The sequence below is a fragment of the Paroedura picta genome, chromosome 7 (assembly GCF_049243985.1).
Source record: "Paroedura picta isolate Pp20150507F chromosome 7, Ppicta_v3.0, whole genome shotgun sequence".
In the NCBI taxonomy this organism is placed as follows: domain Eukaryota; kingdom Metazoa; phylum Chordata; class Lepidosauria; order Squamata; family Gekkonidae; genus Paroedura; species Paroedura picta.
The window spans coordinates 77,388,792-77,460,880 of record NC_135375.1 but is presented as its reverse complement, the minus strand read 5'-3'; the positions used below and the strand labels follow the sequence as shown (position 1 = coordinate 77,460,880).

Genomic DNA, 72,089 nt, shown 5'->3' with positions numbered 1-72,089 from the left:
TAGACTGGAAAGTCAATAAAGATTGTGGCCAATTTAACGCCAAAATAGCATTGGTCTGTGTCCTTATAGCTGTGTAATACCCACGAGCAGGGCAATGACTGTTAGATTGATTTCCTAATACAAATAGTTTTACTTCCAATACTAATAAATCTAAGTCTTTTTTAAAAAAAATTAAATTAATTGACTCATTCGTGTGTGTATACATGGGGGTAGATGTGTGTGTGTGCTTACTATATAGATTTTATATACTGGAATAGTAAACCTATTTCTAGATATTGATAATCAAGGTTCTTTTGCCCAGTGTAACATTCCCAGTTTGATTACACTGAGAAGAAAGCCTTTTAAATATTTATTTACTGCAGCAAAGAAATAGACACAGAGGAGTCCCCAATCTGTGCAGAGAACAATAGAATTATATAATGTTAAATACACTTTCCTTGGAGGCCGGGAAAGATGATGCCCTTTGCAGGATGAGCCAATGGCCTCTACCTCCCCACTCCACCTCTCAGGAACACCCTAAGCCCTTACACAAGCTTTCCAGGGATTGCTACAAGGATCCAGGTCTTTGTCTGGCACCCATTCCAGCCCCAAAGGTTCACATATTGTAATGACATACTCATGTCTTCTAGACTTGGCGCACAAGTACACAAGATAAGACCAGCTTGACCCTGTTCTGAACATTCCATCCACCAACTCATGGGGAACCTGCATTCCGAAGAGGAACATGCTGCCCTCTTGATAAGAACCGAGGGTCAAAAACAGTCAAACCAATATGCAGAACTATAGTCAATTTCTAATAACTATGACCAATCAAAATGCTGCAATCATTTTCTTTATCACCATGCAATCAATATCACCTTACTCAAGTGGATTAAAAACTTAATTCCAAAGCAAATTGAAATAGAGGTGGCTACTTCAATTGAAATACAACCCCATGAAAAGCACTCCAACTTGGTGAGAGTCAGCTTGGTGTGGTGGTTAAAAGCCATGGCTTTTAATCCAGTGAGATGGGTTTGATTCCCTGCTGTTCCACAGGCAGCCAACTGGATGACCTTGGGCTAGTCACAGTCCTGATAGTTCTGTTCTTGCAGACCATTCCTGTCAGAGCTCTCAATCACACCCATCTCACAGAGTGTCTGCTGTGAGGAGAGGAAGGAAAGACAATTAAAAGCTGCTTTGAGACTCCTTTGGGTAGTACAAAGTGGGGCATAAAAACAATTCTTCCTACCTATAAGCATTTGAACAAAGTTTGTGATCCAAACATTAGCCACAGCACTACTGATCTTTTTTGTGCCTTGTGAGGTCACCATGCGGTCATTTCTGACCAAAAAAACAAGTGACATCACTTTTTTGCAGCAATGCTTTATGAATTCTATCAGAGTGCCATTGCAATGTAGTGAAGTCAGGTTTTGGCCAGAAATGATATTGCAGTGTGCTCACCAAGAGCCATCTACCACCCTGGAAAACTCCCTGCCAGTTGCTAGTCTCAAGATGGTAACCCTGCTTGTGACTGTGCAGATAAAATTGCTAGAACTTGAAAAGAGGTATTCATATGCTGTACAAAACAGCTTTAACAGAAGTGGTTTTTTTTTTCCCTTTGGTAAACAGAAAGGAATCAACAGACTTGTGTGATTTATTGTTTTACAAATTACAGATGGATCATTGAATTTGGATGCTTTCTCATATTCAAAGGGTTATAGGCAGATTAATTTTTTTCTACTCATGCAAAGCTTTTTTGTCAGAGGTACAGAACATTCCTCTCTCCTTCAGATACATCCACCTGATCTCTGTGAAATGCTCTTCTTGTAACAGCATGAAACAGCATGGAGATATGCAGTAGGAAGAGAGAACCAGTGGACATTTCAACACTCCTTCAGTTACCGAGAAATTTAGTCTTCCACGTTCAAAACCAGCAGAAGAAATTTGGATGGAACAGGGGTACCTTTGGAATTCTGACCCAGGTTAGCGGGCATAATAACAAAATGGCTGCCAATGTCAGGGAGTGAGGTCAGGCATAATTTTCATAGTAACTCTTCAACATTTCAGGTAGAAGCTCAGTTAACAGGTCTGCGTAAACCTATATCAGATTGCATTAGAAATCAAGAAAAGTATAAAATTGTCAGTGTTCAAGAAACATTAATCAAACAACATTGGATAACTTTGCAACATGCAAATCATGTTAATCCATATAATTTACAAACCTTAACAAAATTCAGATTACCAACTGCAACCCAAACTCCATGTATCTGGCTTGCCTTCACCAAGCCTTTCAAATCTTCCCATAGAAAATATGTCCCAGACTTATCTAACCCTGGAGCCTCAGAATGGGCATGATTAGCCAGTCCTCTTGTGCATAAAAAGCACTGGGCTCCCATTTACATTCTGAACTGGTACCGGCCAAAATATATCATCTGAAGTGGTCAAGAATATCTTTCAGCTCCAAATGATGGGTATTATAGCAAAACTGTAAATGTTGATTCTTGTTTAGTCTAGTGTACTACACTAAGGGGTTTCTCCACAGTTTACCTTTTCCTTGTGACTACTGACCATATATCAAACTCAGTTAATCAGAATGAAACTGAGTGGGAGAAAAAAATCAGCATATGTTCCAGAGCGTTACAGCATGAGTACAGACACTGGAGCTAGTGCATAAACCCAAATACTAAGTCTGATTTATGATATCTACAAGTTATTTCTTGCTGGGCTTAAGTTGGGGAAAACCTTCAACCATTTGTCTGAAGATTCAAAGATTGACTGAATAAAATCCAGTGTAGTTACACAAGTTTGTTTCCTCTCTCGTCTCAGTAGGTCTTCATTAAATCCTGCTGTATGGCCAGTTCCTGCTGTGAAAGCCTATTAGCAGCAATGGCTGCAGAGCTAACATGGGATTGAAATTAACCCATGTCACCTTCGTGAGACTTCTGAAGCATGTGACATGCAGGCACACCCCATGATCCTGTGAACCTACTGATTGTCTATGAGATAATGAAAGTGCTCCAGTGTAGGGGTGGAACTGCTGGAAATGGGTCAACGCTGCATGCAAAACAGCAGTTCTGGGGGAAAATATGCTTCTGGCAGCACAAAATATCTACAAAGAGATCTTGCTCTTCCTTGAAGCATGACAAATCTTCAGGGGAAACCTTGTACATGCCCTATATCCAGCGAACTTGAGAAAAATGGTCATATCGACTACACAGAGGAAATAAGCAGTTGTATTCAAGTTATTATAGCTTTTAACATGGGGTCTTTCTTTGAAGAGGACTCTGATGTAAGTAAGAGCAGCAGTCACTCTCTTCCCAGACCCTCTCTCATTCTTTGTTGACCAAGAATAGTCATAGTCAGCAGATGCAATAGCAATGACCACCAGATGCAGAGCTGGCTGCTGATGAGGCCAAGCACAGCTGGAATCTACCTAAGTGGAGAACAGCTAGAGCTAGGTCTCTGCATGGAGGTGCAGCACATGGTTTTCAACATGAAACAGCACTTATGATGAGCCAAGGAGCTATCTCTACTTGCCTGCATTCACAAATACCACCTGGGAAGTAGCATAACTAAAGGATGCAAGTCTGAATTTCCTTAGCGTGTAACCTAGAAAAGCGTCACTCCAGCACTGACTCAAAGTGCTCCTAATATAAGCCTCAAGCATTTCAGTAATGCTTGTTCATTGCTTGCAAGCCTCTCACTGACATTACAGGAGCTTTCCCAATGGCAACCAGACATATTGCCCTCCCCCCCCCAACCCCACACCCACACACACACTAGCAACAGAAGCATGCCATGATATCACTCCAGAGCAAGCATGGCATCAAGATAGATAGGCAGAGTACCAATGTGATAGCTAGAAGATAAGGAGGAAAAAGCTGAACTCCCCCAAAGGAAATTCTATGCTTCTTACAAACCTTTCTATAGACAGAACATTTGCTATGCTACAACAATAAAGTGGAAAGATGCAGAACAATATCACAACACTTTGTTCCTATTCCAATTTCAAGAATAAATGGTATGTAACATAAACAACAAGAGATGTATTAGCATTCTTACATGTCCAGCATGTATATGCTAGAATATTTAAAGTGTAATATAAACCTAATAAACATACTATTTGAGTGAATTACAGCTTAAATGAATGTTAATGTTAATTTCCATCCCCCCCCCCAACTTTATAAACATTCTGGTCCTGTTTGACCTGCTGGATTAATCTGAGCTTGTGCTGTGAAGGAAAGCACATTCTCAAACTGTGACGTTCAACCCCATTGGAAGACAGGTTGAATGTCAGCAGGAGATTCCCCAACCTCTCCTATTGTGTGTTTTCTGTTTTATGAGGGTCAGAAGTCAGCATCCGAGCCCTGCCACTCCTTTCAATTAGCTCAATGTAAAAGGCTAACAGAGGGATAATCAGGAAATCTCTTTGCTGTTAGGCTGTCTGCTCCCACAAGACCCAGCAACCTTTGTAAATGCTGCAGATTCTCCTTCCCTGATGAAGTGCAGGGATGACTTTGGGCTAGTTTGTATTTTTATTTCCATCTCTATTTACAGTAAATCTACTTGGCTAATCATGTCAGCAGCAGCACAACTGTTTACAGGCATGTTCTCCAATGGAAGGGCGGCAATCGGAAAGGCCATCCAAAGCCCTGGGAGAAAGTGAAACCCCAGAGACTATGTGGGGGATAGTGGAGGGGGGAATCAACCAAAACCATCTCCTTCTTGCAAGCAGAAACTTAAGTAGCAACCTGGCCAGAATTCATGATATAGGAGAGAGGGAAGTAAAGGATGGAAAGATGGTGGAAAGGAAGAACTGAAAACTTGAAGAGAAGGATTGCTAACAAAGTAAGAATATGAGGAAATGCAGGATTTAGCTGCATTAGAACTGGAAGGAAAGATTTAAAGATAGGCTTTGCGTTGAGGCCAACAGCTTGTCCTGCATTCCTTTCCTTCATTTTTCCAGAAGTTGGACCTTGATGTCTTTTTAAATTCCAGTCTAATAAGATGAATTTCAACAACTAGTTCTATAGTTGGAATTTGTGTGGTTTTATGCAGCTTCAATTTCATTTTCATCTTTCACAAGATTGCAGATACATGTTTGCTTTCTCTTTCTCTAAACAATCTTGACACAATTCTCTCTCTCTCTCTCTCTCTCTCTCTCTCTCTCTCTCTCTTTATATATATATATATATATATATATATATATATATATATATATATATATATATATATATATATATATATATATATATATATATATATATATATATATATATATATATATATATATATATATATATATATATATATATATATATATATATATATATATATATTTGTGTGTGTGTATAATTATATATGCGCATATCATTCTACATATAAAATTATATGCAATTATATGCACATATAATTGCAACAAGATTGCTTAGAGATTGCACACAGAGATGCACATGTCAAGGATTACTCAAGCGCCACCTCTAGTTCAGCTTGTGTCCTGCTCACCCATTATGAGAAGGGACTAGATGCTTAGACAGGCAGTTTGCATTGTTTATGACCTCTCTAGCCTGTTTTTCTTCCAGACAAATTTTTTGGACCATTTCATATTCAGCTGAAGCAGTTCAGCCACAACTGAAGCTTTCCCCTGCATATGACTCTCCCCACTCCCACACCTTCCCAGGAGGTGGATAATGTCTCTGCTGGCTGAGAAAGCATGGAGGGAAGCATTTAAAGGGCACACCAAGCAGCTGGTGTGTCATCATCAGCTGTTTGGCGGGCCCTTTAAATGCTGTTCCCCCAGCCTTCTCTGACAGTGCAGTGGAAAGTGTTCTCTGTTGCCAGAGAAGGCTGGGGGAAGACATTTAAAGGGCACACCAAGCCACTGACAATGACACATCAGCTGCTTGGGGTGCACTCTCTCCTCCCTCCCTCCCGTCTCAGGCAGCAAAGATGCTGGAAAGGTGTTTTGGGGGGGGGGGGTGGAGAGACATGTAAGAAAATGGTCATTTTTTTTCAATAACCATGATCACTCATGATTTAAACTTCAGACTATTAGTAACAGAGAATGGAAGAGACAAGTTGTAGCAATTTTTTTAAAAATGAAACAATGTAGGATGTTAGTGCTTGAGTTATGAAAAAAAATCTAGATATTTTGGAGCTCCAAAATTCAGGAGGAATATGTTACCCTGTAATAGGTAAGGGAGCTATATATTCCTCTTCAAATACTCCTACTGTGATAAGATGTGTTAACGAAATATTGTGAGACAGCATTTTCAAGTACTTTAAATATTTCCTTTTGTCTTTAAGGTCAATGGCACAGAAATTGATCTGTATACAACTGGAAAGGTAAAGTCTTCAGAAAAGTATCATAGTGTGTGTGTTGGGGGCAGGGAGTTCATGAGAAGACCCTGTATATGAGAACTGGAATGCTACAAGAAGAAGATCTGTTTTTATACCCCACTTTTCACTACCCAAAGGAGTCCCAAAGTGACCTTCAAATACCTTCTCCTTCCGCTCCCCTTAACAGACACCCTGTGGGGTGGGGCTGAGAGAGCTCTAAGAGAACTGCTGTGTGAGAACAGCTGTAAGACAACTGTGACTAGCCCAAGGTTGCTCAGCTGGCTGCATGTAGAGGAATGAGGAATCAAACCCAGTTTTCCAAATTAGAGTCCATCATTCTTTAACCATGTTGGCACTCAGTGTTTTCGTGTATCAAATACTGGTGTGAATTCATTTTTTGAAATATGCTTATGGACTGCATGAAAGAGCAAAAAGTAGGTCACAAAGAGGTAAGCAAGGTCTTGGGGTTTATGGGCCAGGCAGCCTTATCATTTATTTAGTTTATAATAATTTATTTACAGGAGCATTCATGCATCACAGACAGCAGACGTGCCAGCTTAAAAAAAATAGGTGGAGGAGTAGATTGGACTATACTCAAGAAACTGTAGAACAAGCCCATTCAGAAATCCTAATCATTGTATGGACAGCTCAATTTCAGGCTGTGAAGGAAAGCAAATACTCTTCAGAGCAACATGAGGGAAATTATATGTATTTATGCATATCACACAGACACAAAACATTGAGAGAGATGATTGCTGTTACAGAGTTGATCTTTCTTGATAGAACTCTCTCTCTCTCTCTCTCTCTCTCTCTCTCTCTCTCTCTCTCTCTGTGTGTGTGTCCCCCCCCCGATAGATCATTCAGTATATCCAGTGAGTATATCCAGCAGAAAGCCTTTGTAGTGAACACTAGCTGGTAGCTACAGTTACGCAAAGGAACTCTGGAGTGAAATATTCTCCAAACTTTGCTGAATTAGATTTGGCCCCTTCAGCTTGGGAAATTCCTGGAAATTTGGGGGGCGGAAGGTAAAGAAGATGGAATGTGATCCCATAGACGAGCAATCAAGAGGATGATTTACCTTCATTTCAACTCCCTCCCCCAGTTCTTTGTAAATTTGTTAAAAGCACCCATCACAATGGATGTCAAGCACTTTTCCCTAATATTCCTATCCAATTTTGATGGCAGTTACCTCTAGATAACACAATTAAATTCAAACATTACTCACTTTATTCAGTCCCAGCCTTGGGAACAAAAGGTCCTAAAATAAGCTATGGAATCCCCTCCTCCCATAAAATAACTAGCCCATGTTGGTGAAAGGTGTGCCATAGTCTCTCACCTATGTGGACACCCCTGTGATTGATTTGCAGGCTCCCCTCTCCCTTCATTGGATTTCTGCTGCATGGACTCCCTGCAATTCTCAGCTTCTTACACATCGCAGATCAGATAGTATCACCCTTCTAAACCTCCTTCCTTACCCATGTCTCTTTCCATCATCCTCTCCCCGTTCTCAGCTTTGTGCACATGCATGTGTTTATGGAGAGGGAGAGAGTGGTTTTATTTACTTGTGTAGTTGTATTCATGTTTTGAAAATGGCATGCAATTTTGGTCTATCTTTAGTTGTGTGTCTGAGTGCTAGTGAATAAATACTGTACTCAGTTTGAAGTGGCTGGTGGCTGTTACTGTTTTTATTTTTTTTTGGGGGGGGGGACATTATACAGGAATAAAATGGCTATACACACCAGCAAAAGATCTCTTTTAAAAATCTGGCTGAAGACCCTATAATGAACTAATTTCCATGTCTCTTGGTTCAGTTTGAATGAGACCAGTCTCAACCAGGGCCAGGGCCTTTCTGGCCTTGGCCCCAGCCTTATGGGATACTCTGCTGAAGGAGAGCAGGGCTCTGAGGGACCTTAAACAGTTCCGCAGGAACAGTAAGACAGAGCTGTTCCACCAGGCCTATGGCTGAGGCTGGACAAGACAGATGAAATACCAGATACTACATCAAGAGGAGTTAGCTTCACTGCCAAACGAATGTTTTTAATACTTAATAATATCTATACTGGTTTTTAGAATTGATTATTTACCCTTAACACCAAATTAATTATTATTAACCCTTAACACCAAACTCCTCCCAGGACCCCTTTTATTTAGATGCTCATGTTTACAGATTTTTAGTGAAATTTTGTTGCAAATGTTGCAACAAATATTTGTGAATATATGACTTAGTTGATTAGATTAGTTTCTCACAGTGCTTATTATAAATCTGATAAATCTCATATATTATCTTCTGTGCTATATACAATATGGTTTGTATAATTTTTCTTTTTAACAAGAAAGCGAAATGCTTTCATTTTGTATCAGGTATTAACTAGTAGTGTTTTGGTCTCATCACATATGTTAGAATGGTTCTCTTGGGAACGGGCTCTCCCAAAATGTTTTTCTCATTTCTGTTCTAACAGCTCTTATGCTTATCAGGTAGTAGGAAATGAAAGTGAGAAATGTCCTCTAAATTAAAAGGGAAAATGACTTTTCTCTTTCTTTCTGTCACCATTTATTTATTTATTTGTACAAATTGAAAAAAGAAACTTTCCCCCCAAATGTTTGATATCATATTCTGAAACAACTTATCTAGGCATGCAGTGTTATGCATACTAATTGGAAGCTAACATTCAGTGCAAGCTGTATAACTTATATCTGAGTCAATATGCATAGGATATGGTTGCCCTGTGATACTGAAAGACATGCCCAGCATTAAGCCAGCTAAGCCTTTTAATTTTTACCATAAAACTGCAAGAGTATTTTTTAAAATACTTTTAGAAAGATAATCAATGTGAACAGCACCAATAACCATCAGCCACAGCAGATGTAACATTTCAATAGAGAGAAGGTAGAATGTATCCCAGGTACTAAGTGCACCAGTGAGTGGCTGGAAGAATGAAGCCTCCTTAAATTGCAATCTTTTTAAAGAAGAGTTGGTTTTTATACCCCACTTTTCATTACTCAAAGTAGTCTCAAAGTGACTTAAGATCACCTTCCCAATCTCTCCCCAGAACAGATAACCTGTGAGGTAGATGTGGCTGAGAGAGCTCTGACAGAACTCAACTGTGAGAACAGCTCTAGCAGGACTGTGACTGGACGAGGGTCACCCAGCTGGCTGCATGTACAGGAAGATTGGGGAATCAAACTCAAGTCTCCAGATTAGAGGGCACGGCTCTTAACCACTACACCAACTTGGCTCTTAATTAGCAGCTGTTAGATGCCAGGAGGGAGGGGAAGGAATTTTTTATCTTGCCAGGCTAACTGTGACTACTTTTTCTCACACTGACTCCACGTTGGGGTTGTCTGTTATGCCTATTAGTGATCTAGCTGCTTTTCTCAATTAGTCATTACGAAGAAATGGGACAGAAATCATGTTGGGGCATCATTAACCCCCATGGCTAGGGAGAAGGATATGGAATGATTCTTGATAGGGGGTATTTGAATTGCAATCAGCAAGTAATTTGGTGAAGTCAACCCAGAAGGGTTGTTGATAAACTGCTAATTTTTACCAATATGCTCACTAATGACACCTAATGGTCACTGGTGAGATTGCAGGGATCTGAAGCCATGTGCTTGGAAAATTCCATTCCTCATGCTGATCAATCCCTTTGTTTAAGATGGGCCACCACCCACTTTGTATTTCTTCAAGAAGAGAAGTGTCCTCTGCTAGTAAGAAAGAAGAAAATCTCCAGTAAGCTCTCAGCTCTATCTTCTGACATGTGGGCATGTAGTCCTGTGCAAAGCCAGCCATAGGAGCCTGCAATGTTTTTTTCTTTGTAAAAACATTTATGTTTTTGTTTACTGTTTCAGTAAGAAGATTGAAGCAGATGAATAGCATATATTTTCATGTGCACTGGGGAATCCTCCCTGTGTATAGATCTTTTCCTGCATGTCTGGGAATATTAGATGACAGTTCCTTAAGAAGAGCCTTTCTTTTAGCGTGGCTAAATATCCTCCCCTTTTAGATATTCCTTTTCTGAAAGGTTGTGTACTCATGGATGTGGTGTTCCCGATAATTGATATCACCTATTGTTGGAGAGCCCCAGATTTCTCCACTTGCAAAAACCACTAGTACAATATTGGAAAAAAAGTGAAATTTACTAATCAGATGAGAACCAAATAATAGAAATTTAGATGAAAGGGATCCAGAAATCATCCATGAGGTGGCCAAGGTATTATCAAAAATACTAAGGGTAAATCATTCATACATGAACCCCATATTGGCTAAATAACAAACTTCTGTGAACCTCATTGTAAACTGCACATCACAATATAACCACCTCATAATCTAGCACCTACTGTTTTATGTATTACTGAAGGATTGTAGATATTATTTTATCATACTATTCTTGTTCTACTGTTTTATCTTTTACTAGTAATTAAGCGCACTGTAATAACAATACAGTGGGCGCTAGGCAACGGAGCCCCTGGCAGCCGTGGGCAGCGCGGCTGCCGGGGGCTCCGTGGCCGGCGGCCTGCCGCGTCAAGTCGCTGGCCAGGGAGCCCCCGCCAGCCGCGCTGTGCACGGCTGCCGGGAACTCCCTTGGCGGCGGCCTGACGCGTTGGAGGCGCAAAGCGCCTCCCGACATGTCAGGCCGCCAGCAAGGGAGCAACTGCGAGCCACGCGCAGCGCGGCTCGTAGTTGCTTCCTTGTCGGCAGGGCGGGAATCGGTGAGGCCAATCGGCAGGCGCTTTGCGCCTGCCGATTGGCCCCACCGATGGTCTGTCCGGATGAAGGGGCCAATTGGCACCCTTCCTCATCCCGGACAGAGCCCACCTTAACTCCTCCCCCTAAGCCCTTATGGCTTTATTTAGTCCGCGGCGCCCGCGGCGCTGCGGGCAGGGTTAGGATTATTATGTCAATATAGGTACTCTGTATTCTGTATTCATGTGCAATCTTTCCAGTAAAGATTATTCCTTTTAAACCTCAAGGTGATGTGATTCTGGATCTGAGCCTCATCCACAAAAGGTAACCAATAACTACAAACACTCTGTTACTCTACAGCTCTTTTTCTGGAGGGACCTAGAACCATGTCTAGTCCAAAAGTCACAACAGGTACCTACCTGAGAAAGGAGCTTATTGGTTATAGTTCCAGAATTCTAGAATTTCCCCTCCAGGGAGATTTATCTGTCCTCCTCTATCATAGTCTTCTGCCAGTGGGTGAATTTTTGTTTTGTTGGCATACCGCCTAATACCTTCTATGGATTCTCCTCCGTGGTTGCATGGTTATGTGTGCTTGTGTATTTCTATGTTTAATTGAATCATGTAATTACTATATATATCAATATAATTTAAATGTTTTAATGTCTCAGACATTTTAACATTTAAATATTTTAATATTTTATGTTCCTTGCCTTGATGACCTGTTTGGATAGAAGGGTGACATGGAAGTATTTAAAATAAATAAACACTTCTTCAAACATCAGCTAATGTTTGACAGAAAAGAGTCTGACCTGTAGGCTAACTCTTAATGGACTTACAGTCAAGGTAGACTTATCCAAACAGGTCTCATAAAGAGAAAGGCCTAATTTTCGTGCATCCTACTAATGCCTCCTTTTTAGTTTTGGTATCATGTCATAACCATTGCTGACCTTTGTTGTCTAATAAATACAGCTGTGGCTTTTTCTTCTCACAGTTCACTGTGTTCTCTTTCTTCATATCATGTCTGCCTGCAATGCTGTTCTGCCTTAAAGACAGACTTCACCAAATGAATACATTTCTGTGCAAGTAATTACTGATCTAGTACGAAATTTCTGGTTAATTCACATTATAATTATTTAATTTATTTTAATCTGTTTTTTAAAAGATGGTAACTGGTTGATGATGACTAACTAAAACTAATTATTTCTTAGAAGGAACTAAAGAGGGAAAATATTTTAAAATTGCAGTTATTGAGTAGGCTTATTGTGACCCAGCAGCTGTGTCGCTAAATTGGCTGAATAATTGCTAGGAATATAAAATTGTGAGCGTTCTTAATGAAGATTCATACATTTGATGTGTAATTCAGAGAGATTACTTTTATGATACAGGGTTCCCTTCTTTGTGTCTCACTGGGAACCATCTTGGTGTAGTGGTTAAGAGTGGTGGTTGCGTTTAATTTCCCACATGCAGCCAGCTGGGTGACCCTGGGCTTGTCACAACCCTGTTAGAAGCTGTTCTCACAAAGCAGTCCTGTCAGAGCTCTCTGAGCTACGCCTACAACACAGGGTGTCTATTGTGGGGAGAGGAAGGAAAGGATTCTTCTTCAACCATAATTTCTTCCACTCAGACCAGAATTAAATAATTAATATACTATCACTGTTCTGGTGGGTAGCCATGTTGGTCTGAAGCAATAGAATACATTTTGTGTCCACTGGCACCTTTAGTTTGATTCTGCGTTTGAGCTTTTGTATACATGCACACTTCATCAAATACACTGAAACAATTTTACTCAAGCCTGAATTTGTTTTGAATGCTGAACTTGTTTTTGGAGACACGAATAATGTGGAATACTGATACTTGTGCCTTCCATTAAATCCAGATCTGAAAAATGCAGGGTTTTTTCTGTGTGTGTGTGTGTGTGTGTGTGTGTGTGTGTGTGGTACAGTTTTCTAAGTAGTAGGAACACCATGTGAATATATTTCACCTGACTGATTCCATCTTTAAAGAATTATCACAATTAGACAGCTAGTGGGCCTCCTCTAGTCTACAGAATGTTTCTTGTATTCTCTTAATTCTTTTTTACCCAATTTCTTGTATGGCTACAACAGCCTGGTATGGCTCCCATGGCCGAGTCTACTTAGTGACTCCTCAGGCAGTAAAGATGCCTAGATATAGCCACAACATATTTATTTGTTTACGTTTGGATGTATATGAGTGTCCCTCCTGGAATGCTAGCTCAGGATGGTTTACAACAGCATAGAGCATCACACTGAAAACTACTGAAACTGTTATTAAAAACCATAAAGTGCATTTTGATACAGTTATACATTGGTATATCAGCGTACTTGCAGAACTATTTGTATTCTGGGGGCATGGGGCATTTGTAGGCTCTTGTAAGAGGGGGCTAGCTCAATGTTGTTTGGTAGTTCATGGACCCAAACCAAATGCCAAGCAAAAGAGCTCCATTTTGAGCTCCAGTTCCTTCAGAACTGTGTCCGTGGCTCATCAGGGAGCGCATTCCAACTGATTGGAGCCAGGACCAAAAAGGCCCTGGCCATGGTTGAGGCCAAGCAACACATCTCAGGGCCCAGGGATCAACAGTTGGTTTGAATTGGCAAAGCTTTACAGGGGGCATTGTCAGCTAGGCAGCCCCTCAGATATGTGGGGATCAGGCCATGGACAGCCTTAAAGGTTAAAATTCCATGCTATTGTTTATAGTCATCTCCAGTTGTTTTATCCAATGAAAATGACTTAGAGATAAATTGAGCGGGACTTCATGTGTATACAAAATGTTGGAATCCAAGCCAGTTTGGTGTAGTAGTTAGGAGTGCGGACTTCTCATCTGGCATGCCGGGTTCGATGCTGCACTCCCCCACATGCAGCCAGCTAGGTGACCTTGGGCTCGCCACAGCAATGATAAAACTGTTCTGACCGAGCAGGGATATCAGGGCTCTCTCAGCCTCACCCACCTCACAGGGTGTCTGTTGTGGGGGGAGGAAACGGAGGGCGACTGCAAGCTGCTTTGAGCCTCCTTCAGGTAAAGAAAAGTGGCATATAAGAACCAACTCTTCTTCTTCTTCTTCTTCTTCTTCTTCTTCTTCTTCTTCTTCTTCTTCTTCGGTGCTTGTAATCCATACAGTCTGTCAGTGTATCCAACTTGAGCTGATTGAAAAAGTTAACTTGCTTTTAGAAGGGTGGGGAAAGCTACTTGAATTAATTCTCACTTTCCCCACATGAAGTTAATGAGTAATACTTTAAGGTTCATGATTCATGTTTTTGATGTTTAATTAATTTTGTATCTTTTACAATTGTTTACATCTTTTCCCTCCTTTGAGATCAAACCAACATGTGAAACTATAAATGTAGTTACATGGTATTCAGTGAAGTTCCTCTCCAAGTAGTTTTGATGGGGGAGATGATTATACACTCCATAGATTTCCTATTAAATTACATTGCTCATGTCTCAGTCTCAAATGAGCAACCCTTTGGTGCTCCTAGAGGCAGTTTCAGTTCTTCTTTTGACTAAATTCATCACTTCATAATTAGTGTTAAAGTTTAGCCATTAAATCAAGATCAAGATTTTTTAACCTTTTATCTAACTCAGAATCAGGAGCCAGGGAATTATTCTTTCCCTTTGTATGCTGCTTTTCAGTTATAGATAACAACCTTTGGATTCAAAGAATGTTCTGCCTTAACAGACTGTTTTTTAAAACTGCTCAGGGCAAGCAGGATCAAACATTGATATTCCATGTACTTACATAAGAAGGGCCTAGGTAGATCAGACCAGTGGTCCAGGTGGTCCAGCATCCTGTTTTACAAAGTGACACCAGAGAGTTAATAATAAGTTTGTTAAGAAAAATTCTGTTAATTCCTCTTTACTCATTTTACACTGAAATCCAACTATCAATGTAATTTTTACTTTTTAGAAATTCAGACTGTTTCTAGTCAATCCCACTGTGATCAAAGGGAAATTTGAACAGAGGAGGAACAGTTCTGCAACTTTCACTTTGCAGATGCTCAGAGATCGCCAATGTTTCCCCAGAACTTCCTAACCTATTAGAACACCATGCTGTGGAATGCAATATAAAGCCTCTGTGCAATATCTGAATTGATTTCAAAGAGAAATGAAAGAGAAATTTTCTTGTAAAAGAAACAAAAAGAAAAACACTAGTCGATCTAAAGAAGTGAATTACTGAAAATGAAATTTCCTTTCCTATAACAATACTAACAAAGCAAAGAGGATAAATGCCCCCACTCCCCAATATTACTTCCTATCTTTGGTATTCAGAGGTTTTCTGCCTCAAAGACATTTGGTTGTTGTTTTTAAACATAGTTTATGATGAGCTATTTTGCTGTAACTATTTAATATTTCTTAGTGGAAGTAGCCTGCTATGGCAATCTTGCAAAAAAGGGAAAAGTATATGTGTTTATTACGCAAATATTTCAACATCTAATCTACCTTTATCTATCAAAACTGGTTTTTTCTGGCATATTAGCAAACTGAAAGAGGGAGTGGAAGCAGAATGCTTTCCAGTTGTCAAATGTTTTTGTTTTTCAGTTTCAGGTAACTTTTACAGGTAGAGTGGGTACTATTTAGAGAACTCACAATCTAAGTTGAGTTTAGACAAAGGAACAAGGCAGACTTCAGAGTTTGAATGTAACAACTAGCAAGAACAAAGGAAAATCACAGCCAGGTTTCTCTAAAGTGAAACCTGAGGTGAATTTGGAATGTTGTGCTTATAAAAATATCCTTATGAATTCCAAAATAAGCTTTTCAATATAATTATAATGATAAAGTGCTAAGTAGTAATTATTGCTAGAAGTATTTGATGAGTATCTGACTTGCAGGGGAGCATTTTGGGTTGGAATAAGACCCAATACACCATTGCTGAATGTAAATAAAGACACAGCTTTATTACCTCCCCATGGGAGGTTTGGCACAGTATGGGAGACGGAGCCTGATCTAGCAGTCAGCAGACTGCACCAACACCCCATGGGGCCCAGGGGTGCCCTGGGGACCTGTACTATTCCCCACTGGTAGAGCTGATTCCCTTCCCTACTGAAGTCTGCCACTAAGAGAAGTGACCTATGTGGGGGAGGAAAATGGGCACAAACCTCAGTTGGCTGCAACCAAGGCGCCTGGCAAAATGAGCCCCTGTCCTCCCCCACCAGGTCAGCTGCACTTGTTTACCTGCCATCTCTTATGGAGACTCCGAACCCCAGGGAGTCTGATCATGCACCAAACTCCCTGCCAACAGGCTCCATCCCATGCAAACCCGCAGCTGCAATGAAATATTAACCATGAAACATACACCTCAAACACAGGCGCAAGACAATTTCCACATCAACAAAGGATGGGTGGGAGGGAAGCTGCTCCATGGCATGCTGGAGCAAAGAGGCTGGAACCCACAACCATGGCATGTTTATAGGTGCTGCAGGTCATGGCTATCCTCATGTGCTTGCAGTGCACTCCGCAAAAGAGCCATTGGGATGGCCACGTCCGCCTCTAGTCAGCCCTCAGCAGCGTTAACCAGTGGCTGTGGTAAGTCTTTGCTGTGATTTCTAGGAATAGAGAGCTTTTTGACAAGTATTAATTCCCAAAAATGCAAATGGAAGGAAAGAACAAATAGATAAACTAATTCCAAATTCTTGCTAGAACAGTTGCTAGACTGCTTCAGGTCTATCATGCCAAATGTTTCTTTGCACGTGAGATGGTCCTTCCTGCTCTTTCTTTATGGAAGTAATCTGCAAGACTGACCTCCAAAGTCTGAAATGCTAGGTTTCCCTTTATGGAAAAAAACAAAAAAACAAAAAAACTAGGTTCCAATACCTGAACTGCTGATTCCTAACCTACCTCTGAGGATCATGTTAGGATAAAATGCCACTTTGAGCTGTTTGGAAGGATGGGATAAAAAAAAACTCATTTGTTAATGACTGTGGAAGTGTTTTAGAGAAGGCTACATTTTTCAATTCCATGTATGTCAGTCCTTTTTAATGTGCATGTATGATGTCACATGCACACACAGTAGTCTCCTCCGCCCCCCTTTTTTGGGCGGAATGACAACATTTTTCTAACACTTCCACTTGCATCACAACCCAGTTCTGAAGATCACCAGGATTCTAGGCTGCTTGTTTTGTTGAATTGTAATTATAATATTTTTACCTTGACAGTTACTGTGTTTTGCTGGATGTATATAAAAACCCTGCACACTAAACAAGGCTTTCTTATTACCTTCCTTGAAAGGATCAAGTGGCCCATAAAGCCTTGCATGATCCCCATGCATTTCGTTGAAACTCCCCTTTTAAATTTTTATAGGACAGACATTTCAGCATTATATATGCACTTAAGGAGAATCTTTCCTCACTGTGAATTTGCGGAATGTAATCATCTTTGAATTCAAAGCTCCATCATGTCCCTTTAAAGATGAAGCTTAGTCATGCATTACAGTAACTGAAGAGTTGATACCTTTTCCCCTCTGGGTCCCTTATACTTATTACTTGGCCATAAATACAGGCAGTCTAATGATAGTCAACGCAAAAAGGCAATTCATCTGACAACTCCACGAACAGCAGCTCTCCAGAACTGTATTAGTAATTCAGAAAGATATCATGGAACAAATTGTATGTAGAGTCAGGCATACACATTATTACCTTGCATATCTAATCATGGGAATCGCACACAAGAGAGATCTCGTATTTAGCAATCCTGTGGGTGAATCAGTTCTAAGTATACCGGTGTGCCCTATAATGTGCTACTTCCCATGCTAAAGACACACTTCCATAGTGCAAAATCTGTGTATGCATTTGTACTCACAAATGATCCTATCCTGCTTAAATGTTTTTCCAAGCTAGGCTGTTGTTTATGGTTCTTCAGAAATTTATCACTGTCATTGAATGGTTAGGAGCAAAATAATGAGACATTGATGAAGTGCCTATAATTTATGCACAGTGTATAAAAATCAAATTATGCAGAAGCAAATCAAGAATTTAGGAAGGGTATTACTATAGCAAAGTGTTTCCTTAGCTGCATTGCAAGAAATGATCTTCACAACTATAATACAATTGTAATGGTTTACAATTTGTAAGGGTTGTAATGGTTCTTTTCAATAATAGAAATATTAATATATTCATCTTTATGTGACCTGGGCTTCTTAATGCCGTTTCCGTGCCATTTGTAGTCCAAGCAGTGTTGAAGGCGAATATTTAAACTTTGGACAAGTCAAAGGACTACACTACTTACAACCACTCTTGCAAAGGGCAAAGAAAAAGCATTAAGAAGCCAAGGTCACATAAAGATTAATCTCTGAAGAGGGTTGATCCCATGTACCTGAGAAGCATGCACTTTGCAAAGAAACACAAAAAGAGATATTAAGAAAATTATTAAAGAAAATGCTTCTTAACTGTTCCACCATGAATTGAGATACAGTCACATAAAGCTAAAGGAAGCTGGTGGGACTGTAACTATCTACATCCTGCAGATAGCCTTACTACCTCCAGATTCTGTTAGGATGTGGTAGCTAAGGGGCAGGAATTCTTGGGGGCTTTCCGCACCGGGATCTTTGTAGCAAATTGGTTGCTGAATGAAAAATCGCCATTTAAAATAGTGGAATTTGTCGTTATGCATACCTGCCTTTGTAATGGAATCCAGTTGCGTTTTGTAGCGTTTCCCACAGGCTTCCAGTCTCGGCAAAAATCGCTAGAAAGGAAGCGCTATTGCCAAGCTCGTCCCGCCCCTGGCCGTCAAGCAGCCAATGGGCAGCCGTTAGCATGCTTCCAAACAGCCCCTTTCCCTTTAAGAAAGTTTTTTTTAAAAAAAAAAACACACCCATTGCAACGAATCTGTGTTGATTCGTTGCAACGGAGAGACCCATCCAGCTGCCCGGTGTGTTTGAGCTGTCGTTTGATCATTGCCACGCTCCCTCCGAGTGAAACCCCCCCCCTCTCACGGGCCCGGTTTTCGGCCGAAAACAGTTTAAAAAATAAAGGGAAAATACATCAGCAAACGGGCTTCTCTGTTGTTTGTGTCCAAAGTGTTGTTTGTGCTTAGTGACTCTGGGGAGGGACTGAAGCCGGGGAAGCCTCTAAACAGAAAGAGGCTCGCTGGTGCGTTTATCCCCGCTCGCTCGGAGAAAAAAAAATGGCGATCGCTTCGCCGGAAGATCAGAGGAGAGAGCCAGGGGGAGGGACTTTGTAGAAACCACAACAATGTTAACGCACAGGTCTTTTTCGCTAGTGTTGCAGATTGGTTGCAGGAGTGTATCGCTTTCCGGAGGGTGAATCCACTTTTGGGGATTTCCCTGAAAGCGCTACAAGGAAGCGCTTTTTGCGGATCGGTTTCAGGTGTGTGGCAGATTGTCAACGACGTTGTGCATAACGGCAAATCAATAGCGTTTTCAATTGGCAACCATTGTGCGATTTTGAAGGCGTGCGAAAAACCCCTTGGCCTTATTGTTGCTATGCATGAGAAATTTCAGAGGCACCAGCCTTCATTCTTCTGATGCCTATCCTTCACCTTTCTTCCCAGCCCTCAACTCCTGCCTGCTTGGAGATGGTGCTGTGCACACACACACCCATATCTACGATGTCCTGGGGATCAATGGCAAGAACCCCAAGGTGGCTACCTGCATGCCAGATCTCTTCCTTGCAGACAGAAGCCTCTGTGCTGACTTGGGAAGCAAGCAGATGACAGGTAAGCATCTTCCTTCAGGTGCTGCTGTCCCATCTTGCTTCCTTTATAGTGCTCTGCTTTCTATTCCATCCAGGAGTAAGTACTAATGTCTACATTGCATCTAGGGACTGAACAAAATTGGTATGCTCAAGTACTGGGAGGCAGGATAAATCATCCCCAGGCATTTGTTTGGATGATCAGTGCTTGAGTTGAAGAATGTTCAGCAAAAGAAAATGTAGTGAATTGGATAGTAAAGAATTAACTGACACATGATTAGGAGTGGAGGAAAACTCCACCCCCTGAGTTTGTTCTTCTTTAGTTTCTCTTCCTGTGTTCCTAGACGTTGGGTTGCAATAAAGAAGCTGTGATCTGCGCTTCCTGTGGATACATGGATGTATCATCTTCCCCTCCCCATGAGATTACAGAAGAAAACATGGGAAGATTTAGCTTTATTTAAAGTTCTTCTTGTACTGAAAAGGGTTTTAATTATTTGGGAGAGATACCTTTTTGCTGACAACTTTCAAAATGTACCATTTTGTTGATGCATGCATATGGAACCTTGTACCTTGGATAAAACTTTGTTGATCTTAAAGGTGCCCTTGGACTAACACTTTGTTTTATCTGAAGAAATGTGCATGCACATAGATGTTTCTATCTTGAATAGAACTTTAAAGTGCCCTTGGACTCAATGTTTTGTTCATAATAGTAGAAAAATGTTTAGGTGTGTGTGTTTGGGGGGGGGGTAATTTCCATTGGTTCTCCCTTCCTTCTGTATTCAATCTGTAAATCATTTTCTTTCTTTCTTTTTTAACTGCATACCTCTGGCTGGAATACTGGGTTATTTGGCAACAGTTCAATAATTTCTATATTTTCTTCTTAGAAAATGGTTAGATTCATAACTAGAGATGGTAAAAGAAGAGAGTTGAATGTATATGACAGGAAAGGTGAGAACAGAAACAACGGAGGAAGGAACTGCATTCTTTTATCCGCTCCCTCCAAGACCACCTAAGCAGGTTCCACACAGTGTAAGAAGCATTTCTTTTAAAAGCTAACCCAGCCTTTGCAGCCTTTTCCAGTGTGTGCATAAAAATGAGTGTGTGCAAAAATGAACTTGTTTGAGGAATGGTCAGATAAAATGGATCCATTTGCAGTATGTGCTTTAAGTTTGTGCAGTTCTGGTGGTGTTATGTTTAATGACCACTGCCCTTAAAACCCTTGGCTGAGCTTTATTGGCTGAGCTTTAAAAAAAAATGGTGTTGATATTGCATGTAGGCAGAAAATGGCCCTCAAATCCCAGAACATGAAATCATCACATGGATTTCTAACCTAAGTCAGTAACACCCTGCCCAAAATGAAGCAGTCATAACAGCTTCTCCCGAAAGCTCATATCTGAAAATGTAATAATTTTTATTTTTGGCACACACTCCTAATTTCCTTCTCTCTTCCCTTCCTTTACAGTTTACAGTTTACAGTAGCAGTTTGAGGCACTGATAGAGGCAACCATCTCTCCCTTTACATTTGTGTGTTAATGGCCATACACACCACCCTTCCCCTCCCTCTGCCTGTGAAAGAACTCAAACTCAGCCAGAACTTTCAGTCTATGCATGGATGAATGGCCAGGTCCTTTGGGTAAGAATCTTTTGTCACTGTCTGAGATCTTTTAAAAAGCCAAGCTGGGACTTCAAAATAGATTCTGGTTGATGCAGACCACCTCATTTCTCTTCATTGTAAAAGGGATGAACTTTTATGGTCCTCACTCAGGATATTTAGATAGCAATCTGTTTTGCTTCTTCTGGGAAAGTGGGCAAATGGTCATCTCCATCTCAACCTGAAATCCTAGGTTGAATTTAATATTCTAGGAAGTGCAGAGTGGTTTTTCCCCCCATATTTATCCTTTGGTGGGTTTGTTTTATCAGTTCTATCCCCAAAAGTCTCCCAGATTATGTCTGTGGAGATCAAAGGGATTGATGAGGGGAGTGTCCTTAACACAATGCCTTAAGCCAGACAAATGCTCCATCATACTTACTTACAAGGGTCTGGAAAAAATGCCTATATATAAAAGTTGACACAGGCATATTATGCAGTATATGGCATTTCTTGTCAAACAGTTTGTAAAGCCATTATTATTACAGAGGGATGATTTTTATATATTTGCACTCAATATCTTGGGAGAACATGGTCTAAATGCCAATTGGGATTTATTGTGCTTTCTTTGAACGGGCCCTATAAATGACTTGAAAATCTTACACCTGCTCTTTAGTGGGGTTGCGGTCCAATTATACTTATTCATAATGTAGTTGACCATTAATGAGCATCAATTTTAATTTCAAAGTATCTTCCACAAATTTATTGAGCAGATGGCCATGATATATTATGAGGCAATTATATTATAGTGTTATATTTGTAGAAATAGGAATGAGATGATTTTGAAAATAATATACTATTTTATTTTTTAGAAATTTAAAGACAAGTAAAATTGGAAATCATTTAAAAAGTTGCTGAGGTGGGATACTATATATGATACTTGGATTTCTTTTTGTGTTTGGAAAGATTGGTAAAATTATGGAATATTACTTTTATGTAATATGTTTGATAAATAGGTATAAGCTAGTGATGAAATTGTATGCAGAAAGCGTGAAATTGTGTACCTGGGAACCATTTTGGCTTTACTAATTAAATAAAAAAAAACATAGACAAGAGAAGTGAATACAATGAAAAAATGGGCAAATGAGAACAAAATGCTGATCCTGTGTTGAGCAGGGGGTTGGACAAGATGGCCTGTATGGCCCCTTCCAACTCTATGATTCTGTGATTCTGTTATTCTGTGAATAATAAAACCAACATTATTATTTTCAATGGCCACGTGTTAAATCTGATCTTTGGCACGTGTAGAGGTGGAGCTGATAGTGACAGATGTTGTACCAAGGTCAGATCACTAAGCCCTGCAAGCCTGGATTAGGACACCACCCATGGCCCATTTGGCTGGCTATCATATTTTAGCTCACCTGCAGAGACTTATGGATCCAACTGGTTTCCTGAATGCTCTGTAGGACCCAATGCCTCCTGGAAACTCGGTGGTGGTAGTGGAGGACTGGCAGTCCCAATTGTCTGCTGCCATTGACGAGATAGCCCACAGGTGTCCTCCTCATCCATTGTATACCAGGGAGCTTTGGGAAGAGAGATAACTAGAGTGAGTGTGGAGGAGGACTCATGACAAAGGGGTAAGAACATTTTATTGCATGCCTATGAGGGCATATGAAATGGCTGTGAAGGTGGCAAAATGGGAGTTTTACACCATTGCCATTGTATCTGCGAGCTCTCATCCAGCCCAATTTTTAAGGGTCTTTTGATCTCTTACTGCCCTCAAGGGAGGGTGTCAAAATTGCAGTCATTTGGATCTTGGCTGTGAGGCATTAGTGAGCTTTTTCAAGGGTAAAGTATTGTCACTCCACCAGGAACCTTCTGGCCATAATTGATACAGAGAGGGAGCTAGAGGCCCATTGGCTGTCATGGGAGGTGTCATTTGATGGCTTCAGGTGACTCTCATTAACCAAAGTGGACAAGTTCTTAGGGTCAGTAAGAGCAACCACCTGCCATCTGGATCCCTGCCCCTCCTGGTTGCTCCATGGGGGAGACCACTGGATAGTATGCCCACTAGGGGCACTTATTACCCTTTCCCTGTTTGCCAGCAAGTTCCCTGAGGTGCTGAATGAACCTTGCTGAAGAAGCCATCACTTGATATGCAGGATCCACCCAACTACCAGCCAGTCTCCCATCTTTTGTTTTTGGGCAAGGGGGTTGAGAAGGCCACCACAGATCAAGTCCTGACATTCTTGGAGGAAGCTTTGGTGCTCAATCCTTACCAGTTTGGTTTCCATCCTGGCCAAGGGGTAGAGAAGGTGCTGGTTGCCTTGCTGGATGACATCCAGCGCCTGCCAATAAGGGCAGATTGGCCATCCTCATAATGTTAGATCTGCCATCCACATTTGATGTGGTCAACCACAAGCTTTTGGCCCACTGCCTTGCTGGGGCTGGGATTCATGGGACAACCATTCAATGGCTGCTCTTCTTCCTACAGAACTGGACACAGAGGTTTGCTGTGGGAGGAAGAGTTGGCATGCCCCTTTCAACTTCCATATGGGGTTCCTCAGAGGGCAGTACTCTCCCCCACACATTTTACCATATTTATGCACCCTCTGGCTTAGCTGGTTTGGACTGGACTGTCATCAGTATGTGGATGATACACAGCTCTATCTCTTCTTGGATGGTCAACCAGACTCCCCCTGCATACATTGGCCAGTTATTTGGAAACCATAGCTGGATGGTTAGAGCACAGTAACCTGAAACTCAACCCCTCCAAGCTGGAGGTCCTGAGGCTAGGAAGGAAGGGGACAGGTCAGAAAGCATGCTTGCCCGATCTTGCCAGGGTGCAACTTAACATCTTGTCCTGTGCTAGGAATTGGGGAGTGATTCTGGGCACCTCCCTTACTATGGAGGTGCAGGTCACAAAAGTAGTGCACTTGCCATTTTTCCACCTCCACAGGCAAGGCTACTAGTGCCCTACCTGTTTCCAGAACATCTGGCCACAGTGATCTATGTGACAGTCACCTCCAGGATTGACTTCTGTAACTTGCTTTATGAGGGCCTTCCCTTGACCCAGAAATTTCAGCAAGTGCAAAATACAGCTACTAGGGTCCTCATAGGAACATCTTGGAGGGCCCATATTCAGCCAGTGATGAGGCAGCTGCATTGGTTCCGGTTTGCGGCCTGGATCAAGGTTCTGGTATTAAGCATTAAGGCGCTTTGTGGTCTGGGACTCACATATCTCAGGGACCACCTATTGCCTTATGCTCCCCTCAGGGTTTTGTGGTCTATGGGTACTAATTTGCCTGTGGGAGATTCTCTTGGCCTTAACCAGGTCCAGGGCCTTCTCAGTCCCGGTCCTGATTTGGTGGAATGAGCTCCTAGAACAGCTGAGGGCCCTGAAGGAGCTTACACAATTCCACTGGGCCTGTATGATAGAGCTTTTCCACCAAATCTTTGGTTTAGGCCAGGGTGCAGAAGATGTAGAGGCCCCTCCATACTTAAGAACAATCTGAATTTAGAACTACCTGCATCAAGAGCATTTGGCACCTCTGGGAGTTAGTCCCCTGAGGAGCTGGAGGAAGAAGGGATGTGGTGGTATTTGGTCTTTTTGCATTTGGTGTACTTACTTGCTGCTGGAGTTCACTTGATTGGTTAAGTTTTTATTCTATGCAGGGTTTTATACTTTTATTGTAATCCACTGCGAGATGCTGTGCGATAGCAATAGGTAAGAAATTGAATGAATGAATGAATGAATGAATGAATGAATGAATGAATGAATGAAATAGCAGCTGGATGAACTGGACGAACTGTCAGTTTGGTGTAGGGAGCATGGAGTGAATATTTGATTAGGTGGTTCAGCTGTTTACAAACAGCTCGTTGCTGGGTTGCATTTAACTGTTTCAAATAGTACAGCGTTATTTCATCCAAGTGACCTCACATAGTTCAATGGCAGACCTAGTTCTTCCAATAGGCCTGTTGCCACTGCTCACCACTTGAGATGCAGACAATTTTCACTAAAGCTATTTTCTAAAAGTTGTAGCATGGCTTTCCTCTATTTTGTTTTAATTAGCACTTACTGGAAATGCAAAATCATATTAATTTACCTTCATATTAGATGGCATTGCATAACATAACATGATTCAATGGTTTTGTTCACCATTAAGAGCAATATTTCACAATTAATTGGGGAAATGCTGTAAAATTTTCAATTTAAAGATACATCCTATCCTAACGTTCTATATTTGGTGTGCATGTTCTATATTTGATGTGCATGTATTTTCTCCATTTCCTTTCAGAACAACTGATAATCCATCCTGCATATAATGGAGCACTTGCCTCTGACTGAGCCTCAAATTAGAGGAAGCATTCATTGTGCTCACAGGTAATTTCCATTTCCTGTCTACATCTACAAGACACATTATTTCCTCTGTAGTGGTGGCCAAAGATTTTGTCACAAAGTTACTTCTGCAGATTTTCTCCCTCTTTGCAGAAATATAATAAATCCTTGCATTTCTTCTAAAGGATGCTTGATACAAGTTATAAAACATGCCCGGATCAGGTTCAAGGTTTTGGTTTTAACCTTTAAGGCCCTTCACAGTCTGGGCCCCACATATCTGAGGGACTGTTTATCGCCCTATGTCTCCCGCAGGGCCTTGCGCTCTGTGGGTACTGACTTGTTGGTGATTCGTGTCCCTAGAGAAGTATACCTGGCCTCAACCAGGCCCTGGCCTTCTCGGTCCTGGCCCCGACCTGGTGAATTGATATCCCGGGTGAGCTGTGGGCCCTGTGGGTAGCTTTCTGCAAGACAGAGTTCTTCCGCTGGGTCTATGGTTGAGGCCAGGGCAGTAAGGAAGATCATCCCCCCCCTCCATTGGGTGCCCTTTGGATGGCCCTTCTAGTGCTAGTATTACGGTTCCCTAGCACTGGGTTATGGAACATCAACAGCCCCCCCCCCCAGCCCACATGATGAGATATTGGTAGATGGGTTATATTTGATTTCGCCTTCTGTGGTTTCTGTGATTGATAGATGTTCTGTTTTTAATGGGGTTTTTATCCATGGTGTGATCTGAAGACCCTGATAAAGAGACTAAAAGAAGAAAGTGAAAAGATGAGACTATACCTAAATATCAAAAATACCAAGATCATGACAACTACTGGCAGTAGTACCAAAGTCACAACTGACAATGAGAACATTAAATGTATTGATGATTTCATCTTTCTTGGCTCTATGATCAACCACAGAGTGGTGGATGCAGCTGTGAAATCAAATGGCGAATAACACTGGGCCGGAACGCAATCTTAGGCGTGAACCGAATATGGAAGAGTAAGGATATCAGCCTTAATACAAATTGCTGTTGAGTCAACCCTGTTGTCTTCCCCATAACAATCTATGGAAACAAACGCTGGACCCTGAAGAAGGAAGACAGGAGGAGAATAGATGCTTTCAAATTATGGTGATAGAGACAAATGCTGCGAGGAGTGCAACATGCACAAAAAGCAGCCATTAACATTCGAGACAGCTCAAGAGGTGTGAATTGCTGGTGAGTTGCTATTCTTTCTCGTGCTTTGCCACAAAGCAAGCTTCAAGTGATAATGCCCAATATTTGGAAAAGCCCCTTCTTCCCCTTTCTTTTTTATTGGCTAAATTTTATTTTGGTGGAATATTTAGCTTAAAATGATGATGAGCATCTGAGAAGTGTTGCTAGTCTTAATGGAAATATTGACGGGTTAAAACTAGACTTATGCATAGGGATTTGTTTTGTTTCTTACATTTTTGTTATTAATACCAAAATAAACTGCTGTGATTGTGCTGTTTTTTTCCATTGTTGCATTTTAATAAGGCTATTATTTCCCATCAGTTTCCATGGAAGACCCCACCCCTACCCCTTTTTGGGGTTTTCCATCTAAACTGGTCCAGACTGCGGTTATTTTCTTGTCTTGTAGCAAGATGTTTCCGGATATCATTCTGGCCTTTCCACTAATCTTTGTCATTATATCAGAAGGATATTATGGTTGCCTTCTGTAGATCCTTCAGGTGAAAATCACTGCTTCAGGAGCTGGAGCAGATATAACTATAGTATAGGGCTTGGCTATAGACAATGGATTGTGTGACTTGGTTGGGTTGATAGCTGGAGGCATGTAGATATAGTTGCCAATGGGGTATCATATATTTATGTGTCCCTTGCATATCTGTACTGTGCTGTCTAGGAAGTTGCTTTCTTGTGCAGAGTTATTCTTATGGTGGGGCAGAAGTTGCTATTTATTTTAAAAAATTATTTATTTGATTTATAGGCTACCCCTCTCTGTTGTCATTGTTGTTGTTAATCAAGTTCTAGACCGCCTCTCTTCCATTGGATGCCAGGTGGTCTACAGCATATTAAAATACATAGTCACAATACTTTATTAATTGCATATTAAAATTCTAACATTCAAAACACTAAAATATCAACTCTCTAGCTATTAATATAACTAATTAGCTACCTCTCTATATATTTCTGTAAGGTGACCAGATTGTCCCATTTTTGGAGGGACACCTGGCAAATTGTACTTATGTTGAAATTAAAAAATATATATTACAATACTATTTTTGCATTTTATGTGTTCTATGAAACTTTTTGTTGCTCCATGTAGACCAAATTTTTAATCAAGAACCCCCCCTGGTCAATGGTGTCCTGCTTTACCAATGGTGAAACTCGGTCACCTTATATTTCTGCCATCCTTTCTTTTCTGCCTGCTGGACCTGGTAGATACCTCAGTGGAATAAACAAAAGGAATAAACAAAAAGAACTGCATGGTTCAGAGGGAGGCCTTCCATAGATCACCCTGGCCTCAACCATAGGTATGGTTGCACCTTACAGGCCCTGCAGAACCATAATAGCTTTGTCACAGCCCTAGTTGTTGAAAGCCTGGTATAATCTCTCAGGTGCCTCATTGTTATAGGTCCAGACAATGAAAATGTCATCAGTGTCATTTATCTTGTGGAATTGTTTATTTTCAACCACTCTCTTCAAGTACTGCAAAAGGACTCAGGAGGTCCCTTCCAACTCTACAATTCTATGATTCTATGATCACCAAAAGAATAATTCTACCACTTCAAATTTTGTAAAGGGAAGCCTAATGACTCCAGGATGAAAGATAATAACATTCTTCAGCAGTCTAGACATTACAGCGTTCATAGAGAGTTGCATGCATTATTGTGCTGAAATCTTCACCAAAGCTCCAGAAAGTAGGCCTGTATTACTGACCTCATGGGATGGGGTGGTAGTGAGAAAGAGTGGCTTGCCTAGGCCAAGGGACATGCTTGCAGAGAGGACATTTGAACCCAAGACCTCCAAGATCACACCTTACTCTCTTAGGCTTTAAACTACATGGATTGCCCAATAAACCTGAAAGGAAGGGGCAATTTTTAAAAAAAGCACAGGGTGAATGTGATAACAAATAAGAATCCCCCTCCTATTCTGACTTAAGATGTCTAAGGGGTTTTCATATGTGTACTATCTATAACCAATGTACTTCTAAAGTGCTTGTTTCTGATAACATTCTAGAAGTATAAACATTACAGTATAATTGTTGAGTTGTGGGCTGATTCAGGTTCTTTAAGAATTTTCTTTATAGATATGGCAGATGCAAGAATCGCTTTCATGTCTACGTAACTGGGAATGCAAATTGGCAGCATATGCATCTTGTGGTCAGATTTGTATCCTGTAATTAATGGGAGAAAAAACAGATCTGATGTCAGCAAAAACTGAGTTAGCAAGTCGCATATTATCTGTTTCTGTTTTTCTGTGTTTCTCGTGCTGTTTTTAGACATATGGAAGAAAGGTGACAATCTTTTTGAAGCTGATATTGGGGACAACAAAATGCTAGTACCTAAAGGGGCTACTAGCTTCCCGTTGCTTCATGGTAAGGCCAGTGGAAAAAGCAAAATGTATCCATTCTGCTATTGAAAACTGTTTTGCATTTTTGCCTGTGACTGATTCCCCACCCCACATCTAAATTATTTCTGTGTAAAGGGGGGGAGGGCGGGGTATTGATCTGCAAACATTTCTTCTTATATTGTCTGATAAGATTATATTCTGCTATAAGAAAACCAAATAAGGTATTATTTAAAAATACAAGATAAGCAATTTTGATTACAAGCAGATGAGTAAATCTTTAATGTTTTGCACAGGTACAGGCTGCCGAAGCAATCCAGCTAGCAGAGTCTTTTATGGCGGTGCCCTAGATTCCCTTCGCTTTGTTCTAGCCATACATCTTTCAAAGCTCTCCTGGGTGATGCTTTAATTCTGAGAAGAAGGAGATGGAGGAGGGGAGGGAAGAGCTACAATGAATTTCCATAGGCGAGTGGTATAATAACTCCGTACACCATGTGGTGTGAGCCATCTCCATATACGATAAACACACAGCATGAAGCTTGCACAGAGCTCGATATATGCAGCATCTTAGCAGCAAAGAAAAAGAAATCTTTCAACCACAAATGTGAGCGTGTTTGAATTACCTTAAAGAAAAATTGACTTTTTTTTTTGGTGGAGGCAAGATGACACGAGTATCAACATTGTACCAAACTGGCACACACAGTTATTTTTCAAGGCTATGTTCTTAATGGCTTCCTCCCCCACCCCCCTTCCATTGAAGTGTGGCTGGGAAGCTCACTTTTATCTGGGAATGGGCTCGATAGTGTTGGTAATTTGTTTATCTCTTTACTGTACATTTTGAACACTTCTCTTGAGTAACCGCTTTTCAAACAGGATGCCTAAGAGACTATAGTTCCTTAGCATAGTTAATGGGATGTTGGTCTAGAAGAAAGGTCCTTTTTTGAACAAAACACAGAAACTAAGAGCCCCACAGACTTGCTGGAACAGGGTATTAATTATTAAGTGTTAATTAATGCAATAACACCTTTGAACATTGTAGTAGCTTTCTGTGAATTAATTCATTGGATATATTATTAAACTCTTCTGTTAATTTTAACTGTAGGCACCCAAGGAATTCTGCTTCCAGTTCATGTATATTACTTGAATATATGAGGTAGCCCTCATTTTCCAATTCAGTTTAAATATGAAGGTGATCAGCCTGCCCATAGAAGAAGGTGGTCCTTAGATGGTATTAAATCGATAACAAATCACCTTGTGCACATTCATAAAAAGACAACATTGGAGACTAATCCTAATATAATTGCTAGCACACTCCTTTGGGGAACGATCCACTTGAACGTCTACCAAAATAAAGCTTACACCCTTGCCTCTTCTACTGAAGAAAAAAAAAGTGTTACACTTAGGGGACTAATTAGTTGCACACTGCAATGTTAAAAGACAGAGGGCACTGCAGATGCATAAAACCCGACAGCAAGATGCTATAATAGCTCACAAGATTGTATGAAAACTGACAATATTCAAAGGGAAATATCAAGAAAACGATGTTTCCTTGCTTCTCTTTGGCAACACCCCCCCCTTCCCTTTACCGATTTGGTCACTTGTCATCTTTTGACTGGTCCTTTAAAGTTAAGAGGAGGGAGTGGAATCAATATACTGCTTCTTCTGACTTCACAAATTATCATGCTTTCCTTGAGAAGCATTTGTGCTCTAAAAGGCGCACAGTCCTCAGCTGAGCTGAGAGTTGCTCTTCTTTAGTGATAAAGGCAGAGGGCAGCTGTTAATGCTCCCTCTTTTAGCAAAAGGATTAGAAAGCAACTGAGAAACAACGAGCATGGCACCTACAAATCAATTCCATGCTTTGAATACATCATGAGTCATCCATATTTATAGGGATAATGAAACGTTGTTTCTCAGAGAGCTGTTTTTCCTCCTGAACACTCCTCCTTGTGTCTGTGTGTATAGTTAATGTTGCTCTAGTTCTATTAAATAATTTAAGATAGCAAAGGAGTGGTCAGGGTAAACAGGGGCAACTTTTGCTGCTTCATCTATAGGGTTGCCAGCTCCAGGGGTGGATTTTGGGGATGTATTCTTGACAAGATGGAGTTGGGGAGAGGAGAGACCTCAGTAGGCTATAATGCCATAAGAGTCCACCTTTCAAAACAGCCATTTTCTCCAGAAAAATAAATCTCTATAGCCTGGAGATGTCATAATTCTGGCAGATATCCAGCTTCTACTTGATGGTTGGCAGTGCTTTGCTGCCTGGGCTCGGGGTCATCCAGTTCCCCAACATGCAAGAGGAAGCCCCAAAACCAGACCATGCCAGGGGTCAGTAGTAGAGAGGTGCATGAAGGAGTCAATGGTTACAGTCCATTGAGGGAGCATATATATATAATTCTGGCAACTGGTAGAAGTTGGATGAGGACATGTGGGAAACACCATCTTGAGCCCATTATGCACGGCCGCCGAAACGGTGATTTCGGGTCACATGGAAAACGTGGAGGGGGAAGACGCGACCCACACCGGTTATGCATGGGAGGGGGCGTGATGGCAGCAAAACCCAGAGTAACCAATTATGCACGCGGTGATCCGGGCGTCGCTTCTGGTTGCACCCCGGTCACCCGGAAGCTGCGCTTTCTTCCGCGTTTCCCTAACGCGGCTTTTTTGGCGGCATGCACCGAAGCTGCGGCCGGTTGCAGCCGGCACCGTGTGTTATCGGTGATTTTAGTCGCCCCCATTCCACCCCGAATGTGCGTTATTTCCCCCGTGCATAATGGGTCAGTGACAGTGTGGGAAAGACCAGAAGTCATATCACACCTTTCTAGGAATCACTGGAAATTGTATGTTAGAAAATAAACAATACTTCCAGAATTCTTCCCCTTACTTTGCCAGCAAGAGAGGAAGAATTCTAGCCTACCTCCTTCACACTAAATTACCATTTTTTTTCCCTAACTGAGCCTTGGGTGTTCAGCAATATGGGTCCAACAATCCCCAGTGCAGGCATTTTAGTGGTCAAAAGGGGCATCCTCATAACTTTTAGCAACAGAAAAGCTAGTAGGATACAGCCTAGCCTTTGGAATATTTACCATTACATTGGGTTGGTCCTGATCTGGATATCCCAGGATAGACCAATATCTTGTAAGCATAATTTGGATGGGAGACCTCCAAGGAATACCAGGGTCATGATGTCAAAGCAATAGCAAACTATCTCTGAACATGTTGCCATGAACATCCTACAATGTCCTTATAAGTCAACTGTGATTTGATGTCAAAAGGTGTGTGTATGAATTTTACTGAATAAATTAGCTCAGTCTAGCTGTATTTGATTATGTGCTTACAGGTCAATTAACACTGCTTTTCAAGCCCCTTTTGACCAATCCTGATAACAGTATCCACTACTTTGCATCAAATGGGCTTTCCTTTATGTTGCTCAGCCCTTGCAATTATGCACCGCATAGAAAGAGAGATGCTCAAAAACAGTTTGTTAATAACTTTTATTGCAATGAATCATTACATGTAAACAATGAGACCCTTCATTTGATTCCCTGTTTATATTCTTATGTTTCTCAGTGGCCTGCCCTGGATCTGTTAATGAGCTGGTTAGTTTAGAATAGAATTCCTTCCCTTAATCATATCAACATCTACAAAGGTAGCTTTCTGGCAGTGTTATCAGCATGAAAAACACAAAAATGAATTTTAAAAAGCTTTAATAGAAAACAATAAATTTCAAAGCTTTGATCTGCCACTCAGGTATATTGTACTAAAAATTTGGTCTGTGAATATAATGGTAAGCAGAGAAAAAAACTGAAGTAGAAATATCTCTTTGGGTATTTGGAGATAGAAAGAAGGGCCATCTAGTAGGTTGAAACAACCCACATCCAACAACACCTTTGAGAAGATTGTACCATGAAAAACAGCTACTTCTAAATTTATTTATTAAATTTATATTCCCACTGGTGATGATGGGGGAATTTCAAGTGTCTTTGAGCTAACTAAGTTTCCATTCAAAGTGTATCTTCAGCAAATTCTACAAGATTCAACTTTCAAAAAAGAAGGATTATTGGGTTTGATTCTTCCTCAAAACATGAACAAATGTGGGAGTCTTCCATATGAAACATTACAGTATTGACACTCCAAAGCTAGTCCTTCATTTGATATACAGTCTCCTAAATTTGATGACTAGAGCAAGTTTTGGTTGAATTCCGTTTCATCCCTGTTTGCATGACTGTGCTAAATGGTTTCAACCTCAAGGTCTGCTGGTCCTCACAACTAAATTTTACAGGCCAGTCCAATATAGCGCAGCATTTTTAGGCCTAATCAATTTGAAATATGCAAAGACAGTAGATATGGACACATCTGAATGGGGGACTTACTATAACCAGCTGCCCCCTGAACACATTTCCTGCACCCTTGTTTGATATTCTGTATCAAATCTTCAAAAGCACCAGTGTCAATCTTCCTTGGCAATGTCAAAATTGTAATAGAGACTTCTGAAAATCTAAAGCACCGTAATGTTTTTGGATTCAGACAAATCGATAAGCTGAATCTGAAACATTTTGGGTGCATTTGCTGCCCTCCCCAGGAAGCAGGCAGCATCTCTGCTGCCTGAGAAGGTCGAGGGGAGAGCACCCACCAAACAGCTGACCAGTCATTGCCAGCTGTTTGGCACAGCACTCTGTAAAAATGTATCCTTATGCCTTTGCAGACAGTGCTGGATTTAAAGGGAGCAGTGAATCTGTTACTATCAGCTGTTTGGTAAGCACTTTCTACCCCTGTCTTCTCAGATGCTGCCTGAGAAAGTGGGTGTGTCTGTATATAAATAAGCTAAATCATGGCCGAATCACGATTATAATATAGATCAGTGCTGATAAGATAGAACTCCACCATTTAAATGCAAGGGATGGGCATTTCAGCTCAGATGGGTCCAAATAGTAGCCAAATCAGCATTAATTTGAGCACTCTGTCTTATCTAAACCGAATCACCCCTGCCTATTTTCTGTTATAGTATTGTGAACTCAGGTACATAGAAACCAAAATGTAACAACTTACTCTAAAGAAACTGTGATTCAAGACAGTATTAAAATGAATAATGGCACCTTGATATGAAAATAAAGCCAAGAGTTTGAGCAACATTCATGAGAAGACTAAACATTTACAATTTTTTAACATTTTGCTCACTGTGTCTCAATTCAAAGCCAGTGCAAGCACAATTGACACCTAATCCTCAAAATACTGTGGTTATGTAAACACTTTTAAAATCAATGTACTGGGGGAAGCCTGGGGACTTCAGCCTAAGGAAATACTCACTTGGGTAATTTGCATTATAAGTTATTAGAGCAAGCTTTGAATAAATATTTAAGGAAACAGACATGGCCTATCGGCAAAAAGAGAATCAAGGGGAAAATAATGTTGGGTTTACAAGATTTAACTCTTTTTAGAGCTAAGGATTACCATCAATGTTAAGAGAAGGCCATTACAGCGGAGTTGTTCACTCATGCTCTTCCCATGCTTCTGGATATCATGCAAACTGTCCGTCTCTCCAGACCTTCCTTAAAAGAAGGGAATATGCAATGCAAATGTGCAGCAAGGAATCACCTGCACTGCCTTTGACACAGTGGACGGTGGGCTGGAGGCAGATGCAACCACTCTCTGGCCCATGCAAGGTGTGTGCGGCACTTACACAGCATGCACAGCATAAAGAGGCAGGTGGGAACCACAACACCTATAAAGGCGCCGTGCACGTGGGTCCTGGCCTCTTCAACCGGCACGGTGCAGAGCAGCTTCCCTCCCACACTATGTGATGTGTCAACAGCCTCTAGGCTGTGTCTAGTTGGAAGTTTCATGGTTAATATTTCTTCACAGTGGCAGGTTTTACATGGGATGGATCCTGTTGGCAGAGAGTCTGGTGGGTGATTGGACTCCCTGGGGTTCATGGCCTCTGTATGAGGAGGCATGTAAATGAGCATGGCTTACCCAGCTGGGAGGCCAGGGGTTCATTGCCAATTGGTCTGGGGGGCAGCCAAAGCAGGTGGGTACCTGGATTCCCCCACATAGGTCGCCTCCTATATGGCGGACTTCAGTATGCTCTCCCAGCTGGGAATAGTGTTGATCCCCAGCGTGCCTCTGGAAGCCATGGGTTTTGTTACACTCTGCTGACTGCTAGGTCAGGCTCCCTCTCCCATGTTGTGCAAACCATCCCATGGGGAGGGAATAAAGCTTGTTTATACCCAATAATTGTGTGTCTTATCTTATTCCAGCTCCAAATGCCCTCCTGCAAGTCAATGGGAAGCCGAAGTAGAAATGTCCTATTTTACTTGTAGGTAAGGACTAGGGTATTCACTTTGGTTCCAACACAGTTGGGTGGGCTCAAAGCAACATATGTTTGTTAACAAGGAGATACAGGGACAGGAACAACCAGTTTCAGAACAAGGAAGCTCATGCAGTCTATACTTCTAGCCAATAAGCAATACAAACTAAGCAGGGACTCCATCCTGTGAGACTAAATCAACTCAGCACAATTTTCAGGTGACACAGGAGCAGACCATTTCATTCCAATGTGTTCGCATTGTAGTGTAAATCATATAAAATGTAATGCAGACCACAGAAGTAAAATGAATATGTTCCTGTTAATTCAGGAGAAATGGAACATAGGACAGGCAGGCCCTATATATAATCAAGAAATGATACACAGTGAGTTCTCTCATCCCTTGGCAAGGTAAGTGTGCCTGACTACAACATGCTCTTGCTCTCTGCTTTCCCAGGACATAGATTTCAGGGCTGCTGCTCAGGATTACTGAACAAGATTTCTTCCTAATCACCCTCAGCCAACATTTTAGATTACAGTATTTGCTGGCGTATAAGACTACTTTTCCCCCCTGAAAAACATGCCTCCAAGTGGGGGGGGGGGGTTGTCCTATACGCCAGGTGCACTTCAGTTGGGATAGACATAGCTGCCCATAGTGGCCCATAGTACTGTAATGTAATGTAACAAACTCTATATTTTGAGTGGAAATATTGGGGGGTCGTCTTATATGCCCAGTCGTCTTATACGCCGGCAAATATGGTATCTGCCTTCTCTTCTTAAAGTGCCCTTTTCTTTTGCTTGCTTGCTAGTAGGCAGACAAGACAGGGTGGCCATCAGGGATGTTAAGCTCGCTCTTGTATAGTTCTTCTGTATAATTTTGCCACCTTTTAAAAATCTCTTCTGCTTCTGTTAGGTCCCTACCATTTTGGTCCTTTATTATACCCATTATACTTTATTATATTCTCTTGACAAAATTCTACCAGCCTGTGCCCTGCTTCATTTCGTATTCCAAGGCCAAACTTGCCTGTTATCCCGGTTATCTTTTGGCTTCCTACATTAGCATTCCAATCCCCCATGATGATAAGCACATCATTTTTGGCGTTGCTTCTAGAAGATGTTGTAGGGCTTCCTAGAACTGGTCAACTTCATCCTCTTCAGCAGCAGTGGTTGGCGCATAGACCTGGATTACTGTGATGTTAAATGGTTTGCCTTGGATTCGAACTAAGATCATTCTGTCATTTTGGGGATTGTATTCCAATACTGCTTTTCCTACTCTTTTATTGATTATGAAGGCTACTGGGAATTAATACTATATAAAGTGATACCCCAGGATCCCCGGAATAGAGAGGATGAAGAGTCAAGGCACCTGGATCAGGTGCAGATTGCAGAGAAAGTGCCAAGAGAAGACCAATGAGCCATTACTACTCTTTATGATTCAGCATATGAAAAGGAGTGTAATGTGGAACCAGCATCTAGTGTAGGGAAATTCTGTAGTGAGGCTGGGGCCATTGTGGGATCAACTTGTCCACAAATTTGCTGACTATCCCACTGGTTTCCTGATTTACTTGTGGCTAGTTCTTGGAACCTTGTTGCCTGAACCTTGGACAGACCTGGGACTTCACCTATGGGTTACATTACCTGACCCTGGACCTTGACTTTGGACTGTAACCCAAGAAACACCACTGTGGAGCCCTACTGTTCCCAAGGATACTTGGTGTCCCACTTGATGAGCAGGGCCATACCCCCAAGTTCCGAATACAATAAATCTTTGATGACTAAGAATAAATCTTAGAAACCACAGATAATTGGGAATAATCAGTAATCAGATGCCTTTAGGCAGAGTACTGAAAAAGAAATATAAAAGGCTACCTTGATAACAAATCATTCTATTTACAAAGAGCTGCAACATTCCCATCCTGGGAATAGGTCAAGCAAATAATGATCCTTCAGTTAAAGGTGGGATTCAGTTTCTATTTGTTGGCCCCCAGATCATTATATATTTGTCTCACCCCACCCTGGGATATAATTTTAGGATTTAATTGCCCCCATCTCAGCAGATAAGCCTGAGTAATCTAATGGAATTTTCTGGTGAAGTACATTGAAGCTATTCTGGGGAACTTCTGAGTGTTAGAAGCAATCATTTGGACCTCAGCTAAGCTTGATTTGTGCCTGTTATATTTTTGCTTGATACAATTTAATTATAAGCCATTTGGGGGCTTTGTTGATGAGTTTTAAACTAAGCAGAGTGTTTAAATGATAGATGCAGACTTCTCATTCACAATCCAGTTGTTGTATTTCACATAAATATTCAGTATTTTGGAGAATCAGTCATCATTAATGGTACATCACTTGTACTGACTGAAGAAAAACAAGTGGATGTCTGCTATTGTTGACAGCTGTTTCCCAAATTCTCTGAACATATTTCCCCCCCTCTAAACAGGTCTGTGAGGTGAGCACAGTCTATTGAGACAGTTGGCATAATGCTAGCAGAGCTGGCATCTTTCTTTCTTGGTCCTCTCAGGAATATGGAATGCTGAGCAAGAGATTTCGAAACATCAGTACTTCCAATTAATCTACAATGTATGGTGATTCTTTGTTTAGATTTTGGTGTTCTGTGGCATATGCAAGATAATCTTGTTTTGCATCATACTGTGAATACATGCTGCAGTACTAATTTCTGTTTTTCCCCCTTTAAAGCATTTTGATGTATTAAATATATTTGTTCTTGTTTTACAGGTGAATTTTCATTTTTTAGGTGAGAAATTCTTTCTGTAAATGTTTGTTTCCATTGGTATGAGGTATCTTATGAGGTGCAGTGGGGAGAGATCAGGAAGTCCTTTACACCTCAAGCAATTGCTGGAAACATTTCATAATTCCAGCCATAACAATGGTTTAGAACTAGAAGGAAAGAATCTTCAATTTCAGTCAGGCAATATCAATTAGCTAGTGAGAATTCTGTCTTTACTGAATGCTCTTGGTCTATGTAACATCACTACAAACATCAGCTCAGCAAATAAAAAAGCTAACAAGTTCCTGACAAAACCAGCTTGGTGCAGTGGTTAAGAGCAGCGGCTTCTAAACTGGAGAGCTGAGTTTGATTCCCCACTCTTCCACATACAGCCTGCTGAATGACCTTGGTCTAGTCACAGTCCTGGCAGAACTGTTCTTGCAGTTCAGTTCTGTCAGAGCTTTCAGAGCCTCACTTACTACACAGAGTATCTGTTGTGGGGAGAGGAAGGGATGGTGATAGTAAGCCACTTTGAGACTCCTTTGAGTAGTGAAAAACGGTGTATAAAAACCAACTCTTCATAATAATAAAGATATTCAAAGCTTTTCATTTCAGTTTGATTGCTACAGGCCTTTTCCAGAGTGACATGTTCTCTTTATTCTATTTTTTCTCAAATGAATTTAAAAAATCTTAATCCATTCTAAAAGTTTCAGTGAATTCTTTACTTAAAATTGGGAAAAAATTCCTAAGAGCAAAAACAATAAAAACAGCCTGAGGGGGAAACATTTCTTTGCTTGTGGATGATTCACTAGATTGTCGTATCATATTAGAAGTTGCCATTCCATTAATGTAATAATTGTATAAGAGGCAGTGCTACTTCGTATGTAGGAATAGTTTTTCTATGTTGATGCATACTGTGTTTAAATTTATTTGTATTAAATATAATGAACTTATTTTTAAAAGTCTGCTTTGCTGGGCATGCCCAGATTGGCCTGTGAAGGCAGAAGCGAGGCTGGACGCCTGGATGTTTCCTGGACAACGCTCCGCCTATAAGGGTTTTTCACAAATATTAGAGCCTCCAATGGTTAGAATTAGTAGGGAAGCCCATTTTAAAAATGGGTGGGGCCCTGTTGCACACCCCATCCCTCCTGGCATCCAGGAAGCCAGTGAGAAGGGGGCATGGACACCAAGTCTCCTGCTCCCTTCTCTGGAGGCCAGGAGGGCCACGGAAGTGACAGGATTGGGGCAGAGTGCACACCCAGCTTCCTGCCCCCTTCCCCAGAGGCCAGGATGGCTGTGGGAGTGGCAGGGCTAGGCTGGAGCATACACCTGGCTTCCTACCCCCTTCCCTGGAAGCCAGGAAGGCTGTGGCAGTGGCAGGATGCATCAATTGTGCACTCAGCCTATTCAGGCCTACCTCAGCAGTTTGGGGAGAGAGGAGTAAGAGAAACGGAACATGGCAGGAGGCCACTCGCCAGGAGGCTGGAGATTGTGGTGAGCTGGAGAACACAAAGGCATGCTAGTGGAGGAGCGTTTTCCATCAGCTGCGGGTGGGGGAGGCCATGGGAGCCAATAGTTCGTTGGGGAGAATGGCATCATTGTTGAGAGGACAGGGGGCCCTACATAGCAGACAGCATCATTGGAGAATGGTGCAACCTGTATGCTCTCATTGGGGGAGGGAAGTGCCAGTAAAGGTCAACCAGAGTCTCTGTGGTTCTTCCTGATGGCATGCCAGCCCCTCTGAGTGGTCCTCTCTGGGAAGGGCCTTCTCCCCCCCCCCTGAGGGCCAATCAGAGGGTTAGAACATTATTAAAGGAAAGTCTTGGAAGGAACATGAATTATGCATAGATGTGAGGCATAGGTGCATGTATTTAAAAATGATCATTTTATATCCATATTGGGAAGTCAGAAAGGGCACAATTATTGTATGGAATATTGAAGATATTGATTTTGTATCATAAAGGCATATCAGGGGAAACTTCCATTTTTAATATCAGGGGGGAAATCAGTACTTCCAAAATTGTGAAAACAGGAATAATGCCCATTCCAAAATTATAGAATAAAATGAAAGTATAATTTATTAAGTACCTGCATGTAGCAGGAGGAGAGAGGAAGAGGATATCTGCCCCAGCTGGCTCATTGAGATTTTAAGCTTTAAAAGACCACATTTCAATGGGTAATAGGCCTGGCTTCCAGAGTCCAGAGGCAACTGCCCACTTAAACAGTGGCCCTTTAAAGTCTAAAGGACTGATCTGCCACCTGCAAAACTGCAGAAAGACCTCATGGGCCTTTTGTGATATTTATTGGTAGTGAAATATTGAAACTGGGAAATATCAGGATTCCTGTTGCTGTCAGAAGTTTCCCAGTCTGATCAGAAAAATTGCACACCTCTTAACGTGGTATCTCACAGCTACAGCTACCACCTGAATGCAACAACTCTGGGTGCTTACTAGAAGACAGCAGGTACATTTTGCTCCTTACCCCAAAGTTTTTCTCCATGTTGAGACAACTGCTGAGAACAATTGTTCATTTCTTCTACTTTATGTATCGCAGGAGTACTACACTATTATTGGGAAGGGAACAATTAATGTTTCACTTTTGAAAATATGCCACGGGCAGACTGGCATCATTTCTTTGCTACTCATCTAGAATGAGGAAAATTCATTTGTTATTTTTTTTCTTATTCAGGACCCATCATAGCTTATCACATCATTCTCTTCTCCACTCCATCCAACAACAATCTTGTGAGGTAGGGTAGGCTGAGAGATTGTGATGGATCCAGGGTTACCCTGTGAGCATCTATGAGTGACTAGGGATTCAAACTGAGTTCCCTGGTTCTGTTTCCATACCTTGAGCCATACCACCCTAACTCATTAAGGGTTTTACTTAGAGTTGATTACCCATTATGCTTTATCCATTGCTTATAACAACAGGACGTGATTTTAAGCTCTGATACTTACCGAGGTTGTAAGCTTGTCTCTGGCTATGCTACAGTAGACTGTGCCAGATCAATATGGGTTTAGGACAGGATAATTCTGCATACAATTGGACTGTGAATTACTTAGTCATTTTCCCCTGAAGAACTTGGGCACTAAGAATTGCCCTTGTTTCATTTTCAGTTTGCTGCAGCTGCCAGTTCTCTCTGTTTGCTGGTAGATTCCTCCCTATTTAACAAATGTAGAAGTGCATTGATGCCACACCAAAAAGACAATCTTGATTAAGGATGTTGCAACTTTTTCAACAAACCTGTTTGACAGGCAAAACATGAGGTGATCCTGATCTGTTTGAATTGTATCAAATGACTCAATCAGCTACTGACTCACAGCTAATTGGGGACTCTTTCAGTTAAGTAACTATAGTGAAGTTGAAAAAGAGAGAATGAAAGGAGCCCATTTATCTTCCCTGCTCTCCAAGAAAAGCAATGATTTTGATCTTTGCATTAACTTATGACACACACACAAACACCCCCAAAAACGTCTGGGTCCAGATCAATGTTTTTCCCAAAGAATATAAGAAATAATCCCTCATCAGCTAGGAGCTGGCTTCTGATGACTGCAAATAGGATATTCCTGCAAAACTACATAAACAGGTTGAAAACAGCCAAACAGCCCATTAATTAATTGGCTGCCCACTGACAAGTGGTAAGTGAGCCAAACTGGCAGGTACTCAAGCAGCCCTAATCCTGAGGCAGTTGTATAAAGAGCCTTTTGTGCAGTGTTTTACCAATGGAAAGAACACATGTCCATAGAAACATAATGTAAAATGAATCCTGAGTATCAAGACTGCTTCTTTGCAATATTTAGCAATAAGCATGTCCTGACTTTGATAGCCAAGGCTAACCAAATCTTGTCAGATCTCAGGTTTGGCCCTGGCTATTGTTTGGATGGGAGAACTCCAAGGAACACTAGGGTTATAACACAGAGACAAGTAATTCAAACCAACTCTGGATGTCTCTTACACTGAAAACTTTAATGCAACCTTCTCAACTCTTTTACTATTGAGAAATCCCTGAAACAGTCTCCAGGCTTCAAGAAACCCCAGACCATGCAGAATATGGTTGGGAAGCATAGCTGTGTACATGTCTACCTGCGGGCCTTCCGCTCCCTTCCCACCCCATCAGTGGCTATTTTGGGAGGGAGGGAAACAGATTGACATGACCATATATGGTCATATCATCTGATAAATGTCTAACCATTTTTTTAAAAAATACATAAATAAAATATAACTGCTACCCATTTTGGAAACTGTTCCTGGGCTGTCAAGAAACTCTGGTTAAGAAAGCCTGCCCTACAGAATCACCATAAGTCAGCTGTGACATGATGGCAACCCCCCCCAAAAAAAAAAAAAACCCCAGCAACATGGGGACATTGTGTCCTGTGATCTGTGGTCAGACCCAGTTATATTTTCTTCAAAGTGGTACCAGACCTTGAGGCTGGTAACACAAAGCTTCAACTTGGTATAGAAGTTGATTCAACAAAGCTGATTTTTGTGTAGTGTTTACAAAAAGAAAGAACCAACAGAAAGGTTATGTCCATAGAAATATAACCCAAAAAGAATCCTGATAGAACTATAGATACAATTCTATCAAGATGAAAACAGCAATATATGTGCATTGTGTCCTGTGCTCTGCGGTCAAACCCTGTGTGCTTCCTTGCCAGGTTGCACCTATATGGTCAGATGGTTGTGCCAGGGCAGAGAGCTTTCCAAAGTCCAGAGTACAGTCTGGGAGATCAGGAGCCAATGGAGACAGTGTTCACAGCAAGTGGGGGGGGGGTTAAGGTCAAGCTGACCTGAGGTTGGAAGCCAGAGGGGGCAAGAGACACAAGCCAGACCAGATTTGGGAGTGGAATCAGTATGCAAGCCAAGGGTTGAGAGCCAGGACATGGTTGGAAGCCAAGCTGAGGGTCAATTACTGGAAGCATACTCAAAGCCAAGACAGGGGTCTAGAACCAAGAATGTGGTCAAAGCCTAGCTGTGGGTCTGGAACCAGAAACCTAGTCAAAGCTGAGCTGAAAGTCTGGAATCTGGAATGTAGTCAAAGCCAAGCCAAAAGTCTAGAACAGGAAGTCAAAGGATCAGAGCTTCCCCATGGTGAACCAGAACAGGAGTCGTCTGGGAAGATAGGCAGGATAATGTATGTGTTGTCCCCAGAAATAGCCAGGACAGAGCAGGGCAGTCTTCAGCCTGATGGCTTGCAACTAGAGCTAATCCTCATGAGAGAAAGGGGTTGCAGCTGTGTGGCATCTATGTTGACAGTGGGCCCCATGTCCTGACAGCTGTCAAGGTAGATAGCCACCACTGTCACTACCCATTGAATGCCCAGGGCTTGCAGGGATCTGATGCCAGCAGGGCTGCTCCTCTAGTGAGTCTTCCGGTTTGGGAGGGGATTTGTCCCAGGGCATCACACAGGCTTGCATGAAGGGCTGTGTCTCAGCCTGACTGGGTCCAGGCTGCTTGTTATTGGGCGGGTCCAATGCCAAGTCTCCTAGTGGCTCCAGGAGAGGGTCGAGTGACCCCTCTGGGCCAGCATCTTCTGGGGTCATTTCTGTGGGTGCAGATGGAGCAGGCATGACACCCAGTCATATTTCCTTTTAAGTGGTACCAGGTCCTGGGGCTTGGTGTACCAATTGTTCCAGCAAGGCTGCCTTCCTAGACCTCATGTTAAATAGGCTGGGATGTATGTTTGTGTTCCACTGATTGCAGTGCTGGAATTCCTGGGGCTGTACTTTACATTGGCAAGGTTTCTGTATGGAGATACCACCCTCAGGATACTACTCTATTTATGTAGTGAAGTTCTGTGCACCTAGTCTGACACTTTATCTCTTTGGTGCCACCTTGATCCATCTGAAGAGCCACAGTTTGGCCACCCCTATTGGGGTAGATCATGACACATGACAGAGAAGGGGAAAAAACCTGAATTAAACAAAATTGCAGCAAGTTGAACATGCTCCTATTCTGAATTAATGTTAGAAATATACTAATTAAAGGGATTTAACTAGTAGGGGATATAGCACAGATAAACAATCTTTGAAAATTCTATTCTCCTCATGATTGTGTATATGTGTGTGCAGTTTTGCATATACAAAACTAAATGTTAGAAAGTTCTAGTATAGACTATTTTCTGACATACATTTATTCTACAGGGAGGAGTATTTAATAATGTGAACGAGCAGTACAGATATAGACACAAACACATACAAGTTTAAATGATTACTTGACCTATGTGTCAGAACTGAGAAGATGAGCAATATTATTTTTTAAACAAGGGATTTTTTTTTACAATAAATAGCATGTAAGAGGATAATGTATGAAAATACAATGAGTATTATGTAAGGGATAGAAGAAAAATGTAATGAATTATTTGTATCTAATTTCATTATGGAAAATATGGGGTAAATATCCATGCCACTGATTTGGAGAAGTGTGTCTAAATTACATAGCAGAATTGAAGTGACAAGAGATGACATTCTGGGACAACTAGGAAAATTAAAAATGAAGAGATCTCTGAGTCAGGAATCCTGACTCTGGATGGCATGGACTCAAAGGTGCTTAAGGAGCTCAAATGTGAAACGGTTACTCTACTAACCAATATTTACCCTGGGATTAAGCCTCTATACTGGAGGATTGAAAAACAGCAATTTTTATACTGATTTTTATAAAGGGATCCAAAGTGGATCAGGTAACCTACTGTCTGTGATAGGTAAATTTGTAGAAACTGTTATTCAAGTTAAAATTATTAAGCATGTAGAGGAATAAAGCCTACTGAAGAAAAAGCAATGCTCTTTCTAGAAAAGGAAACCTGCCTCAGTAGCATTTTGATGTTCTTTATCAAGGATTAATAAGCATTTAGGTAAATAATCTGGAAGACAGCATATATTTGGTCTTCTAAAAGATAAGGAATCTGCTGGGGACTTTTAAAAGGCAGGCAATTCAAATAATTAAATTTGGTTGAATGATAGCAAGTGGGGAAAAAAGAAAGAATAAACAGATAGTTTTCATAATGCAGGGAAGCAAGCGCTGGGATTCCAGGATCAGTATAAGGACCAGTGATGCTTGTTGTTGTTAGGTGCGAAGTCATGTCTGACCCATCACAACCCCATGGACGATGATCCTCCAGGCCTTCCTGTCCTCTACCATTCCCCGGAGTCTATTTAAGTTTGCACCTACTGCTTCAGTCACTCCAGCCACCTCATTCTCTGTCGTCCCCTTCTTCTTTTGCCCTCGATCGCTCCCAGCATTAGGCTCTTCTCCAGGGAGTCCTTCCTTCTCATCAGGTGGCCAAAGTATTTGAGTTTCATCTTCAGGATCTGGCCTTCTAAGGAGCAGTCAGGGCTGATCTCCTCTAGGACTGACCGGTTTGTTTGCCTTGCAGTCCAAGGGACACGCAGGAGTCTTCTCCAGCACCAGAGTTCAAAAGCCTCAATTCTTTGATGCTCGGCCTTCCTTATGGTCCAACTTTCACAGCCATACACTGCAACTAGGAAGACCATAGCCTTGACGCTTAGGACGCTGTTTAGATTTGCCATAGCTTTCCTCCCCAGGCGCAAGTGTCTTTTAATTTCTTTGCTGCAGTCCCCATCTGCAGTGATCTTGGAGCCCAGGAAAATAAAAGCTGTCACTACCTCCATTTCTTCCCCATCGATTTGCCAGGAATTGAGAGGGCTGGATGCTATGATCTTTGTTTTCTTGATGTTGAGTTTCAAGCCAACTTTTGCACTCTCCTCCTTCACCTGCATCAACAGGCTCTTTAGTTCCTCTTCACTTTCTGCCATTAGAGTGGTATCATCTGCATATCTGAGGTTGTTATTTCTTCCTGCAATCATGATCCCAATTTGTGACTCCTCTAATCCCGCCTTTCTCATGATGTGCTCCGCATACAAGTTAAATAGGCAAGGCGACAGTATACACCCTTGCCGAACTCCTTTCTCAATTTTGAACCAATTTTGAACCTCTGGTTTCCCAGATACTGAGATATAGCCTGAAATGGATGCTGAGACTCAAAGCAATTTTTAGAGGATGCTGAAAAGACATTTTCTTAATGTAGCAGATGAGTTTCACAGTCAGAGCATCAGACTGCAACAGCAATGTTCCATGTTCAGTTCCATGTTCAGTTCTCACTGTTGCTTCTTGACCTGCATATAAGTTTCTCAAGAGCCAAATAAAATGCTCTGGTATTCCCATCTCTTTAAGAACTTGCCACAATTTGTTGTGCTCCACACAATCAAAGTATTTAGCAAAGTCAATGAAGCAGAAGTAGATGTTCTTCTGGAATTCCCTTGCTTTCTCCATGATCCAGCGTATGTTGGCAATTTGATCTCTAGTTCCTCTGCCTCTTCGAAATCCTGCCTGTACTTCTGAAAGTTCTCGGTCCACATATTTGTAGAGCCTAGCTTGTAAAATTTTGAGCATAACTTTGCTAGCATGAGAAATGAGTGCAATGGTGCGGTAGTTTGAACATTCTTTGGCATTGCCCTTCTTTTGGATTGGAATGTAAACTGACCTTTTCCCATCCTGTGGCCATTGTTGAGTTTTGATGCTTAATTGTTCATGCTTAATTGTCCACAAATCATTTGGAACAGGGGCAAATAGTGTAGAGGCCAAGTTTACAGATGATACCACATTATTCTGGATGGTGGATGGTGAAAACCATATTGCATGGGAAGAGCTGAATGAATATTTCTGAAAATTGAGGTAGTAGGAAACAACTTTGCAAATTAAATTCAAGTAAGGTGATGAACTTTGGAACGAAAATCCTGTTTCTAAATATATGAGGTCTGATCTGGCCAAGAATGATATCTTGAGGTTGTAAAGGATAGTTCAGTGAAAGCATTTTGCCCATTTCCCACAATACTGGAATACAGGAAGGAACCCAGTGAAGACAATGAACAAACAATTCAGAACAGGAAAACAAATATGCTTAACTCTCCCATTAATTAAATAAAAGAATCCACTGCCAATGGCCATGACCATGGATACAGATATCTTAAGAAGGGTATTAAAAAAGGTTAATGTCTATTGGCTACAGGGGCTAATATTCCTTTTGATACCAGTGCTAGGAGGCAATATCAGAGGATAGTCTTGGCTCTTTTCACTGTCTATTGACCTTTCAGGAAACTGGTTGGATGCCACATTAAACAAGATGCCAGATTAAATGGAACACTGGTTCGATAACTTTGTTTGGGTAACATTTCTGATTTCATCACTGCTTAGTATGAGAGCTGCATGACTCAAAGCATCATGATACCTATCAGCCAAACACTGCAGGTGTGCTAGCGTTCCTTATATTATTTTATCACTCTCCTGCACTGGGTGCTTTTTTTAATGTTCTAAATCTATTATTAGACCTGAATGTATCTACAGGTACCAGTTTTGAGTAGAGGGGGAAATTTCCTTCTTTCAAAACTGTGGATGCAGACCCCTTCCTCTCATTTCTACTTTCCCCTTAGCTTAACGCTCTTCCTATCCATTTCTATGGTAAACTGTATGTGCTTATGCAAACCCAAGCTTTACATTCAGAATGCTTCCCTCCTTGCCATTGACTGAAACATTATCAGCATCCCACAGACCTATCAAGAGCAGACACAGTCCTCATTCATCATGGTGCTCAGATAATTGAAGCAGTCCACCTGCTCTGCATCCTTTCCTGTGGTGCTTGCTGGGTTGTGCTATTTTGACTTTTCCCATGACCTCTGGTTTCCCAGATACTGAGATATAGCCTGAAATGGATGCTGAGACTCAAAGCAATTTTTAGAGGATGCTGAAAAGACCTTTTCTTAATGTAGCAGATGAGTTTCACAGTCAGAGCATCAGACTGCAACAGCAATGCTGCCACTTTGGCACAGGACAGAACTCTTTGATCTCAACAGTGAGGGGAGCACAGACCAAGCACCTATTCCTAATTCATTCCTGTACATTTGGGGGCAACTGATTGGAATAATTTAAGAATCTGTACTGTCACTTCAGTTTACCATCTTCAACAGTTTCCATTTCCTTTCTTTTAAAGCGCAAAGCATTGTCCAAAAGCATGTGTTGCAGAAGGCTGCTAAAGCCAAGAACATTTGCATGTCATCAGTGACTGGATGGCAAATGACTCATTGGAAGGAAAGGCAGATCCTAAATAAAATAACTGTAGAAGTTAAATGTTCCTGTGTTATTATCTTCCTGCAACCCCCCCCCCCCAGATATTCGGAAACAAAATGCAACATAAGAAATATTCCAGTAAATTATCAAGTGATATGCTTGAAACAAAAAGGGAGACAAAATTATGCAAATGCATTTCCCAACCAACTACAGACAAACTTCAGAGAGTTTTACTTACTGCTTTTAATTAACATATCCAGTGCCTATTTGTGGAAATGGAACATGTGCATAATCACCAGTTTGGTGTCATAGGTTTGTAAGTATATTATGTTAACATGGCACATTGGCCTACTGGTATGGTTGGCTTCATGGGTGTCATGATACTTGGGGGTCATAGAACTTATGTATAAAGTGTCATCAAGTCTCTTGTGCTTTTTTCGCCGCTAATGAAGAGGGGAAAAGGCAAGATGCGGCAGCAAAGTGTGGAGGGGAGACATAGTGTAATTTACTATCCTGCAATTTCAGGTAGGAGACATCATGGGATTTGGCCCTCCATGCGGAAATGGCCAAAATATCATTTTGGTGTGCCTTAAATATGTCCTATTGCTATTATTTGTTTAATGCACATTCCAGCCTGTTCCAGGATGTTCCAGAGGCATTTGGGCCTGGAAGGGATTAATAAATTTGTGGGAGCTCCACTTTTTCAATTCAATAATATTGTCCTTGAGTTTCTGTAATGCATTCCCCTATTTTTTTTAATACTTTGCTTGATTAATGCATGTCCTTGTGTGTTCCAGTGGCATTTTGGCCCGGAACAGGTTAATAATAGGGTGAGAATTCTACTTTTTCATTTCTTAAATATTGTTCTCAATTGTCCATAATTCATCCCACAGGTTTTTTTATGGTAGTCTTGTTTATTTAATGCCCATGCTGGCCTGTTTTGTGTGCTGGTAGCTTTTTGGCCTGGTAAAACTTAATAAAGGTTAGAGATTTATGACTTTGCGTTTCTTAAATATTGTTTCCAAGTGTCTGTATCTCTTTGTTCTCTTTGTTTAATGCCTGTCTCAGTCCATTCTGGCTTTTATTCTGTTCTTTTTCCAACTCCTCCTCTGCAGGTTTATGAACCAGGCAATAAGGCTCCTTGCCTGAGTCAAAGCTAGTGGGGCAGAAAAGAACCAGGTGTATGTGCATAATCCTTAGTCCAAGATGTGGGCCTGGACTGAAGAAAAGGATCAGAATGAGTTTTACACTTCTTTTGCAATGCGGAGATTAAAATCGTTGATTCCATTTCCACCTAGTTAGTTGGGGGAAGTGACATGCAACTTCATTGTGAAGCTATTTTGCTAAAGGGTCAGGTTGAATTGTATCCTGCCTGTCAGTTGATCATCCAATCAGCTGTGACTGGGCTTCTGGTCAGGCAGCTTCAAGATTGGTCTGCAGCTCTTTGAATTGCTCTTCGAAATCCTGCCTGTACTTCAGGACGTTCTTGCTAGAGCCTAGTTTGTAGGATTTTGAGCATAACTTTGCTAGCATGAGAAATGAGTGCAATGGTACGGTAGTTTGAACATTCTTTGGCATTGCCCTTCTTTGGGATTGGAATGTAAACTGACCTTTTCCCATCCCGTGGCCATTGTTGAGTTTTCCAAATTTGCTGGCATATTGAGTGTAGGACTTTTACTGCATCGTCTTTTAAGATTTTGATTAGTTCAACTGGAATGCTGTCACATCCACTAGCTTTATTGTTGCTCAGACTTCCTAAGGCCCATTTGACTGCACATTCCAGGATGTCTGGCTCCAGGTCAGTGACTACCCTATTGTGGTAATCAGGGATGTTAAGCTCGCTCTTGTATAGTTCTTCTGTATAATTTTGCCACCTTTTAAAAATCTCTTCTGCTTCTGTTAGGTTCCTACCATTTTGGTCCTTTATCATACCCATCTTTGCATGAATTCTGTAACATAAATGGGTATAAACAGTTATATGTGTATCAGATCATATAAAGAGACACAGCAGCTGGAAAATGGATTATTATTGTTTAAATGATCTCTTTTTGCTGTTTATCATGGTAGTGGCCAGAGATATTGTGGGTGGCTAAAGCTGCATTTGCAGGGATTGAATCTATTGTTCTGTGTGCAATCAACTAATTTCCAGAGCCACAGTGTTCACTCATCCTAAATGTATTGTCAAATGGGATTACAGAATGATGTGATTTGTGGCTATTTACAGCCTCCTTTTCAATTACCCACTGAATCTTATTTCATTCTCTTTGGAGCCACATTCCCCTTTCCCTGCACAAATGCATAGATGGGAGTAAATAGCTTGCATGGTGGCATTCAGGGTTTTTGAAGAGCTACCATCTGTTGCTTCATCTCTTGGGACAGGAAACTCTTTAGAACACAAGTGAGCTTGGCAGGAGTCCTTGTATGGGCTATGCATCCAGATGTAATACATAGGGAAGACTGAACATAACACAATCACAGCTGCAAAAGGGACCGTTAGCTTTCACTGTCCTTTTAGGAAGGGAGTGGACCTGAGTGATTAAAAGAGAGTGGCTTCATAACCTGGGATGCAAAACCTGCTACAACAACTACTTACCATTAATATGCCCAATACTTATCATATAGCTGATATATTATATGGTACAATGCATAACAAGTACTTAGAGTATGATCCATGGGCACACAAAATGGATGCTGCAATAGGCAAAATTACACACATGCAAAGAGGAAGTCCAAGTGGAGGAGACAATAAAAAGCCACCACACACACAGTCACACACAAAAATGTATTTTCAATCTACTTTGCAACTGGATTTTACTGTGTTAAATAGCAAAATACCCTTGCAAACAGTTGCTGAAGTGGATTGAAACAGCATTATTTCACACTAGAGGCAAAGACACAGGAATACGTTAGGTGCTAAGATGCACACCTGCACTGTGGCCTTCCTGGGGGCTGGCTACATGACAAAAGCTCCTGCCCTCCCTTTGACTCTTGAGGCCCTGCCTCCAAACCTCAAACATTCCTGACCCAGGGGTCACCAATCTCCAGCTGCAGCTTGGAAATCTCCTCGAACTGGAGTATAAAAATCATCTCCCCTGGGGAAAATGGCTGTTTTGGAGGGGGGACTCCATAACAAAAAGTCATCCCCAGGCTCCTGGAGATGAAAGGGTGTGACTGGGAAGAGGAATAGAGAGGTTGCAGAGAGGAGTCCATTTTCCCTAATATGATCCACCATGTTTCATACCAAAGCGTGTAACTCTGGTACTGATAATAAATTAGGTATATGCCTTACATTTTGATAAGGGTATTTTGAATTAGATTTTTCAGCATCCCCTATTTTGGAAGAGTAAAAAAGAGCTTGGGAAAGAAAAGACAAATCTGCTTGTGAAAGCTATTTTGAGTGATGGAAATCTATATCTCTTACAGTGGTTGAACGTGCTAGTAGCTTTTGCTTACAAAGTGGGTTCTGAATCTTTGCTAGTCCTCTTTGCATACATATATATTTCCCCACAAGTGGGAGGTCATTCAAATATAGAAAAGGCATGATAACAACCTTCTTATTCTCTTTTGTTGCCAAGGACAGAAAAAGATAAACAGGAGGATAAAATGCTTATGCTAACTATATGACAGAATTGTCTAAAGTACAACATAAGACGATTGAACAAGTTGCGATAGGGGCATTTTAAAAAATATAACAGGGAAAGTTTATCACTAGAGATTTTTGGTAAATAGAAATCTGTCAGGAAAATGCTTTGATATAATTGGTCCTGCTTTAGGGCAGGAAGATGTAGAGATGATCCTTCAATCTATGTTAAATTATGCAATTCAAATATTGTCTGCTACTTAGGCACAAGCCCTGTCAAAATAAGAATATCATCTTTTATGCAAAAATAGGGTTATTCTACTTAACTCTACGTGTCCTCTACAAGGAAATGAACATGAGTTTCCTAAAACAGGTTGTACCTTCAAGAAGATGGTTCACAAAGAGATACAGCAATCACCCCTAAGGTGGGCCCCTTGGGACCTAGTGCTATGAAGATGAACAAAAAAGTATCAACTGATGCACAGTAGCACAATCTCTTTAATAAAGATGTTTCCCAAATCCTCTGTGATCAACATTCTCCTTGAAATGAACTGTTCTCATCCATTTCATTACAGTGACAGAACTGAATGATTTGTTTTAGCTGTTCACTGGTTATTTGATTGATATGTTCATAGTTTGAATACATATAGAAATGTCAGCCTTTCACTCTCTATGCTTCTTGTAGGCAATATGAATGTTTCAACCATCTCTCTATCGCTAATGGCTATTGCTTGTCATTGTATGTTTTTGTTTTGCAGTCCAGACCGGTTTTAAAAAGAGTTAAAACCACTGAGATCAATGAATTAAGGAGGGTGTAATTTCTGGTTGGGATTATACTTTAAAATCACGTGAAATCTTCCTGAATAAGGTGAGTCCATGGTTGAGTCCAGAGTTGACAATTAAAACAATTTAATAGCAATTTTAAAAATATGCTTTCTTTACACTGTGAACAAAAATTTCCCATTCTTCTTTATGCCTTTCCTTTCAGCCACCTACCTAATTTTTGGGCATGTGAGGTAACACAATATCTTGATCTTTTCCCCACTCATGTTATATTTACATTTTGTCAGAAACATGGCAGTTGTGAAACTCTTCCTCATAGATCATACATTATTTTCAAAGTATGTATTAAAAGAGTCTAATTTTCTTGGTGTGAGTGTGAAAAAAACAGAGAGACAGTTCAATTTTATGGATATATTCAGAAATAAATCCCACTGATTTCAATACGATTGCATATTTACCTGTGAATAAGAATCTCTGAGCACACTGATATTTCTCAGTAAGCATAAAGGGACTCATATTACATATACATTGAAAAAAGATTTTAGGATAAATTAATACATATAAGGAGTGAGATTTCAAAAGGAAATTCACATTGTTTTCAGACCAAATAACAAAGGCAATTGATGTTTTGTTGAACTGCAAATTAGAAGTGACACTTGCGCTTTTGGGTTAAATGGGCACTGCCTTAAACACAAGCGTGCTATGCTAATGTCAAGATGACCCTTCAACTTTATATGGGCAGCAGAAGACTTCTGTAAATTGCTCATCTTCTGGGGACATCTAAGACTGCCTTTGGAGTGGAATAGAGGCTTTGCTTAGAAATGTCTATGTGGCTAATAAACAACGTAGTGAGGGTGAGAGACTGTTTCCACACTAGTGATATCGTTCAGGTTTGCATTTTAAAAGGACTGACTTTTTCATCCATTTCTGCTGTTTTCAGGTGCAGTCCAGAATTGCCCCTGAATTGCCACACAGCAATGGAATCCCCAGAAAACTTTTTTTTTATTATCATTTTTTATTATTATTTGTTCTTATAAAAAGCATTTACAGAAAAACAAAAACAAAAAAGCGACCAGCTGATAAGTATCATCAATACACGTATATCATACTTAGTGTAGTCTGATATTATCTCAAGAGATATATAGTCAGTTCCCATTACATATTGGTCCTAATCTAACAGTTACTGCTGTCTTTCTTAAGAAAGTCCAGATAATCACTCCACTGTTCATCATATTCTTCCGGAGATCTCTTCTTAACCATGTTGGTGAGTCTTGCCATTTTTGCTAAGTCCGCTAATTTGTCAAGCCATGTAGAAATAGTTGGAGTCTCAGTCGCCTTCCAGTGCTTCGCCCACACCAACCGTGCCGCCGTAGTTGCATGGAATAAGAGGATTCTAGAGGAAGTTGGTAAAGCACTTGGGTGGAAGCTTAGCAACATATATTCAGGCTTCATTGGGTATCGCGAATCCCCAGAAAACTTGATTTCATATTTTAAATCAGGGTCTAACAGGGTCTAATTTGGGGCTGCTCAATGCAGAAATGCATGCAATTGGGTATTCCCCCATGCCTGCCATTTTGAGTCATTTGGACATACCCCTTTCCTTGTCACCATCCTCCCTCCCCCTCCCTTCATTAAAAAAGCCTTTTTTAAAAGTGATGATTGCAATACAATGCTGTTTCTAAGGGGCATTTCCCACGGCTTAAAAATAGCACAATGGTTGCTGATTGAAAACGCTACTAATTTGCCATAACGCACGACGTCGTAAACGATCTGCAACAATCCTGAAACCGACCCGCCAAAAGCGCTTCGTTGTAGCGCTTTTAGGGGAATCCAGAAAACTGGATTCACCCTCCGGATAGCGATACACTCCTGCAACCAATCTGCAACAGTAGCGCTAAAGACCTGTGCGTAACCATTGTTGCGGGTTCTTCAAAGTCCCTCCTCCCGAGCCTGTCCTCCAAACTTCCGGCGAACTGTTCGCCATTTTTTTTTTCTCCGAGCGAGCGGGGATCTACGAGGCAACGGGACAGCGACTGGCTTTCAAGCACGATCACTTTCGGAAATTCTGCCCGGACACCACAAGAGTTTTTCACAAGCACAGTGGCACACACCGTCACGTTCCCAAAATTTGCCCAAAGCTTAAAACCCCGTCTACCATCGGCCAGTCCTAGCGGAGTCAACGTACAGGGAGCATTTTAAAAAATTTTCCTCTGAGCGTGCCAACGAACGTTCGCCGCTCGCAGTCTCCTGCTTAGCTTAGAGGGGTTCAATAGACATGATTCGTGGTGATATCATGAGGGGCGGCTTATGTGTAGTGGGTCTTTGTGTGGTTCCCGGTGCGTGCTTGTGCTTGGGTGCGGACAACCCCTTCCATTGGCGGCTAGACCTCCGGCAAGCGGAGTCGCCGTCCCCCGTTCATTTTAAAAAATTTTCCTCTGAGCGTGCCAACGAACGGTCGCCGCTCGCAGTCTCCTGCTTAGCTTACAGGGGTTCAATAGACATGATTCGTGGTGATATCATGAGGGGCGGCTTATGTGTAGTGGGTCTTTGTGTGGTTCCCGGTGCGTGCTTGTGCTTGGGTGCGGACAACCCCTTCCATTGGCGGCTAGACCTCCGGCAAGCGGAGTCGCCGTCCCCCGTTCCTTTTAAAAAACATTCCTCTGAGCGTGCCAACGAACGTACGCCAGTAACATGTCATGTTTGGTTGATTTATGCTGTGGCTGGTGAATATTATTGGGGAACTGCCGAGTACTGCCGCACTTGCTCTCGGTTGAACACCGGCATGCGTTTGTGTAATGGCGGACAATTTTCCTAAAATGGCTCCCGCTGCATGTTCAAACTGCTCTTCTCGCGTGTAAACGAATCAGCGCATGCGTTAAGTCAAACAACAAGGGCGCCAATCTGGCCATTAGGAGCAGATCCTGTTCCCGCGCGAGGAGCTTTGAACGTGACATGTGACCTAATGTGGCCAATGCGCGTGTCCCCTACTGCCCTCTACCAATCAGGAGCCGGCTAGTCCCTTTGTCTTTGTGTGCGGGAAGGTATATGATCCGTTGCACCCTGCACCTCCCACCACCATTTTGCTCAGCTACTAGCGAAAGCAACATGGAATCGTCTTCTCAAGCCTCGTCCGTCACTGCAACCGGCCGTGGCCCAACTTGGAGGGACGCGGAGATCAGGGACCTGATCGGGATTTTCTCGGAGGAGAAAATCCAGGACGCGTTCCAGTCCTCCCACAGGAATAGGGAGGTCTTCGAACAAGTGGCCATTAAGATGCGCGCCCTGGGCCACAACAGGACCGGCCTTGAATGCCGGTCGAAGACCAAGACAATGAGGGCAGAGTACATGCGTGCCGTGAACCATAATAAGGGTTCCGGCAACGAAAAGGTTACCTGCCCCTACTTCGAGGAGCAGCGCCAGCTGTACGGAGACGGGGAAGGATCCGGCAGGCCGAAGCGCGTCGGCCGGAGCCTTAAGGTGGTTCGGAAGCCGGCTGCCCCGGTCGAGGAACCACCCGCTGAGGAGGATCCCGGCGAGGGCACCTCGTCCAGCTTTCGCCCTCCACCCCCCGTCCAGCAACGAGCCGCGGAATCGGTAACGCTGGACCTGATCGCCATCGTTCCTGGGGAGCCAGAGGAGGCTCCTGAGCAAACGCCCCTTGCCTCCGGTAAGTGATTTTCTTTTTATTTTATATTTCCTTTTGAGCAAATGTGTGTTCTGACGTTTGGGCATCGTTTTCTCGTGTGTTCGTTGCAACGCATAAGATGGTAGGCTGTGGAGTGCTTGCTGTGGTTACTATTTGAAACGGTTTTAATTTTATAATTTAATTTTAATTTTTAAAAGATTTTAAAAGATGGTAGGCTGTGGAGTGCTTGCTGTGGTTACTATTTGAAACGGTTTTAATTTTATAATTTAATTTTAATTTTTAAAAGATTTAATAAGATGGTTGGCTGTGGAGTGCTTGATGTGGTTAGTATTTGAAACGGTAATGTTTAACCAACAGCCCCAAAATATTTGCTGCATGCCTCGCCCATAGGCCTTCTGCAGTACTTTGGCTCACTACTTTGGGAGCTTGCTTTGTGGTTCATGGTGTATGCTTGCTCATTTTTCACTATTTTCTGCTCTTGTCCACAGAGACACAGTTGCCAGGGACGGGGCCCCTAGAGTCTCCAGCAGCACCTGACGTGGATAGTGATTCGGGGGCATCAACTAACATTGGTAAGTATTAGTAAAAATAGGGGGGGGGCTGTTTTAACTGCTTTGTGCTTTTCTGTTTGTGCAGGGCAGCAGCACTGCTAAGAGAAAGAAGAGAGTCCCTCTGCGTTGCTGGTGTAGGCTTTGAAGCTGGCTTTGCCACCCTTTGGTCCTAGATCTGTTTTTTTTCCTTTTTTTGCAGATTTCATACCCGGAACACAGGAGGAGGAACAGCCTGGGGTGCTTGGACCTCCTGCCCGGCGCAGGCGGATACAGATTCAAGATGGTGAGCGTGCATGACCTGTTCCTTTCGAGCCATAGCTGCAGGACAATGTCGCTAGGCACTAACCATGTGCTCCCTTTTAATTGTTGAGAGTCCTGCTGTGAAAGTAGGCAAAAGTAAAAGCACACCATGGGCAAACAAACAATAGCCATGTGCTCGCCGGGGATTGTTTAAATTCTTGGCAGGAAAACACGGGGACAAAAAAGAACACCATGTCCACCATGGTGTGTTTTGACTTTATTGATGTTACTAACAGTTTTGTTTCTCATTTTTTGCCAACAGAGGTTCTTTCAGATGAGGAGGAGGAACCACCCCTGGCTCCAGGCAGCCCACCACCTAGAGGTGCGCTCCCAGCAGAGGAGAGGCTTACGAGGGAACGCGGCAGGCTGAGGCGCGTCTCCGTCTTGACAAGCGTGGGAGAGAGGCTCCTTGAGCACTGCTATGAGGAGTCACGGCGTGCCGCGGCCGCTGACCAAGCCATGCTCACACTCATTGCCCAGGAGGGGAGAAAATTGAGGGCAGTCCTTAGAGAGACAAACCAAATCCTACGCGAAGGCGTGGAGGAGGTGCGACTGATAAGGAGACTCATGGAGAGGGCTGTAGTGGTCATGGAAAGGGCCTACCCTCCACAAATCGCCCCCCCCCACCACCACCCACACCAACACCACCACTTCCAGCACCCACCCCACCGACTCCCTCTCAGAATGCCTCCACCCAAACAAGAAGGAGGACTATTCTCGGAAAGAGAAAAATAAAACCAGCAGACAAGTACTCCCCCTCCTAGTTTTGCCCACTTTTTCTATTTCATGTTATCTGTGTTTTGTTGTTTGTTGAATAAAGTTTATATTTTTGACTCTGTCTCTGTGTACCCTACTGTAGAATCTGCAAGGCCGAAAGCGGCCTCTCTAGTGATTGTCTATATTGTGGTACTGCTGTGTGGGTTGGAGGTTGGAGGGGTGTTAGTTCAAGGAGTTTTAGGAGTGTGGTGTGGGGTTAAATATGTGCGAGTTTAAGAAGTCACACTGGAATCTTGTTATAAAATTTGCAATAACATTTTATTTTAAAAAACATTTTAACAGGGGAAAAACATTAGGGAATGAAACTTGGAGCCCCACCAGCACCACCACCCCCCACCCCCCTGGAAAACCTATTTTTTTTAACAAAAGTATACATTTAACAGGGGGAAAAACATTAGGGAATGAAACTTGGAGCCCCCCCCCCCAACCCCTACCCCAAAACACAAACAGGAAACAAAACTCAGGTCCCACTGCTCCCCTGCCCAGCCCCTTCCATCTCCCTCACTCTCCTGCTCAACCTTCCCACGGACCCCCGGACTTTGCGGCAGAAGAGGTCCTCATCCTCCTTCTTCTTAACTGTGTGGGGAGGGAGAAAAAGTACACATTAGTGCCACACATATTTTCAAATTTCTTTAGTTTACATGCATACACTTTTAAGTGGCCTTAGCCACAGTGTGAGAAGAGTTGGGCAGTGGGGAACATAACCTACGTTCTTCCGCCTCCCTCTGTTGCCTTTGCTGCTCAATCTCCCCTTTCAGCTCTGCCACTTGAGCCTCCAGGGAAGTAACTCTGGCCTCCATGGCACGCAGCCTTGCCTCCACAGTTTCAGCTATAGAAATCAAACAAAGAATTTGATCACACTCCAAAAGGAAGCATCACATCAGGCTCCCATATGGCTCCATGGGGGTACACACACATGGGTCTCCCTCACAGACATAAAACTCTCACCTGCAGCCTGTCCCGAGGTGGAAGGTCCCTCTTCCTCCCCCTCCTCACGCTCAGGTGCTGTTGCCAGCTTGGATGGTGATTGTGTGGCTGGGCAAAGAAAAAGACAAATCATAATTAAAAGCACACAAAACAGAGATGAAACACAGCTGGTGGACACACCACAGTTAGAGTCTAAGCGCATAACCAAAGTGGTTCTACAGTACTGGCTGGCTAAGTCTGAGGGGGTTGACAGCATCTAAATACCTTCTTGAATTTCATTGGGGACAGCAGGGGAAAGAGGCAGCTAGTCATTCCATGCATGTTTAAGGGCAAAACACAACGAGGGCAGCACTCACCCATATGCCTCCTCATGTCCAGGGGGGGCTTCCCAGCCTTCTCCCATATTTTAACCATCTGGTCGTGGAAGACCGTTCTCCCACTTGGCTGCGGGATCCCCCCCCACTGTTCCAGACTGTTTAGGAAGTCCAGCTTAAGTCGCTTGAATTTTGTCCGGACCTGCTCCCAGGTCCGGACGTAGCCCCTCTCCCTCAGCTTTGAAGCCAACACCAGGTAAGCACCCTTGGTGTGGCAGTGGGTGCTGGCCATAAGGCGGCCAACACTCTTCGATTGGAGCACAAGCTCCAGAAGTGCCTCAGCCTCGGCGCGCTGCCAGAAGGAGCCCTTCCGTGGCTTCGGCATCTTCGGAATGACGGTTAGGGAACGAACGTACGTTGCTCCGATCGACCACCCCGTTTTTTAAATGTATCAAAGCTGCCCACCAATAAAATTATTCATTGGAACATAAGTGGATTGATCCTCCGGTTTGACAGGGGTCGCCAATACTTCCTGGCTACCCGCCTCCCCGAACTTTCCCCATTCAGCGCTTCCGTATTGTGTTTGTCAATTTCAGTGGGGAGTTAGCATTTAGGGCTGTCACAGTGCTTTTGGACCAGAGAATCCCCGTTTTTTTGCTGGCAAAGTACACAAACCGCACAAGACAAGGTTAAACAAAGAACACAAAACTTTATTCAACAACAGAGTAGGAAAAACAATTAAACACGCCTCCTGTTTCTGTAGATGTGGGTGGCTATGGCGTCCCGAACCTTGCACCCCTCAGCATATATCCTTTTTCTCCTTGCTTCAGGGATGTCCTGTGTATCCTGAAGGACTACAGGTTCAGGTTCGTCCTCAGGGAAGGGGATGTTATGTCCCTTGTCCTCGCATATGTTGTGCAAAATCACACATGCGATTATCAGCGGAGTCACATTGTCAATATGTACATGGAGTCGTGACATTAAACAACGGAACCGTGACTTCAAACGTCCAAAGGCACGCTCCACTACATTCCTTGCCCGGGAGTGACTGAGGTTGTAGTGGCTCTGCACGTCCGTCCTTGGCCGCTTGTAGGGAGTCATGAGCCAGCGTCGTAATGGGTAGGCTCCGTCCCCGAGGACCAACGCCGGCACACGCACGCCCTCAATGGTGGCGGTGGGGTTTCCTGGAACAAAGACCCCTTCGTCCATGGCTTTCCTGAGGTTGGATTCCCTGAAAACAAGGGCATCATGCCTCCTGCCACTCCACCCCACCTCGGCATCGATAAACCGGCCGGAGAAGTCCACTGTTCCTTGCAGGAGAACAGAGCAAAAGTCCTTCCTGTTCCCGTACTCTTTTATGCTTCCCCCGGGGGCACGGATAGGGATGTGGCTTCCATCGACGGCCGCAAAACAATGCGGGAATCCAAGCCTGGCAAACCCGTCCATACTCTGGAATAAGGGAAAGAAAAGAATATAAGCCATTGCATGTCAGCGTGGGGTGTATCGCGTCTTCGTTGCTGACCTGTCAAGCAAGAAAAAAAATTTAAAGGGCAAAGGGGATAGAATGACACTCACCGCTCCCAGCCGGTCTCCGAGGCACACGACTTTGCTGAACAATTCCGCCTCCATGGCGAGGCAGAACTCCTTAAGGATATCGCCAACCGTAGTGACTCCGAGTCCGAATTGCTGGGCTACTGTCCGGAAGTACTGAGGGGTGGCCAAGTACCACAATGCGGCAGCCACCCTTTTTTCAACTGGAACGGGGCGCCGCATGCCAGTGACTTGCCTCTCCATGCGGCCACGTAGAGCCTCCACGAGTTCAAAAAATGTCCCCCTCGACATCCTGAAGTTGGCAATCCAGTGGTCATCATCCCAGCGAGTCCACACAAAATTCTCCCACCAGTCAGAGGATCGTTCGTCCACCCAGAACTGTCTGGGGAACCGGACCTCTGCCAGAGCTTGCCAGCGTTTCTTGGCTGCCATGGTTACCCTTACAGAACGTCTTCTGCTGCTGGTCAGCGTTCCGGTCACCCGTTCTCGGTACTCCGCGATAGCAGACGTCCGACGCGACAAGGCGGTATTCATGCGCTGGACCACCGCGAGCATGTAAGCCAGCAATTGAAAAATAAGCCTCTCCATTGCAACGTTGACCTGTGCTGCGGGCAGTAGGCTACGCAAACAAAAGAGTGAGGCCGACCGCGTGTCTGCCCAGGTGCATATAAGCAGGTAACCTGTGGGCGTGTACTGTGGGCGGGGATTAACCAATCAAACATGTCAATGCATCTGGTTCCTAGAAAACAATAGAAAACACGTTCCAAGGGCGCCAATGATTGGACGATAACGCGTTGCTACGGGGTTTCCTGGGTTTTTAAAAAAAAAAGGGAACCCCGACAAGTCCGGCTTTAGGGTCGAGGTCAAAGGTGTGCCTGCAGTTTGATTGACGGGCACGGGAGGCCAGAAGCGCTAAAAAGGGACCTCCTTTGTAGCGATAAGACGGAGAACCGGAAGCCTGTGGGTTACGAAAGTGGCGAGAAGTGAAAGTGCCAAATTCCGCAAAAACCGCAGCTGTGCGTTACGGGCACGGCTAGTTACATTTCGCTACTTGAAGTAGCGCTTTCACAAACGGCAACCAAATAGCAACTTTGAGCTCTGTGCGAAATGGCCCTAAGTTTTTTAAAAGCATTCTTGCAATCTTGCACAACAGTGTTATAATGTTATAACCCAGTTTTTAAATATATATGAGCCTCTTGTGGCGCAGGGTGGTAAGGCAGCCACCATGCTGTCTGAAGGTCTGATCATGAGGCTGGGAGTTTGATCCCAGCATCCAGCTCAAGGCTGACTCAGCCTTCCATCCTTCCGAGTACCCAGCTTGCTGGGGGGTAAAACGGTAATGACTGGGGAAGGGAATGGCAAACCACCCTGTGTGTGTGTATCTCTCTCTCTCTCTCTCTCTCTCTCTCTCTGTATATATATATATATATATATATATATATATATATATATATATATATGAAAAGAGGGGAGGTGATCAAGAGTGCAGAATGATGGGATGAAGGAGCACAATGAAAACAAAGGTGCAAGCAGTCACCATTTTACAAAAAAAACACTCCTTTTTAAAATGGGAAGGGAGCAAAGTATGATGGGAGGCTGCCCTCGTCAGACTCCGTGTGAAAAGCATGTTATTAATTTCAGCTTGGGAAACAAGGGGAGGAGAGCCAAAATGCGGAAACACTAGAGTCGACTTGCAGCATCCAAAGGAAATCCAAAGTGAGGCTAAAAGAAGGTATATACAGTCCCAATACACAGTCAGAAAGACAGACATATGTTTAGTGATATTAGTAACCTAACAAGGTAGGAATGGGGCATGTAAAAAGTTGCATACTAACAAAATTTTTAAAGAAGTTTCGAAGGGATTAGTAGCAAGAGAGCAAAATGGAGAAAATGTATGTAAATGATTTACAAAGAAAAATAAGGAGAATTCATCTAGTTCTGCTTTTATGACCCAGACTCTACTCCATCAAATGTACACAGTGTTACATGCAGTTGAAAGAGATATATAATACACTACAGACAAATGGCAGAGGATAAGGGGCAAAGGGGGGGGGGGCAAAGAGGCCCAGCATTTCAAATCATAGGCATATAATAGATACAATTTCCTGAATTCCAGCAGCTGATAATAATAATCCAAATTGGAATATAGATCACTTTAGGAAGTGTTATGTATTATGAGCAGCAGGTTACACACAAAGTAAATAACCCAAAAGAAGCAACCAAAATATATCAGCAAGAAGCCTTTGATGGAATTGGCTGAACAAGAGCCGATCAGAACCATTTTGGGAAGTGAAACATATCTTGCTAACTGGATGAATTCTGTAATGCATTCTGTTTGGCAAATCTGGAGGGCCAGTAAATTAAAACCTCCTCCTAGGTCACATAGTCTTGAAGATACTCTCTGGTCAAGATTTGGAAACAACACAGTAGCTCATCATGCTATGACAACCTCTTGATATGTTTTGGGGAAAATGACTATATGTAGAAGCCCGTTCATTGGTTCATGGATATACTATATCCTGTAGCACAGTCAACCTGTGGTCCTCCAGATGTTCATGGACTACAATTCCCATGAGCCCCTGCCAACAACTGCTGGCAGGGGCTCATGGGAATTGTAGTCCATGAACATCTGGAGGGCCACAGGTTGACTACCCCTGCTATAGCAGACTAAACAACACTACAGAATATTAAAAACTAACATATTCATTGTAAAAAAAATTGTGCCATTTGTGGTCTGATGTTATGACAAGTATTTTTAAAGTTTTATACTTGGATGGGGTTTATTTGTCTATAGAATGGATTTAGTCATCACCAGAATCTTCATACAGTAGCTTATTAACTTGCTATAATGACTGAGAATAATGTATCTTTCTCACACCAAAATTATTTTTATATAATTGAAACTTTTAGAAAAGACAGCATTGATCACTTCTAAATGAATGCCTCCGTCAACTAGTAACTAAATTAGGTCATGATGTATGATCTAAAAATGTTAAAATAAACAGCAGGTATATGTGCCGTATTGTAGGGAAGTAAAAATAACCCACTCAAAACCAGATGCGGGTTTGGATAAAAAAAGAACCAATCCCATCAAAGTAAATATGTAGGATAGATAATAACAGGTGAGGCAGATGGCATTTTTTCTTACATAAAACTATGACTTAAAAAAATCATAATGTATCTTTCTGGAGACTGATATCTGGGAAGTACAAAAGTAGTAGAATAGACATTTCACCCATATCACTGGAAAATTGGGGGGGGGGGGCTTCAAATAATATTAAAGTTAAAGGTTCACATATAAATCTGGATTCTCATTTAATAGCAAGGAATAAACTTTCAACATTGGGGGAAGGCTTTGATAAACCAAGCTTTGAAATAAATAACAGTGAACCAATATTTAGTAAAACTAGGCACTGGCAAACCACCCCGTATTGAGTCTGCCATGAAAACGCTGGAGGGCGTCACCCCAAGGGTCAGACATGACTCGGTGCTTGCACAGGGGATACCTTTACCTTTACTGCAAGCTGTAAATAGGGAAGTCTTCAACTGGAGATAATTACAATCCTAAAATTATTTATGAATCATTCTGCTTGTCTTGCATCACGTGAATTTATTTCTAACTCTAATTTTTGAATGTATATAAAATCCACATGTTTAATTGCAAAGGCATATTGGTTTGTAATTATTGGTCTGAACATCAAGCATTTATGTTGTAACTGTAAAAGGTAAAGGTAATGGTATCCCCTGTTCAAGCACCGGGTCATGTCTGACCCTTGGGGTGACACCCTCTAGCGTTTTCATGACAGACTCAATGCGGGGTGGTTTGCCAGTGCCTTCCCCAGTTGTAACTGTAGTTACGGACAATAAAGCACACATGGGAGCTATGGTCTTGAGATGCAAAAGTATAAATTCATATTCCTCAAATGACGTATCTAGTATGTTTGTTTTAGACTGAATGAGCAATGGGGGTCCCAGTTATGGCAGATTCATCTATAACATGTGTGCCTCTATGCAGACCCTCCCCCCCGGTTGGATGGGTTCAAAAGCTGAGAAGGAGATATTTGAATACATTCTCATTATGGAAGTATCTGATCATGGAATGGGATTGGGGTTCCAAAATGTGACAGCACACCTTCTTTCTTTGCACTTGTGAAAGACAGAAGATGTTTTAATATTCATATTCATGCAAAATAAGTCTATAAGGTCATGAATGGTACCACAAATGAATTAAATCTAAGAAATACATGTTCATGCATATTTTAAAAAACTTTTACCAGTTTGCATGATTCACTGACTTGCCTTCTAAGGTCAAGCCCACAGAACTATGGACATTATGTGATCCCTTTAAGTGACATATGAACTGAACATTTTTATGTAAGGTATATTTAATAGTCAAAGATAAATGAGGTAAATATATCCTTGTGGGCCCGGGGGCATGAAATTGCTGATGAGAAATGATACAACAGATACCTGTTAATTTTTTGAATGGGAAAGGCCACAGACCTTTATTGACTATACTCCAGGAGCACTGAAGCAGCATGGGGATGAATCCTCTATAGGGTGACCTGCCAGCTGCTCAATGAACCCCACCTCCCAACCCACCTGCTGGAGGTGAAATTGAGAAGTGGCAAACCCCTGGGACCCATGTGGGTCCTGGCTGCTAAGTGGATTCCTGGCCATCAGGTGGTGAGAATTCCACTGAGAGCCCCTGAGCTGGACATGCTGCTGAACTGGCTGCAAGACCTCTTAAGAAGGTCCCAATAACATGGGGTTTAGGGCATGCAGGTACCACCTCCCCAACCAAAATGATCCATTCACAATGCCCAAACCACTTAAACAGTGAAAACAAAACAGTAAGCAGCAAACAATAAAATAAACCCATAAAAACTGAAGTGCAGGGATGGTAGGAGGAAGAGATACTAAATAATAATAATAAATTCAGGGATGAGATCCCTGCAGATGCACTGTTTTATAAGCGAGGGCATACAAAGTCTCCAGGACTGCCTAATAGCCCCCCACTGTACGATATGAGCCAGACTCTGGTCCATCCTCCAGCCACTGCAAGGCACCAACCTCACACTGGACCATCCAGCCAGATGACCAGAGACCATATGACTGCCTGCCATTCTTTCCCAGCCCTGGATCCCACAAAGGTAGTGATAGGGTAAGCCCATGCTGTGGGTTAGGATCTTTCTGATGAAGCAATAGCAGAGAACAAAACACTTAACATGGACCACATAACCCCAAACATGCTTCCAATGGAATGTGCTAACCTACAAAAGTCCCATCTTGCTAGTGGCATTTTGCTTACTTGTCTAATTGCTACATATTTCTAACACTATATTGAAATGGAGCTAACATTTTTATCATGTGTCATGAGTTCAACAAAACATATCTGTTCACTCACAATATTAAGTGTAACATTGTTGGTGCTACACTAGCCATCAGATAGCTAAATGCTGACCCTGACATGTTTCCTGCATGTTGGGTTCAGAATGAAAAATACTAGAGATTTATATCTTAATATTTATAGTGACCATTAAAAACATCATTCATTTTTTCATTGCTCTGGGTAAATATGTAAATGCAGAAGGCATTACCCTTGATAATTCCTTATGCTGTGCGTAACAAGGATCATCAGTAAGTACAATTGGCTTCTTTTTATTCTGACCTGAAATGACATTCTATTTTTTATTTTTGAATTGATTTATTTAAAGAAAAACCTACAAGAATAGCACAAAATGAAATCTTGCAAAGCAGCAGGGAGCTGTGGCATGAGAGCACATTATTAACAATTTGTCAAAAGAAGAGCATTCCCCATTCTGAGTGGCAAAAGAGTGGTTGATAACTACATGAAAACAAATAACTAATTTTCTAGCACAGCAGGCCCATTGTTGTTTGGACAATCCATATACAATTTACCTGGTCTTGTAGAAGGCGTTTGAAGATTATGCCTTTTAAGACCACCATGTCTAATGGGCAGTTCTTTTATGAGATGGTTGACTGACCCTGACTGTATTTTTGGACCAATTACTTGAGGGGCAGATGCTCAGTGGTAGAGTGCCTGGTTTTGCATGCAAAAGGTCCCAGTTTCAATCATGAGAATCTCTAATGAAAACAACCAGATAGTGGGTAATGGGAAAGAGACAAGATCTGAGAACCTAGGGAATTGCTGCCAGTCAGAGTAGACAATAGTGTTCTTGTTAGACTTAGGGGCTTTCCGCACCGGGATCCATGTAGCAAATTGTTTGCTGAATGAAAAATCACCATTTAAAATAGCGGAATTCATCGTTATGCATACCTGCCTTTGTAGTGGAATCCAGTTGCGTTTCTATCGTTTCCCACAGGGTTCCGGTCTCAGCAAAAATCGCTAGCCAGGAAGTGCTATTGCCAAGCTCGTCCCGCCCCTGGCTGTCAAGCAGCCAATGGGCGGCCGTTAGCATGCTCCCAAACAGCCCCTTTCCCTTTAAGAAAGGGTTTAAAAAAAAAAACACAACCGTTGCAACAAATATGCGTTGATTCGTTGCAACGGAGAGGCCCATCCAGCTAGCACGTGGTGTTTGAGCTGCCATTTCATCGTTGCCACGCTCCCCCCAAGTGAAAAAAAAAATCCCCCCCCCTCACGGGCGCGATTTTTGGCCGAAAACAGTGTGAAAAATAAAGGGAAAATAAATCAGCAAACGGGCTTCTGTGTTGCTTGTACTTAGTGACTGTTTACAGTCACTGCAGACGGGGAAGCCTCACTGGCTAAACGGAGGCTCGCCGGTGCATTGATCTCCGCTGGCTCGGAAAAAAAAATGGCGATCATTTTGCCGGAAGATCAGAGGAGAGAGCCAGGGGGAGGGACTTTGTAGAAATCACAACAATGGTAACGCACAGAACTTTCCTGCTAGTGTTGCAGATTGGTTGCAGGAGTGTAGCGCTTTCCGGAGGGTGAATCCACTTTTTGGGATTTCCCTGAAAGCGCTACAACGAAGCGCTTTTTGCAGATTGGTTTCAGGAGTGTTGCAGATTGTCAACGACGTTGTGCATAATGGCAAAACTGTAGCGTTTTCAATTAGTAACCATTGTGCAATTTTGAAGGAGTGCGGAAAGCCCCTTACTGTTGGCTTCATGTGTCTTTAAATGTGTTGGTATAGCCTGCTTCTGTGGGCTGACATTATATTGCACATATACAAATACAGCAGATGACATTATTTCCTTGTATGGAAAATCCACTCCTTAATAAAAGGAGCCTGGCCAAAGATTCACATTTCCAAAGGAATTGGTTTCTTCATATGTGTTTGGTATATACTCATATGATTCAGTCAAGCTAACCCTAATTGGACCCCATGGGTTCCCAGGGCAAGTGTGCACAATTATTATTATTATTATTATTATTATTATTATTATTATTATTATTATTATTATTATTATTATTATTGTTGTTGTTGTTGTTGTTGTTGTTGTTGTTGTTGTTGTTGTCGTTATCATTATCATTATCATTATCATTATCATTATTATTATTTCGATTTATTTCCCGCCACTCCCAAATGGCTCATGGCGGGCTACAGTGTCTTAAAACCCCATTAAAACTCCCATTAAAAGACTTTAAAATGTCACAACATGGTGGCACAATAATAAGATCCCCTTCCTACCCTCCTTCCTAAAAAAGTGGGGGTGGAGGAGAAGGAGGTCAACGATGTTCAAGAAGAAGCCCGGGGGAGAGCAGTCTGTTGTGGAGAGAGGAATGGGAAGGCGACTGTAAGCCGCTTTGAGCCTCCTTCGGGTAGGGAAAAGCGGCATATAAGAACCAACTCTTCTTCTTCTTCTTCAGTCGATGTACCCCAGCAGCCCCAGCCTCAACCATAGACCTGGCGGAAGAGCTCCGTCTTGCTGGCCCTGCGGAACGTTGAAAGGTCCCGCAGGGCCCGCAGCTCTCCCGGGAGCTCATTCCACCAGGTGGGGGCCAGGACCGAAAAGGCCCTGGCCCTGGTCAAGGCTAGGAGTGCTTCCCTAGGGCCGGGAACGACCAGAAGATTCTCACTCGCAGAGCGCAGAGCCCTGCGGGGGGCATAGAAGAAATGGACGTCTGTAAAAAAATATGTGTAGAATTCATTAAAGTCATAGAACATCAATTTGTCAATAGACAAAAGAGATATCTAAAAATAAGCAGGTTCCGAAAATAAGAAATGCTAGCTCAGCACAATAAAAGGTTGTATTCGATGGCATAACAGGCCTTAAACAGTCTCTATGACATTGTCAGTTTGCAAATAGGAAGATCATCATCAAAGCCTTGTTCCATCAAAATCTGAGCAAGCTAGCTAGATTCTCAGTTTTTAGGCCAGTTGTAGAGTTTGGTCCACCTGAGTCAGGTGATGATGACAAACCAATCAGAGTACATTCTAGCTAGAATCACAACTCTTGACTCTCTCACTTCAAGCCTCACAAGTTCTCACATAAAGCCAATTAACCCATTCCATACTTTGGCCTTAAAGATGGAGGCTTCCTCTCAATGGAGACTCAGATCGCGACAGTTGCATGGCTGTCATTCTACCACCTTTGCCAAGCCAAACTACTAGCAACCTACTTGGCCCTGGAACACCGAGCCACAATGATCCACATGACAGTCACCTCTAGACTGCATTTCTGCAACTCACTCTATATAGCCCTGCCCATGACTTTGATCTGGAAACTGCAACTACTCCAGAATGCAGCTGCCAGGGTCCTCACAGCAACACCTCGGGGGTCCCACATTCAGCCCATCCTCCAGCAGCTGCACTGTCTTCTGATTGGATTCCAGATCAGAATTAAGGTTCTGGTTATCACCTTGAAGGCCTTACACGGTCTGGTCCCAGTGTACCTAAGAGATTGCCTCTCTGCTTACACGTCCCAAAAAGCCTGGCACTCCAGCACTTCCAACTTTCAGGTGATCCCAGGTCCCAGGGAAGCTTGAATGACTTCAACCAGGTCCACAGCTCTCTCCATCCTGGCCCCTACCTGGTTGAGGTCGACCTGAACCACCACTTCCCATGGCCCTCCCCCTGAGCCTTCCACCTATGGCACCCACTACAATTTCACCCAACCCACTGGGCTATCTGTATGCATTAATTTAATGTTCTCCACTTTTTTTACTGTTCTATGTTGCTTGTTGTTATTTCTTTATTATTGTTAAACCATGTTATCTGTATAGTTTTATGTGAACCGCACTGAGCCTTTGGGGAGGGTGACAAACAAATAAACAAACAAACAAATAAATGTTAAGAGGCATGTAGGCTGCAGAGCCTAATTAGTAATACTTGCAAGATGTAGTCAGTTAAGTCACTACTTCCATTAAACTTTGAGAGTAAGAATTAGAGGGTGCTTTGCCTCACAACCTGCCCAGAATTCCCCCAGCTGGAATGTTTTTTTCCATTCACTTCAATTGCAAGAATCAATCTAGATGTGCCCATGTTGGATTTCATGGGAATACCTGTCATGGATCCAGTAGTAATGTCCTCTGATGACAATAACTTCCATCTGTGCAGCAAGATATTTTCCCTTTCCCACTTCCATTGCAGAGGACCAGGTGTGTGTGTGTGTGTGGGGGGGGGGGAGTTGGAAATCTGCAGGGGGAGTGAGAAATCAGGAAAAATAGCACCATTTTTCATTTACCAAAATTCTCTGCTGAATCCAAAGTACTGTGACTGAGAATGTAACAGAAGGCCTATTGAACTCTTGATGGAGAAAATGGTGGTCCGTTTAAGGCCCTAAACCAGGGGTAGTCAAACTGCGGCCCTCCAGATGTCCATGGACTACAATTCCCAGGAGCCCCCTGCCAGCAAACGCTGGCAGGGGGCTCCTGGGAATTGTAGTCCATGGACATCTGGAGGGCCGCAGTTTGACTACCCCTGCCCTAAACAGTCTGCGATCTTTGTATCTGTGGGATTGCCTCCTCCCCTATGCCCTTCAAAAAAGCCTGCACTCCAGCACACAAAATATGTTGAAGATCCCCGCCCCTAGAGAAGTAAAGTAGTCCTCAAACAGAGTCAGGGCCTTCTCGGCCTTGGCATCAGCCTGGTGGATCACTCTCCCAGAGAAGATCAGGGCCCTACAAGACCTACAGTTTCACAGGGCCTGTAAGACAGAGTTTTTCCATCAGACGAATGGTTGAGGTCCAAAACTCCACCACGGAACAGACCTCCCTAAGCATTGTTTATATATCTGTATCGCCAAAACAAATGCAAACATCTGACTTGGGACTCCCCACCCCAACTGTCAAGGAAAAAGGGTCACACCTGAGCAGCAAGGTATAAGCAATAAGTAACAGTGATTTTAATTATTTATTATGTTTAATCTTCTGTTTTTTATTATGGGATATTTGGTTTGATTTGAATCTGCATCATTTTACTATGATGTAAACCGCCCTGAGCTCCTTGGAAAGGTTATATCAAAATGCAATAATAAATATTAAATAAGAATTTCAAAAATAGTCCCTGAAAAACAAAATCTCTTTCTATCCATCCATATGCATGTTATGCTTAACTGGAATGAGCTTCCTAAGCAGAAACGAAAGAGAAGACATTCAATCAGAGATCATTATTTTCTGACCTGCTGTCAATCCTCATTTGTGTTATCTGTGCCATGTCCTCCTTTCTCATTTATTCGTCCACTGTTGCTGTGTTATAAGCTCCTGCCTGATATTGTTGAGTCATTTATCAGTTGACCAGAGAGACAGTGTTCCCAAATGTATTCCCATTTTCCTATTTTCCTCTGATATTGTATTTCTTGTGGATAGAAAAGTGAAGATCTACAGCAAATCTCATGACCTTGAGACATGCAATTTCTTGAAAACCCAATGGTTCATCAGTACCTGATATTGTTATTTTTTAATAATGAAAACCTTTAATATAGATATGTTGCATAGCTGCCATGCAAGACTACATCAGAAGTAGATGCTGGGACAGTTATCTGCAGAATAGATAGGTCCTTAGGGACCAGTTTTTTTAAAGACTGCTTTGTAATAGGAGACCAGCATTTCAGTTTTTCCTTCTCTGTTTTCCCTGTTAGCAGAACCTGCTGATGTTTCCTTAGGGCCTTTATTATTTTTCTTAATGGGGACTGTGGAATTGTTTCCCAGGGGAAGTAGTGAAGGCTTGCACCATTAAAACTAGACTAGTGAAAACACTCAGGGATATACTGTGGAGAGCTATCAGTCCTGCAATAGGAGAGAAATGAACACGTTGCCTTAATATGTCTTCTCTATCTTTCATTTCAGTGTGCTGTGTACCCTTAATCCCCACCAATACCAGTAGGGAATTACTCAGTGGAAACCGCTTAGAGCATGACATGAGCTTAAAATTCCAAATGGCCAAAGGGTCAAGTGGTGTCAATATCTGGAAACTGTTGAACAGATCTACCACTATATTTTGCCAATTAATTCTACCTTTAACTCATAATAGTCT

At 42.2% G+C, this 72,089-nt stretch overlaps 1 protein-coding gene across 1 annotated transcript; it reads left to right on the top strand.

Moving 5' to 3' along the window:
* The first annotated feature begins 50,558 nt into the window (after positions 1-50,558).
* LOC143841931 (uncharacterized) lies at positions 50,559-57,832 on the top strand. Its single transcript, XM_077346481.1, has 4 exons — positions 50,559-50,635; positions 56,604-56,818; positions 56,997-57,080; positions 57,360-57,832. The coding sequence occupies exons 1-4, from the start codon at positions 50,559-50,561 to the stop codon at positions 57,830-57,832; spliced, it is 849 nt and encodes a 282-aa protein (XP_077202596.1).
* The last annotated feature ends 14,257 nt before the right edge of the window (positions 57,833-72,089 follow it).

What these genes read in the sequence shown, in the direction of transcription:
- LOC143841931 (XM_077346481.1), top strand. Translation starts at nt 50,559, where the DNA reads ATGGTGGCATTCAGGGTTTTTGAAGAGCTACCATCTGTTGCTTCATCT. An exon ending in GGAAACTCTTTAGAACACAA is followed by an intron (nt 50,636 to 56,603) that starts GTGAGCTTGGCA and finishes TTTAACCAACAG; the next exon opens with CCCCAAAATATTTGCTGCAT. An exon ending in GGGGGCATCAACTAACATTG is followed by an intron (nt 56,819 to 56,996) that starts GTAAGTATTAGT and finishes CTTTTTTTGCAG; the next exon opens with ATTTCATACCCGGAACACAG.